The 60,948-nt window shown below is 48.4% G+C and overlaps 3 protein-coding genes and 1 long non-coding RNA gene across 6 annotated transcripts; 1 reads left to right on the top strand and 3 right to left on the bottom strand.

Annotated features, from left to right (window-relative positions):
* Positions 1-1,092: 1,092 nt before the first annotated feature.
* LOC144162876 (dnaJ protein homolog 1-like) lies at positions 1,093-4,627 on the bottom strand. Its single transcript, XM_077693590.1, has 3 exons — positions 4,429-4,627; positions 2,599-3,483; positions 1,093-1,951 (listed from the first exon to the last, which is right to left on the bottom strand). Exons 2-3 carry the CDS (start codon positions 3,475-3,477, stop codon positions 1,715-1,717), a joined length of 1,116 nt encoding a protein of 371 aa, XP_077549716.1. The 5' UTR covers positions 3,478-3,483; positions 4,429-4,627; the 3' UTR covers positions 1,093-1,714.
* Positions 4,628-5,713: 1,086 nt separating this feature from the next.
* Sc2 (trans-2,3-enoyl-CoA reductase Sc2) lies at positions 5,714-23,562 on the top strand. Its single transcript, XM_077693593.1, has 12 exons — positions 5,714-5,892; positions 7,317-7,367; positions 8,805-8,856; positions 8,996-9,040; positions 10,902-11,005; positions 13,522-13,634; positions 15,366-15,471; positions 15,877-15,949; positions 16,784-16,827; positions 18,850-18,907; positions 21,284-21,418; positions 23,195-23,562. The coding sequence occupies exons 1-12, from the start codon at positions 5,887-5,889 to the stop codon at positions 23,320-23,322; spliced, it is 915 nt and encodes a 304-aa protein (XP_077549719.1). The 5' UTR covers positions 5,714-5,886; the 3' UTR covers positions 23,323-23,562.
* Positions 23,563-27,811: 4,249 nt separating this feature from the next.
* LOC144162042 (uncharacterized) lies at positions 27,812-30,432 on the bottom strand. 3 transcript variants are annotated; one of them, XR_013320585.1, is made up of 5 exons: positions 29,514-30,432; positions 28,590-28,709; positions 28,431-28,514; positions 28,289-28,375; positions 27,812-28,217 (listed from the first exon to the last, which is right to left on the bottom strand). It is a non-coding gene; the product is annotated as an uncharacterized LOC144162042 (long non-coding RNA). The 3 variants fall into 3 exon arrangements; XR_013320584.1 differs by having other exon boundaries at positions 28,289-28,514; XR_013320583.1 differs by having other exon boundaries at positions 27,812-28,375.
* Positions 30,433-44,784: 14,352 nt separating this feature from the next.
* LOC144161702 (uncharacterized) lies at positions 44,785-47,368 on the bottom strand. Its single transcript, XM_077692323.1, has 4 exons — positions 47,258-47,368; positions 46,642-46,809; positions 45,500-46,591; positions 44,785-45,405 (listed from the first exon to the last, which is right to left on the bottom strand). Exons 1-4 carry the CDS (start codon positions 47,366-47,368, stop codon positions 44,785-44,787), a joined length of 1,992 nt encoding a protein of 663 aa, XP_077548449.1.
* Positions 47,369-60,948: the final 13,580 nt, after the last annotated feature.

Here is a 60,948-nt window from a genome sequence, read left to right as displayed (position 1 = left end):
TATTTTGTGGTTGTCGGAGCATCAGTGAGCGTCGTTGGCGCGTTACTTTGCCGACTTATTGGCGAAAAAAAAAAAAAAAAAGCGGCGTGCCCAGATCCCCGTAGCCGGGACCTGACAGCGAAATTCCCGGCCATTGACTGTATGCAGCCCGAAAACCCTCGTCGAAATTCCCGCTTCCTGCGAAGGTCTCGCAACATACCCACTCAGGCTGATTGGCCAGTGACGATGACAGCCGTCAGAAGCTCACGTCCGTTCGATCATAACATAAATACATCATTACCACGGCTTTGTTGTTGCGCTGTTTTATGTCAGCTGGGCAATATCCTTTCTTTCTTTCTATGTTGACGCCATGTGGCTGTGACGTCAACAATTCTCACGCACCTGTTCCAGGGTACTGACCAATGACAATGTCAGCTGCCGTGAGAAGCTCTCGACCAACTAGCAACTTCCAGTTCGGCTGTGAAGTCATCATACCTACCGCCAATCCTCGCACACCCCTAGGGATATTGACGTGACGATCAGAGGCATGAGCTTTGATTGCTGTCTTTTCGTCGAATGACCATTTCACAACTGGGGAACGTTTTTCTGCCGGTAGTTCCTCTGCACCACATACATATCGAATTATGAAATTTAAAAAAAAAGTCTACGTAGTTCGGCAAGTTACCTTGGAACAAGCTTTTGAATATGCAATGCAGCGAAACGGCCAGCACTTTAAACCGTGCACGGGAGCTGTTACGGTATTGTGCCATGTTCGCTTCCCCACCTCAAAAAAAGAGGGAAGGGACGGGGGATAGGCTCAATTAGTCGCTAAACGATAGTTCTGTGCTTTTTTATGCTAACCCATTCACCGGGATCATGCCTGCCCTTCGCACAAGAAGCCTGGTTCCTACATACTCATTCGTTTCAGTCCAGATTGCTCCTGGCTTGGCTTCAAGTTTGCTCACACCAAACACTGGAAAATTTCTTTCTCCAATTGAAATAGCGAACACATTGAGAATTACTGCAAAAGAATTGTGTAAATATTGTGACCCACAGCACAATCCGAGCAATGCTGGGTGAAAAGGAAAAAAAGAGAAATGGCCACACCCAAAATAAGAACATAGCAAATAATTTATTTACAGCCACAAAGTTGCTTCTGTACAAAACACTTATCGCACAGACATTTAGTGGCGCCATTATCTGTGCTACATACAAAGTGCGCACTATGTTTGTATTTACACTATGTACAAGGGGCGGCAGCTGCACAGGGACTCCCCACCGAAAAAAGAAATAAAGAGAGAAGAAAACACTGCCGCCATCTCTGCTAAAAAAATAAATTAAAAGAAAAAGTAAGAAAAAAAAAAACGGTAGGGAGATGTACTTGAGATTAGGATTATAGCGCTGCACCGCAAATGCAAGAACAAAGTGGAGCGACTCTTGTGGTCCTGTTGACGAGACAGTCAGGCCTCCACCGGTGCAGCGGGCCCGAAACACACTAGGAACTGCCACACTCCACAGTCCTTCTGGTGCACCAACCACAATTAATCTTCGTTGTGGAAGACTAGGCGGTTCACGTTTGGACTCGCAGCTAAAAACCTTGCAATGGCAAAAAGAAATCTGATGTCACGCGAAATAAAACTTGCAGTGGCAGCTACTAGTATCCGCCCGCAGTCTGGGCATTGTTCGGGAACTTCACCGGACCGAAAGCTGCGCCTAGAAGTCCGTGCGGCTGGGTTCAGATGTGTGGGGGCAGTGTGTCCCAAAGTATTTGCCGCGCGCTTTCCGTTAAGTGGTCGGGGAAGATGATGTCGAAGCTGACTATGAGGTCGCCACGCTTTGTTGGGTCCTTTGGGTAGGGCAAACCATGTCCCTGTATGCGCTTCACGGTGGTGGGTTTGATCACGTCCGTCAGCTGAAGAGGAATCTTCGTCTTCGCGAGCGTCGGGACATCCACCTTCACTCCACAAAGAGCCTGTAAGTAAACAAAACGCAACGGCATTTAGCATTCTGTCCGCCCATCGCTTCAAAGTTAGTGCTGAGCGTGCAGAAGCTACCTTTCGGAAATTGGACACTATACTCTTGAACAAGTTAAGAACGGCAACGGAAGTTGCCGCTATGCCTCATCTCCGCAGCCTGACGTTACTCCGCAAGGCACAAGTAGTGCGTTACTGGCAATATTCTGAACATGGCACGAGAAGTTTTTGCAATTTTTTGACTTAATGTGCTTATAAACTACTGCAGCGACAAAAAACAAACTACGAGAGGAAAGGCAGATTCATAGCAATCTCCTTCCAAAACGCGTGCGCCCGTTGACATCCGGGTCAGTCGCTTGGGCACATGAGCTAGCTCTGTTCTCAACTTGTTCCAAAAGTTTTATTAATGTTGTTAATGAAATTGAACTTTCAGTGCATTATGATACCCGCTTTGCAAGTTCTTTGTTTAGTCAGACATCTCTACATACTGATTCGCGGCAGATTAGAGGAGGATCTACGAATTTAACGAGGATATGTGTGGAGTCAATATTGCGAGATCGGAAGCCAATCAATTGCAGAAGGCTAAAACTTCCTTCGGACATACAGCCTACCGCAGGAGATTCAATTTGCAACAGGAAATACTTACATCTTTGAGGTTAATCTTGGCCACGTAGCGAATGTCAGCCCCTTCCCTCTTGAACAGCGGGTGCGGCTTGTCGCGGATGATGAACACGATGTCCGCCGGGATGGTTCCGGGCAACTGGTCCCCCTCCCGCTGGAAGGTGATCTTGGTGCCGGCCTTCCAGCCGGGCTTCACATTGATCGTCAGCACCTTCTCCTCGCGCTTGGGCGTGCGGCCGTCCGGTCCCATAACTTTGCGGCTGATCTTCATCTTCTTGGTGCAGCCGCGGAGAACCTCCTCAAGCGTCACGTGCAAGTCGTGCTCGATGGCCGGGTCCTGCCTGCCGTGAGACTTTCCGCCGCTGCCGGGCATCCTTGCGCCGGCCGTGAAGCTCTGGGAGCGGAACGCGTTGCCGCCGGGCCGTACGCCGCCCATGGGGACGCCGAAGGGATCTCCGTCGAGGTCCATCTCGTCGTCCGCGCCACCACCGGGTCCGCCGAAAAACATGTTGATGCCGCCGCCGCCGCCGGGGCCACCGCCGAAGCCGAAGAAGCTCTCGAACGGGTTGTCGGTGCCGAAGAACTGCGCGAAGGTGGCCCGCGGGTCGCCGTGGAACGAGTAGGTGAACGACTGGCCGCCCGGCATGTTGGGTCCGCCGCCGCCGCCACCACCGCCGGCGTTGCCCTTGAGACCCTCCTCGCCGAATCGGTCGTACACATCGCGCTTCTTCTTGTCACTCAGCACCTCGTACGCTTCGGCCACCTCCTTGAACTTCTCCTCCGCTTCGGGGGTCTTGTTCTTGTCCGGGTGGTACTTGAGCGCGAGCTTCCGATAGGCCTTCTTGATGTCGTCTTCGCTGGCACCTTTGCTGATGCCGAGGATCTTGTAGTAGTCTTTACCCATCGTATCCTGTCAAAAGAGGAGAACGCGGTAAGCGCGACGGTCCAGCAAACAAAAAAAACTGCGAGAAGCAGCGAGCAGACGGCAGCACTGAAAGCTTAAGCACCCAGCCAACAGCTGTGACCCGACATATGGGTACGCATGCCAAAACTGCGCAAACGGGGACGATTCCGTCACGTAGTACCCAAATAGCCTTCGCTACACAAATGACAAAACTGAGACAGCTAAGCACATGCATGTCCCCACAACATGCTCGCCCAGCCCGGTGTCCCTCATCGCCAGTGAATACGCGGTGTGTCGCAAGCAAGAATCGAGACTGGTTCTGCCGACGCAGAGTAGCCTGCGCGACCGCTCGCTGAACGGGCGATAAAACGGTCTCAATGTCATCGAGGACACTCAGTGTTAGCTGCAGTAACACGGCAGCACTTTGCTCAATCACTTACAGGCCAAGCTCGCTAAGTCGCATGCAGCGGTGTCTCCCAAGTACTGTGCGAAAAAAAAAATTACTCCTGATCGAAGCTTCGCGTCGGTCAGGCAAAAATTCTTTCGCAGGTCATAGCTCCGCAGGCACTCGAAGGTGGCCTGGTGTTTACTACGGGCACACTGCACTGCTGCAAGCGCGGATAAATGACAACTGCATTTCAAATTATTACAGCTAACCGCTGTGAAAGCAGAGACCTAGGCTAGTCTTCGCTGGAAGCTAACGCCTAGCAAATGGCGGGAAGGGTCACGCAGTTACTGAACAACCAACATGCTCGAAGTGGTGTACGTACACGGGCTGAGCGTTCAAGCGAAGCTAAACTAGCCTGCGACTAAACGCTGGCTACCGGGGCCAAAATGACGAGAATTTGCACAATCTCGCGCGCACGCCTGACCTGATCGAAAAGCAACTGCCAAGTAACAGATATAGCAATAACAGGTGCAATAACAACAGATTAATTAATGTCCGCTTACCTCTGATCGTGTAGAGTTTGGGTCACAATGTAGGCACTCTTCGAAAGTAGTAATCCGAAAAAGGTGTCAGAACACAGAGCTCAGAATGCTTTCTTCAACTATGCGACTACTATGCGGCGAACGGGTATATACGTCGGAAACAAGGCTTCCAGAAACGTCTCGAAAACTCGGCTCATGACGTCTCGCCGAACGAGTGACGTCACAGTCCGGAAAAGCTTCAAGTGCCGCCCTCGAGCGTCTGACGAGGCAGTCACTCCGAGGCGGCCAGCCGACGAAAAGCGATGAGCATATAGCCAGACTCTCTGTGAGAACCTGTGCTCACGAATGCTTCGCTATCCTGGGTATTTGAGTAGTTCATGGCTTCGCAACAATTTTTAAATATTCGGTTAGGTCGCGATAAGATTTGCAAAAGCGACACGCACGGACCGAATGTCCCGTACTGACGGTACTCCTATGCCCGTCGTATAACGTTTAGATGGGTGCTCTTAAAAATTGGAGGATTGAACAAAAGAGGCGCTGCAATTTCTTTCACCATCATCACCATTGTCGTCATAGAAGCTTCGAGAATATTCTGGAAAATTCGTAACGTTTAAAATTCAGAGTTTTGCTCCAAAGTTAGAATTTTAGCACAATTTAACCGCAAAAAGCAAGAAATTAAGCTAATAAAAAAAACTTCTGCTTGCTTTAAATCTTGTTTTAAGTATTATTGGGCTCTGCCGCTGACTATGTTGCGGAGAAGAAAGGAGTCCGTCGAGGGTACTTGTGCGAGATTTCCGTTCTCCGTCATGATTTCCGTCTTTCAGCATGGAGTTTTAGCCTGTCTTGGCCAATCCCAGAGTTACTCAATGTATATCTGGCCGATCCCCATGAGTGGGTACGCCTCTTTACTTGTATGCCACAACCTTACTAGCCATAACGACCTCTTGGACGACGCAAGTTCCCCCGGACAGTTCCCTTTTGTACAACCCATGCCACCGAGGCGACTTTTGGGGACATGTCCGGGTCTTCAGTCAGCACGAGTTCGCCACATGGAGGGCCACGGGTACTATTCGGGTACCACTTAGGATGACCACCTGTCCTTCGCCGCTGGACGCACGGTCGCAAATAGTACTCGCGCAATAAAAATAACGAGAAAACACCAACAAAGCAACTACTGGTTTGGTCGCGCCTTGAGCAGGAAGGAAGCCGAGCAACTAGAACGTTAGGGCACACTCACTATCACCATCATCACTATTGATATTGCGACGTAAGCGGCACCTGGAGCAGCTTGGCGGAAACTGCTGAAACCACAAGCACGCCGCCGCAGATTCTTTGGCCGCTCTCCCATTTCTGAGATCAAAGACTCGGCGGTGGACGCGGCGGACAGTCTCCTACAAAAGCATCTTCGCTATCGCTCTACCTCTCGCCGCGATACTGCTGCGATAACCACTGCCACAGTACGGCCACCACAGTCTGATCATGGAGGTAAGCAACGCTATTGCATTCTGTAGAACGCCGGGCAGAACGGAATCAAGAACGATGGCGTAAACAAACGATCGTCTCGCTTAACTAGAACGTTCCATTGCTAGCTATGGCGTTTTCCTACTAAAATACGAGTGCACTTTAAATTTTGCATGGTAACGTTGAATTAAGAAGCCACAATTGACAAGTTCCTCATTGCCGGCCGCGCCAAATGTGAAAATTATACTCTTTGCAACGCGTTATCTTTTAATTTCGCCGGGCAACCCGAAGGCAGGCCCGTGCTTTCATCTTATTCGCCGTTCGGAAATCGAGCGCACGTCTTCAATATCCCGCTATCGAGGGCACGCTATCGCATTTATCGAACTTTCCTCGTCGCAGTTGAAGCGCCGTGCACACTCAATTAGCCTGCGCCGACACCGCGCTTTTCGTCGAAATCAGGGGTTTTAGGTCTGCACCCGATGTACCGGTGAATCTCTTCGTTTGCCTCGAAGGAAATCCCGCATTGCGCGAGTGGTGTTAGCGCCTCACCCTGCACTCAAATAATTTTCCTTTCTCTGACGCAGGTTTTTCTCTTGGGTTTTCTTTCCCACGCGAGCGCAGCGCGTCGCCTTGAAAAGCCTGCCCGGCGCGTTAACGTGTTCTTTCCCCCTCGTGTAATCTTTCCCGGGGCCCCCAGTTTCCTCGTTCGGCCGTAGCCGCAGGAAAGGTGCAGGCAGTCGCCGCTTCGGGGCCGGCGGAACTACCTAGCTGTACTGCCGGAAAGCTGGTTTCAGGTTCGGGCAGCTGTAGCTGTGCAGATCCTCGCCCCGTACGCGTTCGGCACTCGGCTCATCGTCGGGAACATGACAATAAAGGCCTGTGACGGCGGTACGTGTCTCATGCGCTCGAGGCGAGCGCAATTAAAAGGAAACTTCCCTGTCCCGTCCATTTCCACAACACTTTCGTCGTCCTTGTCAAGCGCGCTCAAGCAATTAGGGTGGCCAGTCACATTGGCGTCGCAATAGACCTGCGACATCAAACGTGAAAAATAAAACCTGAGAGTGATTGAACTCACAGGGCTGTCTTAGTTGCCTCTACAGTGATCACAAAGATGGTTGTATCAACATAATATCACAACATTTCCTTTTCTTAGGGAGCCTGGACCCGCTATTGGAAGGAGAACTTACTCCACCCTGGAGATTTCCCCTAACGGGCAAAATGAGCCCCTATCTGTAGCTGTTGTACACTGCAACTGTTAACAGTGCATTCACAGTCTATATCTTTTCTTTTTTCCCCACGAAACTGCCAGAAATTAAACACATTTCTTAAGGCACCTATGTGCTGCGTTTAACCCACTTTTTCTTTGCTGCGATGACTTTTTTTTTATTACGTGTGTGGCAATTTTTAATGACTATCCCTTGCCTCCATGTGGCCCACCAACCTTGAAGATCGAAGTTGTCCAGGGGTCCACCAACAAGCCGGTGGCCAAACTTCACGGGGTGAGCAGTGCTTGTTTACTCAAATAGAGCGCTCCTCCTCTGCTGTGACTCCCTCTGCTTGTGCACTGGCATACACTGCAACGTATTATTTCATTCAAGTTCTCCGTTGAAAAACGTATATTTCGCACTCCAACTATTTCGCACGTGTGTGGTCGTGCTCGTGGTAATACAACACCTTTTTTTCCTGTGATTGAATACTGGAAATTAGTCGCACGGATTTTGTCAATTTTTGCAGAGTGAGAACGGTGCAACAAGGATGGCACACATCAAGAATGGTGCGAACTAGCTTGTAAACTAGTACGCTTCACGAAATTGTCGCAAGTTGCCCAAACTTCCACTTTCGCACATTTCCGGAGCTGCGAAAATGAGAGAAATTGAAAGGAACTGTCCAATGGATTGTATCGGGCTAGTTTGTGCAATTTTTTAGAACAACCCTGAGTGAATGACAGTAAACTTGCTGTGCTACCAGCTGTGGACTCTAAATGGTTCCTGTTCACTTCATGTCTTCATTCTGAAATAAGCTGCTGCCATAGCACTGAGCTCAGTGAATTTGTGGCAGCCTGCTGCGATAACAGGAGAGTAAGAAGCGAGAAATTCACAAGTAACGTTGGTGGCTAATATTAGGAAAAGGTGTCTGGGATGTTGCCACGAATCCCAGGAAAATAATACAGATGCTTACGTAGCGAAAAAATAGAGCACGCTTTATCTCTAACTAAAAGATGGGAATGATTACTGTCTGGTTCGTTCCATTTTCTTGTAAGCAGTTTATAAACTTTTGCTAGTAACGCTTGCGACAACTGCTTTTACTGCATTTCATTACCGTGCCCTTGCTCCTGCGACTTTTTAAGTGCAGAGCACTTTAAGGGCTCGCCTTGTCGTCAAGTAGAGCCACGTGGCGTTCCGTTGTAGTGGCTGTCGTCGAGGCGTAACTCGGAGGCTTTGAAAGCCAAGCGATTTATATAGTCATAGATGTTTGAAACACTCGAACCGCTCGCGCTTGTCATACATCTCCCCATTGTTTAGCGCAAATAAAAGAAAACTGCAGGTACATTTGAGACAAAATATGCGTAATTAACCGGCAGCGTCCTCGTTCATTTAGTTAGGAACGCTCGTTGGGTTGGTTTTTACCATAGTAAGCGAAAAAAAGTGGCAGTGCAACGCCGGCCTGTGCGGGAGGAAAAGCAAGCACAAAAAGAACAGAACTTCTTCTGGCGCAGTTTCAGCCAGGGGGCGTGCGAGCACTGCGAAGGCGGGAAATTTGAATTGCATTGGGTGGCAGCAGTGAGCGGACAATGGCGCTACAGCCCATTATGGCGAATCGCTGCTCTGCACTTCCGACAGCTTTCACATTGAGTGGAAGGGCTTTAATTTTTTTGTGTTGCGTACTTTGTACTGATTGGCTGCACATTTTTATAATGCCCCTTTGACCTTCTACAGCTGACGCCGAGTACGACGGTCTTGGACGTGAAGAGGCAGATCTACCGCACACGTAAGTCCCCCTCCCCATCCTCCTGTTTCGAAAGAGGCGAACAGAACATCCCTCTGCCTGCCTTCCCAACATTTCACCAGATGTTCTCCGTGGCAGCTCTGGTTGCAGCCAACACAACTGTTTTTTCCCTTTATTGCAGAACCCAAGCTGTACCCGGACAGGCAGGCGTTGAAGAGTGACCCGAGTGAGTGACCCGGTCTTTTCACTTGGCTTCTACTTCACCGGATCGCGTACCAGCCAGGGTTAGACGTACCCTTGCACGTGTGTTCTGACGGAGGCGAAAAGCAAAAATGCCCGTGTGTTTGAGATTTCGGCGCACGTTAAGGATCCCCAGGTGGTCAAAATTAATCCGGATCCCTCCACTATGGCGCACCTCATCGCCCATGAAGCGTCGGCGCGTTAAACCCCACAATCGATCAATCAACGTGTGTTCTCAACAAGAAATACTTTGGGGTCAAATTTTCATTATGTGCATCCTAATGTGACATGGCTGGACGTAAAAAATTAAATTTGCGGTAGCGAACTGTTTTTTTTTTTTTTTTTTTGACTCCAACAATTTGGACTGGCTGGATATTGCGGACTTTCCCGAGGAACCGACAGTTATCCTATACGAGTAATGGCCCACGAATTTTCTGACTGCTCTTTTATTCGGACTATTTTTCGTTCCCCTCCATGTCCGAACAATCAGTTGGCTACTGTACTCTGGGGTGTGTTTTCAAGTGCAATTTCGCGAAGCAAAACTGCTAAGAAGCAGCAAATCAGGGGAAATGTTTTGAAGGCCCCGCAATATGTGTCCTGGTTTCACTCAGCACTACAGTACTGAAAATTTACTGTCTTATTAAGGCAGCCAAGCCCTAAAGATAGGAATGAGTTCTTTTGGTGAAGTTTGGCATTGTGTCAGGGACGTCCTGTATAAAGTAATTAGTCAGAGACAACCTTTTGTATAAGTTGAGCTTTAGAGAGGTAGCAATTTTCACCATTCTCTGGAGCGCATTCCCGTTGCTGCAGGACAAGTACAATTTTTGCCTGCTTGTATGTTGTTCAACCGTCTTAACTTGGCATGTTGTTACCATGTACAACCTTGCTTTAAGGAGACATCAAAGCGAGTTCTAAAATGCATATTTTCAGTAGTCAATTAAAATCTCTTCTCTAGTGACAAAGTGCACTCCCCACAACCATTTGCTGATTTTGGCAAAGGCAACCCAGTGGCAAGCCCGCTGGGCCAAATTTAGCACATGGTTATTATGTTCAACCTGTGCATGAACAAAGTCAACAATTACCATGAAATTTTGAAAACTGGCATAGCATGAAAACACATAGCGAACATCGTTACGGTAGTTGTTGTGGCGGCCAAAAAAAGCTCATGGTGTTATATCCTCTGTTGCAAATTTCAGATAAACAAAGGCTCAAAACTGTCTAGATAGTCAAGTAACAAATTAGATGGTGTAAACTGCGCAGCGCAGATGCAAATAAGGCATGGGCATATTCGATGTAGTGTGGTTAATTCAGACCATGACAATACAAGAAATTGACAGAGTGGATGAGGCACGGACAGTTAAAGCACTCCAGACCTAACAAACTACTCTCCTGGACAACTTATTTGGTGTCCAGCCTTCTTTTCTTTTTGCTCTCCTAAAACAGCAATTACAGAGCTGTTAATTTCACTTTGTAGGTAACCTGTAATTCACTGGTCCCCTGCTTTGTCCCCCACTCCCCCTTGGTGCCACATCTTGGGCTGGTTTTCAAACATCGAAGCTCATGCGTCGATCCAAGGACGCAGTAAGCTGAACGGGCAACCAGGCGTCCATTTCTGGCTGGTACAATTTTATGGGAGGGCTTCATTGCGGGCCTTGGACCTGTAGCCGCAATAGGGAATAGTGTCTTGAATTTAGGGGTGCAGGCAATTGAAACATCGGTTCAAGCACTGCTTTAGTGCCTTGCTAACCTGTCAGAAAGTCAAGTGTGCCACCTTTGTAGGAGCTCACGGCGTGTTGCTCGAGAGCTGTGCAGTTCGAGGGTTGTAAGGAGCCCTGCTTCTTGTGCAGAGGCCAAGGCACTGAAGGATGAGAGCACACTGGGAGACCTGAGACTGCAGTCTGGTGACCGGCTCTACCTCAAGGACCTGGGACCGCAGATTGGCTGGAAGACCGTAAGACAACTCACACTCTCTCCCATCTTGTGTGCAAGGTTTAACTGCATTAGGTAACAGTATAGTAAGCAAGGGCGTTTTTTGTCCGAGGGCTGCTCTTTGCATGCAAGGCTCCAGTTCCTGGTAGGTTTAAAAAACCTGTCTTCCCTTCGTCTAAAACATTAAATAACAACAAAAGCAGTTCTTGTTGAGCAAGGATGCACGAGTGATGATGCAAGCCCACTGACTGATACTAATGAGACCTCGAACAAACTTGTCTAGCAGTAGTGCCTCGCAAAAACCATGAAAAGTGCAGAGGAGGGAAACAGCATTGCAAATGGTTATTTGAACCACTAATGCGAAAACTCAGCGGGGCTGTGATGATGCTGTGCTGACATGGTAGTACAGCAACATTGGGATGACGCATGCCTTAAAAGTTTTAATGCCACTAATTCGCTGCTACTCGCAAAAATCTAATGCCTTTCGCTGGAATGTCATTCTTGGATTAAAAACTCATTCGCCTTCACGAATGCCTGAAATCTGCCTACTCTCGAATGCGATGAGCACCGAATGAAACCAACGAAACTCTCAGCACCAGAGTGTTGACGCGGAAACGTTGGTGAATTTAGAAAGAAGACCTTTTGTGCACTCTTAGTGGCAAAGTTTCAAAGAAGGTGAGGCTCACTAAAACAGCATCAAAAGGGAAAACTTCCTGTTACTCGTCGTTTAAATTTTTCGGGTTTGGCTACCGCTGACAGGTGACAACAGCTGCTGATGCCACTTTTAAAAACAGCTCGCAACCTTTTTAAGAAAACACTATTTCTCATAACATTTTCTTTCACAAAAAAACATTTTTAAACTTTGTAAGACATTTTTCGCTACGTGAAAAGCTTCTGAAATACGAGTGCATTTCTCTTTTTGGTCATCATCACCATCGTGCTGAACACATTTAATGCCTTCGCGTTTCTGCGTGTAGCACAGCCTGACCAGTTAATGTCATTTGGTATCTTTAAGGCCTTAAACACTTCATGTCATTTTTCGTGTACATGTGACAGGGGTATAACACAGTTGTGTGGTGATGTTGGTCATTCGCTCACCATGTTCAGTGGTAGTGGTAACCCTGGTGGCTTTGCCAGGTCCATGTCATCTTGATAAGGATGGCAGGTTTCATGTTGAAGATGCTGGCAACTTGCCAGTCGAAATTGCTATTTGACTTCAGCTGCAAGTTTGAATTCTCCAGCACATTTGGAAACCCCCTTCTCCCACCTGCCACCCCTGCACAGCGCCTGACTGTGACAGGCCCCCAAATTTCAATGTGTCTAAAATTTGCCTCGATATGCTTCTCTAAGAAGGAGCTTGCAGCTTTTGGATGTCTCGCAGGAGACGTGATCCTAAATAGAACGGTCCTCAATGGGCTTGTTTGTGCAGAATTAGATTAATTTATAACAGCAGTCTCGCAATCTAGTGATCATCGGAAGCAGAATTCAGGATTCGGCCCAACTTTTTTTACTTCAGTCTCAAGACAACTTGAAGTGTCAACTCGTTAGTTCTTAATTCTTTCACACAGAGCAGCAACAAACTGGATTTGTAATAGAACCGTGGGATAGAACCGTTGTAATAGAACCAGCACTGCAAAGTGGCGATTAATTTCACCACTGCACAACCACCACCACCACCAGTGATCACAATGGAAAAATTCCCCCGCATTTCCCCGAGGGGGAGAATGTGAAAGTGCGAATGCACGGTTGTCGGCCCGCTTGCGGCGCTTGCGCTCGGCCCCCGCAGCCCACCCCCTCGCCGCCTTCTCTTCCATCTCTTCCATCGGGTTTGTAGTATCACGTGTACACCACGCAGTTATCAAGCCGCTATAACGCCGCTGAGTCACCAACGCACGCCGCTGACGACGTAGTTTGAATGCGTTAAAGATATAAGGCGCGTTACTAACACTGATATCAGCGTCGCGTCCGTGGCTTAGTCGGTAGAGCGTCGCGCTGCGGCCGCAAAGTCCTCGAATCGAAACCTGGCGCCGGATGCTGATTTTTTTTTTATAGAGAGAGGAGGACTGCGTTAAAGATATAAGGCGCGTTACTAACACTGATATCAGCGTCGCGTCCGTGGCTTAGTCGGTAGAGCGTCGCGCTGCGGCCGCAAAGTCCTCGGATCGAAACCTGGCGCCGGATGCTGTTTTTTTTTTATATATAGAGAGGAGGACTGCGGACGCCGCCGCCGCCGGCGGTGGAAGGTTTGGGGTCGCTTATAAAGTGCATTCGCACTTAAAACTGCACCTTTGTTTTGCTGTTGTGACCACTTCAAAGTTTTAAGTATGCAAAGCTCATGTTCTTCTGTGAAGGTATTTCCTTTCTATTCTGATGCTCCAAGTTACAGCCACAAGGGAAATCTTCCCGGCCTTGAAACGCTGTCTGTCGGTCTCTGTCTGTCATCTGTCGTCTGTCAGCTAATCTGTCGTCCTCGTCGATTGCGGTGTGGCTCACTGGAGGCCTCCTCCTTCCATGCCCCCTCTCCTGCCCTTGTCCCAGGTGTTCCTGGTGGAGTACTTTGGTCCGCTGGCTCTGTACCTGCTCACGGTGGCCCGCCCCAGCTGGATGTACGGGCAGTACGCCAAGCGCCACCACATGGAGATGGCCGTCAAGTGGGTTCTCTCTCTTTGTCCCTCACTTTTCACTACTGGCCGGTCCGGCCTCACTCCACCACTCTCTTCCACCCTGCTCCAGCGACCCATTAGTGGGACACCTTCCAGGGTGCACAAAGCAAGGGAAGGGAAGCTGGTTCACTTCACAACCTGCTAAGGAGGGTGGGGAAACGGGCCACCGAGGTGACAGGGACAGAAACAAAACATGACTTGTAGAGTGTTTGTTTTTTGGGGGGGCGAAGCCCTTTAGGGGCTGGGGCTGTTGGCGTCTCATGTCGTCGTCGTAATCATCGTCTCATGTAGTCACAGTACTGAAACACTAGGAACCTCGTTTAAGCCTCGCGCTAGAATGTAACGCGCATTAAAAAAACACCGGGACACTCGTTCACGCCTCGCGAGTGCTTCGTAACGCGTATGAAAAAAATGCTGAGACACTCGTTCATGCCTCGTGCTAGAGAGCTTCATGCTTCAAAGACGCGAGACTTTTCCAGCAAAGCTGTATACCTCTACCCCCCAACGGTTTCGTCGCCGTTGGCAAAAACGCCAAGGCCCCAAGAATACAGTTATACAGTGCATGCTTCGCCCCTCTCCAGGTTTCACGTTAGTGGAGATGTCCCCGGGATTTTTTTTTATGTGGTTTAAAGTAATCCACTGTTTTTCAACTTGGCACTCTTCATCAAGAACCCCCCCCCCCCTCTCTCTCAGCCTGTCTTACGTGCAATTAGTTTGCTGTCTACGTGAAGTAAGGAAGAAAAAGAAAGGGGCTTGTTTTGTTTCACTTGTTCATGTGAGGACTTTTGGTTAAACAACTACGGGAAAGTGTACTTGCCTTCATGCAAATGTTATGTGTGGGTTTGTGGTTAGTGGTGGAATTTACATAGGAAATATGTGCTGCGGGGCTGTGCAAATTCTTTTACTATGTGTCGGCCATGTTTGGTCGGTACCGAAGCAAGTCCTACTGGCGACTGAAATTTCCTTGGTCACGCAATATCTAGTCAAGGCAGTCAAGTCCCTGAAGAGGAACGGTAGTGATACTACAGAAGCTGGCCACATATCAGATATAGTTTTCAGTGATGTACGCTAGTTGGTGCCTAGTCAGGAGATGTGAATAAGCCTGTTAGTGTTTTCTGCCGGCTAGTGTTGAAGGGGTTATGTGCGTAAGTGTAGCCATTTTTTTCTTTCAAATTTCCGCTTTTTCATAGAACTTTTGTGTGTGTTTTTGTGGCATAAGGTGTTTTTACTCAGCAGGATTGATTTCGTGACCTCTGTTTAAGCCCAGTTGCATTCAGACGTGGTCACTTACCTTGAAAAAAGGGAAAGTTCTTCTTTAAGCACGCAGGTTTTACCGGACAGAAAATGCGTGATTTTATACATATTGAGTGAATTTTTTAGATGCTTCTGCTTCCCGCCAAATTCCAAATGCCCTCACTGCCGAGTGTAGTTTATTTTTCATCTTTTATTTGCTCTTTGTGCTTTACGTGGAAAACTTGGTGTTATCCGGCACTGTAGCATCCGTGCGCTTTCAAGATGTCGGAATGGCTGTTCATCATTAAGTTTCAGCCCCACTGTTTCCATGTGTGATAAGGTGTGATTGAGTGTGTAATAAAATGCTGGAGAGTGCTCTTGAGTTCTTTGCCCCCCCCCCCCCCCCCCCCCTACTCTAAAGTTGGCCGTGTTTTGGGGTTCGAGCGCTGTTGTGGTGCCTTCTAATCCTCCATCCTTGCCCTGCAGGGTTGCTGCTGCCTGCTGGACCGTGCACTACGTGAAACGGCTGCTGGAGACGTTGTTTGTTCACCGCTTCTCACACGGCACCATGCCCATCACTAACCTCTTCAAGGTACGCCGCAGCCTCCTTCCTCGCTTATTGTTTCGCATGATTACTCCCCGCAGTCCACGAAGGTAGCCCGATGTCCCCGGGAAGAAAGCCACCAGCCTCAATAACAAAGTGATCGCGGATCAAAACATCACTTTCGTTTTAAGCTAACAAATTCTGAGCAGAATAGCGTGATCTGCAGCATTGAAAAAGTAGTAATTTCTTTGTCAGCTGATTTGTGAAAATAAGTGCAACAAGGCATCTATGCCTAGTGCAGGGTCGCCTATGAAACATTGTAAGAGCATCTTGCATACCTCAGTACAGAAAATACAGATAGGGGAAAGTATTTCTGCAATACTGCCCGGCCCTGTCAGACGTGGAGCCCACACATGGTGCCCCGTTACAATTCCTTTCTCTCCTGTCCTGCAGAACTGCTCTTACTACTGGCTCTTCGGACTGTACATTGGCTACTATGTCAACCACCCGCTGTACACGGCACCTGGTAAGGAAGGCTCCCCTCTATGAGTGCCAGTGAACTGAGGCGGGATGTGCGAAGTCACAAGTAGGGGAACTTTAAAGTGTGTGTGGAAGAACTCCCGGGTTCCCCAGGATTGCCGCTGTCTGGCAATCCTGTCAGGTATGTTCGCTAGAGCTGAAGGCCAACAGATATTTCACACTGTGAACGAGACTTCTAGGTGGTTTAGTCGTTGCTCCCTGACGACGTTTTTGTTCACACTAGAACTTTCTCACAGCAGCTTCCAAAGCAGGCATCGGCAATCTCTGTCGCTACGAAGGTAACTCGTTGCAATTCAGGACCCACGCAATTGCTGGTGGTACAACTTTGCAATAGCCGACCGATTTTTTTTGGGCTTGGAGGGGAACGTAAAACAGTCGGAATAAAAGAGCAGTCCGAAAAATTCGTGAGTCGTTTCTCCTATGGCACAACTGGCGGTTTCTCGGAAAAGTCCGAAATATCCAGCAAGTCCGAATTTCGGAGTCTGAAAAAACAGTCGGCTGCTGTAATTGGAGAAATACATCGCCTGCAACCAAAGGTTTACTCCTCTGACAAATACGCAGCGTGCGTCTTTTTTACACCACCATTTATCTGTTGCCACGGAAGCTTTATACGGATTCTGCATTGCATAGGTTGGCAGGTGTGGCCGTTTTTTGAATGGCATTGCTTTGACTATTTCTGTGGCCGACCAAGTAATGGAGGCATAATCCTCCGAAACACATTGCATGAGCTTCTGAAAAGGGCCGAGCTGAAGGCTTGATACGACACTGTGTTTGGGGGACGCGCTTGGCAATCTGCTGACATCCCACTTTTCCAACACAGTCCTTGGACCCATTCAAGTCTTTGGAGGCCTGACTGCGTTTCTGGTGAGTGCTCGTAAAACGCATTCAAACAGCATTGCTAGCGTCTGCATAGTGTGGCCCGTATCCGCATGCACAACAGCTTCAGGGACACATGCAACAACTTAAACTCCTATATTCCGTGTGTTTTATATTTGCCTTAGCCCTGTCCTTTCTTTATGTGCACGCAGTTATACTTTTCTCTGAACCACTGTACTTTCTTATCCTTCCGTCAATCATGTATCGTTTTTTTTTTTGTCGTTCTTTTCTTGTTGTATAATTGTCATAGCCCTGTCTTTTTTTTATGCACACGCAGTTGTACTTTTCCCTAAATCTGTCTATTTTGTTATTCTTCCTTCAATAATGTACAGTTTTTTTTGTGTGTATTGTTCTTTTCTTGTTTAATGTGTTTATTGTACGCGATCCACACCTTGTCCAAGCCTTGTCCTTATCTAATGCCCTCGGTCCTTTAAGGGTCCGAGAAATGAAATGAAATGAAACGCTTCTAAAATAAGCATCAAATCTCGGCAGTGTGTTGAGGTTCTATTTACGGCAGTACTAGTGATATTGTGTGGGGCTCATTGCAGTAAGTGGGTTTCATTTCTACTTCTTATTAGTATAGCCAAATGGAAAGTATGTTTGAGTAATGCTTTGAAGTGCCTAGTTTGCCGGCTTTGAACATTGGGTACTCTATTTTCGCACGTATAACCCACACCAAAAATGCGAAAATTGCAGGGGCAAAGTAGGGGCGCGAATAATACGCGAGATGTTTCCTTTAGTGCAGCTTCACGGCAGTGCGCGTTGTGTCGTGAAGCTCCTACGCAGTAACACTGACTAAGCCTTCCATGGCAGCGATCGCGCAAAACATACAAGGACAAGGAAGAAAAAACAAGGACGAGCGCACTCTAACAACTGAATTTTATTAGTTCGACGAAAGATTTATATAAACCCACGAATGAGCGACGTGAATGGTGACTTTCACCTTGCAGTCAGTATATTCTATCTGCTAAATATGCGCTTTTTCTGTCTACATAGTACGTGATGTGTTGCTTGAGCAGTAGCTTTGGTGCAGCCTTTCTGAAATCAAATGTGTGGGCAATACGCGAGGATTTTTTTTTTCTTTTCCGGTGGGCAGAAAGTAGGGGTGCGGATTATATACAGGGGTGGGTTATACGCGCGAAAATACGGTAAGCTAGGGGGAAGAGGAAATAAGGAAGAAGAGGTCTCTTCAGCAGTGTATGGAAGCTACATCTTTGACCAAGTTGCAGTAGTTTTCTGACTTCCAGGTGCAGGTCTAGGAACGAATGCTTATCATAGAGATATAGTCAGCAAATGGGCAGAGTTGATAACTCATCGTATGGGTTATACCTGACGTACCCATGTCATTAAGTGTGAATTGCGTGAAGTGTTCCCAGCATGGTTGCGTCGTGGCGTTGGTGGCAACTTCGAATCGATGCAGGTAGTTCTAGCTACAGCTTGGTACTGCTCTCCAGAATAGAACTTTGTGTACAAGCAAAGCTGTCCCGTGGGTGCAGATCCGATTACATACTGTGAATGTTCACTTGCATTGCTAGTATGAGTGGCTGTCACATATCTTCCGCAATAATAAGCCTCTTTGGGCAGGGAGAACTGGCTCAGAAATCTTTGAAACAGGATCCGTAGGTGGTTTCAAAGCACCTTCCTTTCTGTTGGTGCAGGTAGTCAGGCCCCACACTCGCAGCATTCACAGATTAGTGGGCTGCTGATAACACGTCTGCGCTGTGCGTTGTTTCTTAACTGGGACTGGAACTGCTATGAAAACAAAATAACCTATGCAGGTGGCAAAAAAAAAAGTGTGCGTGCCTTGCCGGTGCAGGCGACTTGCTTGCCGAAACTTGTCACACGGTCCAGCCCTTATCCATGCCCTTGTTTCTCTTCAGTTCGCAGAGCTGGGAAAAAGTAATTAAGCGAGTGTCAAAAAAGTGTGTGTGCCTTGGCCGGTGCAGGCGAGTTGCTTGCCGAAACTTGTCACGCAGTCGGGCCCTCACCCACGTCCTTGTTTCTCTTCAGTTTGCAGAGCTGGGAAACTTGAGCATTCACATGGCACTGCGGAACTTAAGGCCCCCAGGTGAGAAAAGCCCCCTTTTCTTGTGAAGCTCCGTGGCGTAGCAGTCTTGTTTCTTCTGAGCAAAGCGCCGGTGCATTGGCGGAGGATTTAAGTTGGCTTGTGCGCTTCACTACTCCAAAGAACAACACCTCAGAGCACTGGGGAGTTCAGATGGAGGCGACGAGCAGAAATGCCCATGTGTCGAGATTTTGGCGCTCAATAAAGATCATTAGATGGTCGAAGTTACCGTAATTACCCGATTCTAGCGCGCTCCCGATTCTAACGCGCACCCGATTTTCCTGGCAAAAAAAACGAAAAAACTTGCACCTCCGATTGTAACGCGCACGGAACTTTGTGAGCAAGAAAAACGAATGCGAGAGAAACGGGCGATTTATTTCTCGAAGTAATCTCGCTCATCTCACTCCTCGTCGCTCTCCGCTGACCACAACATCTCGTCCTTGGTGCCGTGAAGCGTGTTCGCGATGCCACAGTTTTGAATGAACATTCAACCATGGTTGATGGGATCGTGGCCCACGCCTCGCACACCCATCCCGCGGGCTTCTCCAGAGGCGCATGCTTCAACTGACTGCTCGTTTTGAACGCGTGAGAGCCGCTGCTGCCATTTCTGTTATCAAGCGCGCAAGTGGAACGATTTGACGATTTGTGTGAACGCCGATAGAAAAGCATCGGCGCCTATGCTTCCTGCGTCCGAAAAAGTGTTGCTAAAAGAGCTAAAAGCTTAGGCCCCATTTGAGATGGTGATGGCGATGGGTGGGACGAAATTGCCGCTGTTTCGGCAGTTTCGGTTTCGTATCCAATTCTAACGCGCATGCGATTTTTCTATTTATTTTTCCGGAAAAAAGTGCGCGTTAGAATCGGGTAAGTACGGTAATCCAGAAACCTCCACTGTGGCAAGTTAAACCCCATAGTTTGAATTTTTTGAATTTTTTGTGCGGAAAATGCAATACTCAGCAAAATTCTGTCAATGCATAAAACTGTGCTACCAAGAAACTTTTTTAAAATGTAATGTGAAGGTGACATTGTACAGGCACGGTGATGGGAATCTTATTGATGCGACTGTGGGGATGACACGGTATACGTAAATGCCCAATGCAGCGTTCATTATCCATGCAAGAGTGCCAGTGGACTGTGCTGGAGGGAGGGGGGGTGCAGTTGTAGTGGCACACATCAGGCACGATCATGACAGTACAGCAGCCACTTAGCTTAAAGGTTATTTCAAAAGAAAAGTTTTTTTTGCTTCGCCCATTACAAGAGGCAACCTTTTCTGCAGTACTTGCATCCGGCATACTGCTTTGCCAGAGTTTTTTGTGGAAACAAAATAACTTTGTATATTACTTGCGTTTAAAGTGCAAAAGAAGGGTCGCACAAAACGCACATACCATGCGCATACCCACAAAATGCACATGCCTTGCATACCACTTGTGGTGTGCATTCAAGTTGTGCAAAAAGTGCAAAACTGTTTTGCAGGAGTTAATGAACAGTGTCAGACAGTGCACAAATGCACTTAGCTGGAGCGAAGTAACTGACTAGTGGCAGTTTCCATTTCAGGCTTGATAAGGTGAGGAAAAGTGTTCTTTCTTTTTTTTTTCTTATTTGACCATGACTTAGAACTGTGTGCAGTCGTTTTGTGGGAGAAAACATGATGGGCCAGTAACGTTTGAAGCTAGTAAAAACATCATCATTTTGATCTTTCAGGTGCAAATAGATACAACCCAACTTTTTTGCCCGTGGTGTTCCGCAGATTTACGCAGTAAGGAACCGTATCTGATACCCAGGTGCTCAACAACATACTGGAAAAGGACTCTAATTTATTGCATACCTCATGCTTCTTTCTCCAAACGAACTACAAACTGAAGAAAGTATGATGTTGTATAAGTGCCCACAATATTTGGGTATTCCTGTCTTAATGCCTGTTCAGTAAGCAGTGTTCCGTATTGTTTGCGAATTGGCTAAAAATTTGTTTTATTAGTTTTTTTTTAATTGACATGTTTGTCTGCACTGCCATTCGAGCCCTATGAGCCTTTGGTAGGCCTGGGGCGGTATTCTCGTAACTGTCCCTTTTGAAAACGTCCCTTTTGAGTCCCTTTCATGGTGACGTACTTCCGGTTAAGCAGTGGGCGTTGGCAGTAGGTTTGTTGTGCTTGTGTTACGTCACTTCCGGTTGTTTGCTTTTAGCCAATCAGGGCTCGCCAAAAGGGACACTTTTGAAAGGGACGCAAAAGGGACAAAACTCGAGAATACCGCCCCTGATCTCTGTACACTTCTTCTTCCTGTTGAAAATGCTGTTGCTATTGCATTGTGAATATGAACAGCTGTGGGCTCGTTCCATACCGTGCGGTGTGATGCTGTTCCAACGCGCGTGTGCCTGTGGTGCAGGCACCAAGGAGCGCCGCATCCCCGTGCCGACTGCCAACCCGTTCACCAAGCTGTTTGACATGGTCTCCTGCCCCAACTACACGTATGAGGTCATGGCCTGGGCGTCCTTCACCTTCATGACACAGTGCCTGCCCGGTGAGGCTGCCCGCTCTCGCCAAATCAAGTGAATTAGCTGAGGGTGCATGTGTCGTGCCGTTCAGGAGCGTTTAAGGCCAACTGCACTCGAAATTTTGACCCCTTGAAAACGCTGTTTCCGTACAGTCCGCCGAAAAAGAAAGCAACATGCAAAATACAACAGCTGAAATACACGTGCGTGGCCGCCGCAAGCGTTCAGCAAAAATCATCGATTTTGAAACCGAAATCGAGGAGAGCGCGGCCATTAAAATGACGTTGCAGCCGTCCAGCGAGGATCCGGACAGCTGCAACATCCAGCGAGCGGTCAGGAGCTCAGGAGCAAGCCTGTGCGCAAGCTTTACGCGTACATGGGGCAGCAAATGGGTTAAGCGTTCGCAGCAGAGCTTGACCGGTTGTCCAGCTGCATTGCATGGCTGGCCAGAGGAAAAAAGCCCCACACGGCTGGAGCGTCACAGGCTGTTTAGGCGATTTGCCGGCAGGTACAGCGTGGTCTGCGGCGTAGCTTTTTTAAATGCGTCTGATTGAATAACGAGGCTTTCACTGGGCTACCACTCGTGTCCTAGCTGATTCGGTTGTACTTACTGCACATTAAAAATAAATTTGGTCGAGATGAAATTTGAGTGCAGTTGGCCTTTAAATCCCACTTTGAAGGCTGCAGAAGCTCAGAGGTTGCAGTCAAAAGTAGTGCATGTCGATATGTGCATCCCCTCCTGCCGACCTTGCACTCTGTCAAGTTCTTCTCAAATGCACCACTCGTGGGTTTGTGGATTCTGAACGGGTTCTGGCATAACCCAAGAGCTCTTTCCACAGCAGAGGACGGTTGTGTGCAGACTTGACCCTCACTGTCCGCTGAATGTGTTTGGCGCACAACACTGACATCGCACTGCTTGCACTACGAACACGCTCATGGTTCTAGACCAGAGCAGGGGCTAGGCAGACCGGACAATATTGCTTCCTTTAATTGTTAAGTAAACTGTGTGAAACTTGTCAGTCTTCCTGCTTTTTTTTCCCTGATTTCAAATATGCCATTATATTTTCAGTTGGTCAAGTAGTTCTCAAGATAATTGGAGACAATTAGTCATTTTTGGAGGAACAATAGACAAAATAGTGTTGGTCATAAAACTGAAATCTTTGTATTTTCCAATACGTGAACCCTGGTCAATGCACTTAGAGAAGCGTTTTTATGATGCATTGCTTGGAACTAATTTTACAGCTCACTGAACTTTGGTGCTTCAAATGGGTATTCGAAATATAGTTCCTTGTGCTGGTGCCAGCAAAGTTTAATCAGCTGTAAAATTAGTTCCAAGTGATGCATCAAGAAACCGCTTCGATTATTGCATTCACTAAGGTTCATGGTATTGGAAAATACAAAGATTACAGTTTTATGACCAACACTGTTTTGTCGTCTATTGTTTAACCAAAAATGGCTAATTATCTCTAATTATCTTGGGAATTAATTGACCAGCTGAAAAAATTATCGCATATTCAAAATCAGTGGGGAAAAAAGCAGCAAGGCGGACAAGTTTCACGGAGTTTGCTTCAAAATTAAAGGAAGCTGTTTTAAGAGCCACGTCCCCCCTTAAAGACACTCAGAAGTTCTGTCAGAGTGTCAGGAGTATGGGAGGTGTTGGAGTGGCGACACAGCATTTACCACTAGGACAAGTAAGCTTCTCCAAATTGAGCTGCAGTCCTGCGTTTTGGTATGTAGTGACTATGCGTGTGGAGTTTCTTAACTCCCTCATGCTCAGCTGCCCGGCCCCCTATTCCCTGCCGCAGCCGGACTGTTCACTTTGGCCGGACTCTACCAGATGACCGTGTGGGCCCTGGGCAAGCACCGGCAGTACAAGGCCGAGTTCCCCAACTACCCTCGCCAGCGAAAGGCCATCCTGCCTTTCGTCATCTGAGCAGTCCTGCCCTCTTCTTAAGTTTTTCCTTGTGGTCAGCTCGTCTTGACTTGTCTCAGCTCCTCTTCGTCTCGTATGCAGTGTTGTTCGGGCCTCCACCGTCCTCATCTACAAGACAGCATTCCAGTGGCCAAGCATCGGGGGACGAACAAATAATACTCGACCACCTCCTCCTGCTTTGGTCTCTCTTCCGGTGTTTTTGTGGGGGCTTTAAAATAAAACTGCATTTTTCACCTCGTACGCAGTGTGTTCTGTCTGTGCATGAAAAAAGTAGCTTACTTTTGTGAGGGGAGCACTCAGGCGGTGCAGCTTTGTCAAATCCAGAATGCATATCAATCTATGCCGCTCTTTCTCCAAGACGGTTTTAGTAACTCTGAAAGCAAGTCTGCAATTAAGCCTGGAGGGCTTGGTCTAGCCTGGCTCTTGTAACAAAAGAAAGGAAGGCGTCATGCACTACTGCAGTCCTGTGCTTACATGAGCGCAATGCCTGTTGGGACCCCAAATCTGGCGAGGCAGAAAACGCAAGACATCGGTGTGGCGTGGTCGGAGCGGCAGCTTGTGGCCAATAGGCCATCCACCTTGGAATGACGGTGACTTTTACTCCGTGAAATGACTTGCATGAACGCAACGGTATGAGGGCATTACATGTGGGACGTGCGTTCATAAAGAGCCACTCAGGTGGCTCTTTAAATAAGAAAAAAAAAGGCCTGGAATGTAACCGGGCCAAAATTGGCGTGGATGACAACAGCCACAAAACTAAAATGATGTTTATTAGCCATTAGAACCTGCTCGGGTTCACTCAACGTAGTCAGCTTTAATTGTTGTTTTTGGCCTTGCAGTTGCCACACTCACGTGAGCGAATATTTAGCACTGTCAGGTGCCTGCGTTACAATCCTGAACGTTCAAAGACGATAGGCTTTCTTTAGCTTATGTGCGAAAATTTTGGCCTGTCTGTAGTCGGTCTGGGGCGTAGCCATAATTTTTGCTTGGGGGGGGGCTGAGATTGCACCTCGGCCTCCTCCATAGGATTTTCCAAGGTATTAAAAATGTGTACAATAAATACATAACTACAAACTGAAAATGCATAACTATAGCTGTCAGGGGGAGGAGGAATAAATGTTTATTCCATGAGCGCTGGTGCTGCTGTTAGGGCACCCGCCCGGTGGGGGGCGTCCGTAGTCCGGGATGGCTAGAGTCACTAAATAAGCTAGTGGCTCTAGGGATGCCGTGGCCTTGGCTGGCAGTCCAGGCCCTCTTCACCAGCATGCGCTGGGTCCCAGGGTCCGGACTTTCCAGGCAGGCCACCCACTGCTCGTAAGAGGGGGAAGGGTTGGGGGTAGGCTTGGGGTGCACTTCCATACTTGGTGGTCCAGCGTGCCAGGCAATTAAGGGACAGAAATTACAAGTGGCCGGGATTTGGTGGGGTAGGTCGCGTGAAGAAAGGTGCGATGGGGAGAGAAGTTTGTAGTCTTCTCGGGCTGGTGGCTTCTTGTCTGGATAGCTGGGGATGCGGAGCCGGGAATATTCTGCTTTGGCGATAGTAACAAAAATATTTTATTAAAAAGAATATTCGAATCTTACGAAAATTGTGGCAGAATTGCTATCACTGCTTGCAATTTTCTGTTCTGTTTTCTTAAGAAGAAATAACATTTAAAGAAATATTGAAATGTAGAACAAATATGAAAATATATCAAACATGGAAGTAAGCCATACTAGAATCACATAGGGAACACCGCACCCGGCACTTAAAACGAATGAAAAAGCAAGATTGAATGTAATTATCATCCGTCAAGCCTACAAAACCGTTCGGTTGCCCTCCAAAACGTCGACATCAAAATTTCAATTTTGCGCTCATAACACTTGGGAAAAACTACAGGAAGTGAACCACGTGAACCAAGCATGTACCTTTGAGGATACGCCAGTGCATACGTACGCGTGTGGCTCCAATGTACGAGAGAGAGCAAACTTTATTCTCTAAACAGCCCCAGTCTTGGCCGTCATGCCACAGTCTCTTAATTAGGAAACGACTTGCTGGTTTGTAGAACTCCCAGAGGTCCTCACTAACACGAAGGCAGTGGACCGCCAGGAGTTCTTGCGTCGACTTGACATCCACGCCAGGTCCCGGGTTCAACCAGTCCTCCCAGGAAGCGAAATATGCACCCAACTTACAACAAGGTCCGAAGAATCGCCCGAGCACGAGCCATGTCCACAAGATATAACAATTACTGCAATACGTTCAATGTGGACGCCTCTCCTTATTCAAGCATCATCCCGCGGCCCATGTAGCCTGTGTAGGGAATGGACAGAGACAGGAAATAACGTCATACTACACAATCGATCGATACTAGCGAAGAAGCCGCTATAGCTTATGAAATAACTACTGCACACAACAGTCACCATAATCACGAACTCACAGACCGCTTGCAGAAATTATCAACGAGGACGCATTTCCAAAACGGCACTCTATTCTCCAAACGAACCTGAACACTCCCGAGGTATCCACAGTCTGGGTTCCTGGTCATGAATCCCTCGAGGGAAACGAGGCGGCTCACGCCGGTGCCCGCACTTATATATATATATATATATATATATATATATATATATATATATATATATATATATATATATATATATATATATATATATATATATATATATATATATATATATATATATATATATATATATATATATATATATATATATATATATATATATATATATATATATATATATATATATATATATATATATATATATATATATATATATATATATATATATATATATATATATATATATATATATATATATATATATATATATATATATATATATATATATATATATATATATATATATATATATATATATATATACTATATACACCCGGCCATTTACCTCGCGGGATGATCGTCACCCCTGGCATCTCATCAACAACTTCTCCTGCGCTACATGGGCTTCTTGGCCCACTACCGACACCAACGGCGAATGTTCCCCAGTCCACACCACCAATTCAGAAGAGATGAAGCTACTACCTTCCGAAGACTCCCAACCAACACCTATCCACACCGCACCCTTTTCCATGCCATATATATCCGACCGAATATAAATTTCTATAACTATACTGCCCAGCACTCGGTACCCTATACCACCAAGTATGGGCGAGTGCCTGAAAACACCAGGTCTACAATCTCCAATCCCTCTATTCAACAGTGGACGGTGCGGTTGGCCAGCCAGGACTCTGCGATCCTGCTTGACCTGGTGAACAGGGCTTGCGCAGCCAGGCAGAGCCAGGGGATCCCGGACTGAGGATCCCCTCCACCGGGCGGGTGCCCTAACAGCAGCACATATTGTCCAATAAAGATTTAAAAGCACAGCTTTCTAACTCTATCAGCCAACGGTTCTTTCAGAGGCGTGCGGGACAAGAAACTCCTAACGCGGCTGAAGACGGGGAGGGCGGTTTTCACTCACGGAACGCTGTGTAGATGGCGCGGCGAACGTGCGCTATTACGCAGCGTTCCCTGCGCACCGGCGGGAACCATTACGTCGGCTTTGTTAAACTTGTTCGAGAGAACATAAACGGACTCCGACATACTATATACGCGGACGATGTAACGCTATGGGTCCCCGGGGGCAGCGATGGTCACATCGAAACAACACTACAAACGGCAGACTGCCATCGACCCTGGTAGCACAGAATGTTGCCCGAACATTTCTGCAACGTTTCCCCTTAACGTTGCCAAAACGTGGCTAATGTCCGCTTTTTTTAACGTTAGTGCAATGTTTCCCAAAAACATTGCGTCAACATGATATTAGCATTGCTCCAACATGGGGGCAATGTTTGAAGGGTGTTGTTCTAACGTTTGGATAACGTTGTTTCTGACGTTCGCCAACGTTGCTCCACTCTTGGAGCAACCTTCAAGCCACGTGCAGGACACATTTGAACAACATTTCTAAGACGTTTTCTGGTGACGTTGCAGTAACTTTTCACCTACATTTTCGCAACGTGCTTACCACATTTAAGCATATCCCTGTATCATTCAGACGTTGTGATAACATTGCTACGATATTGCAGAAACTTTAGATTTACACTTTTAACATACAAAGAACGTTTCTTCAACGTTCAAGCAATGTTTTTATGAAGTTGCAATAACACTGCTACAATTTTGCGGTAACTTTCCAGCTATATTTTTCCAACGTGCGGGTAACATTTAGAAAACGTCGCTTTAATGTTCAAGCGATGCTTCCTACAACGTTACCGCGACTTTACAGATACGTTTTTTCACCACGATCGAGGGCCACATCAGCGCACTGTTGATGACTTTCAAGCAATATTTCTCTTACAGAGCAATAATATTGCAGCAATGTACAGGTAACTTACAGTTACATGAATCTAATATACATGCAACAATAACTAGATGAAAATCATAGAAAACTTTTTCCTAGAGAGACGATTGTTGACTGCATGATAAGCGAGCGGTTCAAACCTCGTCCGCATAAACTCCTGAAAGGTATAAACCGGCATTTTAGACCTGTATATTCATACATTTGATCCCTACACTGACCAACACACACAATTAAGGCAGTCCGGCAAAATAACAAACTAAGAAATGGCAGAATTTTAAAGCAAGGAACATGCAGCTAGCGTAAATAACAACACTGAGACTCTTTAAAATGAAAGGACACGTGCTTTTTATTTTACCATTAACAATCGAGCCGAATACGCATTCTGTTAAAGCCTTGAATTTCGCAAGTACGCTGTTTCAGACGATGTCTTCGTTTTCCTCCTCCGGGGCTCGCTTGTTCTTCTGCGCCTTGACGAGTCAATTTGATGACATACTTGACAGCCATGAACCCAGTAACACGTAGGGTTGTTACTGCGACGCTTAATTCTGCGAAATGAACAAAAGTTGTAGTTTATAGGAGAAGTTGCAAAGTTGTTACAGCATAGACAATGTCTCACCTCTCAGAACACCAGGACTTTTGGTATACAATATGGCCTCATTGATTTTCTTGTACTGGCAGTTCAATTGAGATTTGACAGCCATTCCTGAGAAACAAACAAAAGGGCATTGCTGTAACACACAGGGTGCTCAAAAGCTCACCTGCACTTTGGATGACGTTTGCTGCCAGGTGAGCTAGCTTATTCCCATGTCAATTTTGTGGTGCTGGTAAATCTTAAGGCATTTCTGAAAACAAAACAGAGTCAGAAGGGGTGCAGAAAACTGAAGGAAGCAAATTTTAGCTAATGGAGAAAACCTTACCTTTAGGAAGGAATACAGCAAAACAGGCCGCTTCACTTTCCATTTTGTCTTGCTTGTTTAACTTTTTCTAATGCCTGTGTGGACACGCACATCGCATGAGTGGGTTTAGCTCAAGCATCCCTGGAAAACAGAAAAGGATGAAAATACTTAATTATATAAAATACCTTACAGAAATTTCTTTACAGGTCAATTCTGTAATTAACTGAAAAGTCATCAGACAGCGTGCGAGAGAATTTTCAATGAACAAGAGAAGCCCGCAATGAACAAAAATGAGAAAATAGGCAATTGTCAAGAATGGAAACATTACACTAGACAAAATTACGTACAACGGCGTATTTTCTTGGTTGCCTTATTTTACCTTTTGCTCTCGAAAAATGTGCTTAAAACTGGCCTTGAGCTGCTTTTTTTTTTTGCGTATGCCATATTCTTTATAATTATAAGCATCCGACGTAGACCAGCTTTTCACATGGAAAGTTTGTGAATGCTACAAAGACGTCAGGCGTTGTTTTACATCGTAAGGCAGTTAGCATAACCAGATGATAATTCTTAACTGCAACGCTAATTGTGTTCTGGAACAGCTAGCATGCCGCTGAAACTCGCGTGAAATTAAACATAACAAAGTTAAATTTATGAGATATTTCTCGCGCGCGACAGCAGCTGTGGCGAGAAGTAAATTAAAAGCCAATCGTACGTATCAAGGTTCTTGCAGAACCTACACTCGATTTCAGCATCACAACAGGTGTACTTCTGAGCGCCCACCTGATTTAAGCGCTGAATACATGTTCCACGTTTTACAACCGTACGCATTCGCAAAAGCAAGAAGGATGCTTAGAAGCTAGACGGGAGGGCAGTCTTGTTCCCGCTCTTTTACGAAGTAAACTGCGTTCGAAAGAACGAGGCGAGCTCAGAAAATCGAGCGCTTACCTTCACTGGTCGGTTGCTATGAACTTTCCGGCCCACTAATATTCGCCGTAACATGCGGCCACACAACGAAATTTCGTACAATGTTCCTTCTCCATTCCGCTTGATTCTCAGGATGGCTCCTCGTTTCTGCAAAAGCGCGCGCTTTTCGTTCACTCTCCCCCGCACCAGTTACGGCTGTCAGGCGCAGAGAGAGAGGAACGGGAGGGGTCCGCTCTGCAAGGAACGCGCGCACGTGTGCGCGTGTGAGAGGAGGGTAGGACGTTGGCCAAGGACGCGCGTTTTCCTTTTCTTTTTTTTTCGGCCCTCCCCAACTTTGCGCCGCGGCTGCTAAAACTTCCTTTGCGACACACTCTAGAAGGGACGGGGCGACGACGAAAACAAAAAATAAGGCATGCAGGGAGAAAGGAACGCTCGAGACGTCGTGCCTCTCCGAGCACCCCGAAATTTCTGAGAACGCCTGGCGCCCTGTATTTCGTTTCGCGCCAAGCAGAACGCGACAAGTGTTCGATGCATTGGAGCCTCTTACGAATAAACATTACAACAGGAAAAATCTGAAGATAGTGTGTGCAATGCTATTGGAACGGAACAAAAGCAAAAATGGGAAGTTAGTTTTCAGGTTACTTGGAATTCAGGTTCGTTTGTATTATGAGAAAATATCCTTGAAATATGCCAATGAGCTTTCGTACAGGCAGTATCGGCTGGAAAGTGGGTGTCAGGGTTAGGTCTTTGTTTTGTTTTATTGTTACAATATGCATGATGGTGCTCTACTTTGGCGCTCGAGGTAGGTAAAATGTTTATGGGGAAGTTGAAATATAAAACAGCCCAATTCATGTTTATTTCAAACAAGGGTGCAAGGTGTGGACTAGTCGGAACGTTCGCTGATCAGAGGGAAGTGACTAAATTTCACACGAAGGGGGCAATTTAAAGAACATGAACTTTGGGTTTGAATCTGTCTCATGAATCAAGTATAATTGCTGCGGCAATTGGAAGGAAAACACATACGATTGTAATTAGTTGGCGACATGTATGGCTTGCACACCCCAGTATGATGCACAAAAGTTTTTATAGCTTGCATATAAAATTTCCCCAGTAAATTAATTTTTTCAAACAATTATGAGGACCCAGCAACAAGGAAATGTTTGAGCCTTCTATCTAGATTATTTTTGTCTGATGATATACAGGCGGCGCCATAAAAACAATCCGGCCATGCAAGCTTTAAAGGGGCCCTAAATAGGCTGCTTCCAAAGGTCGCCATTTCAATCGCGCAATCGCTAGAATGCCCCTTCACGGCAACGTATACCACATATTACACCTAACCAATAAAAAACATGAAGTAAAAATTTGGTGTCAGTACTCCTTTAAGAGAGAACGTTAACAGTGCGAGACGCTTGTGAAAACTTAGCCAAATAATAATAATAATACTTTATTAGCATACATATTCTGGGAGACCCGAGCCTGCAAAGGCCAAATGGAACTGGAAGTTTCCCTTGTCGATTCGTGATTACCTTTTTATAATACAGCCGTAATCTACTGCCTAAGAAAAACGCGCAATGTTTCAACAATAGGAAAGGAAAGTTGGGAAGTCATTTCTGGGTGCTGTTTTCAGGCAGTTATGAAAAAAAGCTAGGTGTATCTGCGCGAAGCTCTTAAAGATATGACCAACACATAGAATGAAAAGCACGGCGTATACCCGATCAGTTTGTCTTTTCATATGGTGCACGTTCCCCAAAAGAACACATCTGCATTGTTAAGAGGCCGCGTTAAATTTCGGTATGTACATGGTGAAGTGAGCGGCAATATAGGAAATAGGAAGCCAAGTCGGAGTACAGTAAACTCGATACTATTTGACGATGGCATAAAAAGTTATTTTCTTGTTGTTATTCCAGTTTATTTATTTATTCGGCAAATAATGAGTGCGAAATAACAGAAGGCAATGAAACCCAAGTTCTGATTCGTGCCTCACGCATGCACTGACGTCGGAACATGCTGCATGCGCCGTCCATTTCATGCGCGCGTTGGGTTAATTAGCAGGCGCTGTATTCGGTCAGTTTCCTGGATATATGCGGCATACACATGGACAAAAACGCACCCGACCGGCATTTGTAAAAGACACACGAAAACAGCCCGATAGCTGGCCATACGTGACAACGCACATTCGAGGGTGAATGCTGCGCGCGGCTTTATCGGTACGCAGCAGCTGTGTTTTGCTCCTTAAAGGAGCCATGAAGAGAAAATACAAGTTTGTTTAATTTGAAAGCACTAGGACTCAGTATCTCACTCAGCTCCATTAGAGCCACAAAAGGTGTTTTTTTAACGAAAAAAAAGCAAGAAGTATTTAAAAACTTTCAAATTTTGCGCCACAGTGACCTGTTATGAGCAAGAATGACGTCATACGGGCCAACAATAAAATATAATTTTTAGTGCGTTAACTGCACGTTAGCATTCAAGTGATGCGGTGAAATGGAACTAGAGGCCCCATCACAGACGTCCAGTCATGTGTCGTCGCGACAGGTCAGTTAGGCGGCCGCCAATCGCACAAACAAGGTTCCGTGACGTCATAGAAAAGTTGCGGGAAATTGCCTAGGGGGTCGCCACGGCTTCACACGTTTTCTTTAATATCTCCATTATTTGTTCGAAGATTGCGATGATATTGGTATCATTGTTATCGGGACTAAGCAGTCTTTCTAATAAAGCCAACTTGTATTTTGTCTTCATGGCTCCTTTAAGGTTAATGATGTGTTAAAATCGCACTAAAATATCTTATTTGATTGATTATGACGTTTCACACGCCGACGCTACACAGGCGATGAGGCGCGGCGTAGTAGAGGGCTCCGGATTAATTTTGACCACCGGGGGGATCTATTTAACGAGCGCCGAAATTTAGAACACACAGGCATTTTCGCTTCTCGCCTCCACACACACACACAAAAGCGGCTGCCGCGGCCTGCCGCGGTCTGGAATCGAACCCGCGTCCTTGGGCTCAGAAGCACAACAGCCACCGGGGTGTGTTCCTAAAATAACTAAATCACACCATAAGATGAGACAATCGGTATACCAATTCTATGAGCGACACGACCTGCACGGGCTGGTAGGAACCGTTGACAGATTTTTAAGAGCGCATTCGCAAAATGGTGAAGTTGGTTTCGCACATCAGTGAAATTGTGCTTAAAACACGCTATTATTCGGGTGACATTTACACGGATCTAGCGGATGACACTTACACGGATCTGATTTACACCGGATGTAGCGATTTGTCAGAGCGTGACTGTCGCGCCTATGACACAGCGACGCTTCATCGCACACGTTCATAAATTTCACGGGCGCACACGTTCATAAATTTCACGGGGACTGGATTGCACGGAAACGCGTCGATATACAACAAAAGCGACCGCTTACAGTTATTTAAGTCCAGTCTGTCCTCAAGAAATTCATATGTGTCAGATGCACGCCGCCAAGAAATTTTTGCGTCTATACGTCGTACGCATTACCAAATTTAGGAAAAGTGAATTAAAAAAAAAAGAAAAAAAAGCGGAAGAGTATAGAAATAAGGTGCCTCGATCGGTGTTGAGTCATATCTTCAAATCATTGTGGACAGCTCACCGTAAAAAAGTACACATTTGTTCAGCAACTCCATAAGAAAAGTGCGACTAGCACGACGAGTAGAAAATTCATGATTGCTCTTGAAAGTGACTGTTTTTGAGCGACATTACTAAGGCTGAAGTGCAAATGGGACATATAAATGGAGCAGGGGTAAGTAACAAGTAGGGCGCGAAGGGGAATTCAAACTTCTCATCATTGTTTATTGCTAAAAACAAATAACGCGCTGCAAGGATTGGCTTAAACTGAGCAATTGCTATTCCGTAAAAATAAGAGGAAACAGGTAGAATACGGACATTTATATTTATAGGACGTACTTTATACGATGATTATAATAATTACGCCTGCGTGACTAACGGAGGTTCGATTTCTTCCACGTGGACGAAATCTCCGCGGGCCCGACACAAAGAAATGCCGCGCCAACACGATCATTGCGGATGACGCGAGCTCATGCACGACACCGATTACAAGGCTATAGAAAGAGTATTGTCTATGATTGGGAATCGGCCTGCCTGACCTGTTAAAATTCTGTTCGTCAACATAAACGAAGCCTGTTTGTGTATCTTTTTAGTTATACAGAAGGATACAGCAATAAATGAGCGTTTTTGCAAGTTTTTCCTGAAAAAATAAAAACAATCTTTTGTTCGCGCTCAATCTTCAATCGAAGGTCCCCTATTTGTGGTATATATTGATTAACACCAAGAACGGCGATGAGATTTACACTCTTACTAAAAACATGAAATAGAAACGAATTTCTATTATGGGACAGCCGGCGGCCATGTTGAAAAAATGACCGTCTTAGAACGGCGCAGCATATGGCTTTAACGAAACGCACGATGCGCGAAATGGCGGTATTATTTTATTCTAGGCTTTCTCCACTCTAAAGTAATATTGTGCGATCATCCAACAAATGAGAGACTAAAACAAAAGGATCTGCCGCCGAGTTTGGTTGCGCCATCCATCGAACCGGCACCACGCGTTTCTTTCGTTTGAGAAACGTTCAAACGTTCGCGGTTTCTTTTAGGTTTCATGGGGAAATCTACACCCTCAGTGTGACACTCCTCCACATGCATTTCTGCAGTTTTTCGAAAGAGAGAGAGAGAGAAAGAGAGAATCCACTTTATTTGGAACTGTGGCTGTGGTTTTAGGGTGAGGGGGGGGGGGGGGGGGGGCATAGGGCCGCCGCGACGTTGAGGGTCCGTTCGGTGACCAGTTTTTCGAGAGCCCTGTCTCTAAATGATCACACATCGATGTAGGGTGCCCTGCTGTCTGCCTCTGAATAACTTCAAATCTGGTACAGGTACCACCCTTTGTTCTGTTATATTCTCCAGTCTGGGGTGCTGCCTTGTCCTGTGGTATATCATCAGAGGATATCAGAGAGGCTACACCAGATAGGCGATGCCTAGAAGATGGCATCCGTTCACGAGAACAAGATTGGCCCCTTTGGTGTAGCACGCGGCGAAAACCTCCCGTATTGGGAGAGACCCTCGTCCTGCAGTGGACAGGCTGACGATTGGGGATTTCATTTATGTGCGTGCGTCGTGCGTGCGTGTATATGTAAGCGCCGTATTATTCGCAGCTAAAGTACAGGAGGCGATGGTACAGTGAACTGTGGCTAAGGCGTCCGTTGTGCATAACCTTTTGAACTTTTGTAGGTGACGTAATCCCTCCAAAACATAGGTTAGTGTGGTGTTTCACATAATAAATAAATGAAAGCTGCTATACATTCAACATTCCTCAATATTGCGGCAACCTAGATAAACATGTACACAGGCAATGTTAGTTGTGGTTTTTTACGTGAACATTGCTAAATATGTAAAAACCACACTCCCGAAATTAACGTATCCTGACGTACATGTACTATATCGACAACATTTAAGTTTGCTGTATGGGATCATTTGAATTTTTAGGCAGCTTATGTAACTCCCCATACGATCGTTTAACATATGACATTTGCCAACATTTGGCAACATTGCTGCAACGCGAAAAAAGCGTCCAAAGGGCAACGTTGCCCATGCATTGTTTTTAAACATTGCATGAATGTACCCGACGTTGGCCCACATTTGGCAACATTGCTGCAACGCAAGAAAACGTGCATGTGGGCAACATTGCCTATGCGCTGTTTGTAAACGTTGCGTGAATGTTGTTGAATGTGTCCAACGTTGGCCCACATTTGGCAACATTGCTGCAACGTGAAAAAACGTGCATACGGGCAACGTTGCCTAGATGTTGTTTGTAAACGTTGCGTGAATGTTGTTGAATGTGTCCAACGTTGGCCCACATTCGGCAACATTGTCACCACGTTGTGTAACGTTGCCTAACGTTACGCAACATTGGCAACACGGCAGAAACGTTGCGGCAACAATTTGTGCTACTAGGGGAAGCTCAATTGAACGGAACAGGCCTTGTATGCTCACCGGCCAAATCAGAGCTCCTCGTAATCATGCCAAAGGGAGCCGAGCGGAAGCGCATGAACATGGACACCAGACCCGAACGACCCACGATTACAATCACAACGGCACGGGACCACGTGATCCCGGAAGTCATGAAGATCCGAGTACTCGGGCTCCTCGTTGAACGCAACCGAGTCAATGGGGATACGGGCAGCAAGCTCACCGGCAAAGCGGCCGCCACAATGCGACTAATCAAGAAGATATCCAACCGAAGGGCGGGAATGAAGGAAGCCAGCCTGCTTCGACTCGTCCAGCCATTCGTAGTCAGCCACATATCGTACGTCGCCGCATTCCACATCTAGAGGACATGCGACCGTAATAAGATAGATGCCCTAATACGCAAGACCTACAATTCTGCTATTGGCCTCCTTAGCAGCACGAGCAACGAAGCCTTCGCGGCACTCGGCTTACGCAACACACTGGACGACATAGCAGAAGCACAGAGGACGACTCAACAATAACGCCTCTCTACAACCCGAACGGGCAGACACATATTGCAGGACCTCGGCCTCGGAACGCCCTCGGCCACACACGACATGGACGCACCCATCCCGAACAGAGGAAACTCACGGTTTGCCCCCTCCCACGGAACATGAACCCTGAGTACAACAAGGAACGCAGGCTCGCGCGGGCAAAAGCCCTCGTGGACCTCTACGCTAGAGATCACGGCGCGGTATACGTGGACGCGGCCGAATACGCATGGTCGTCAACGCGCCGACGGGAGCGACCCGAACCGCAGCTAGCGTCCGGACCCCAGACGCGCACTGGGCAGAGGAGGTATCCATCGCCCTGGCCATCTCCGACCCCGGGTGCACCATAGTGCTGCGCGACACGCGGACAGCGGTGAAAAACGACGCCAAGGGACGTGTGGGCAGTGAGGCTGCGCGCATATTGCGCAAAGCTGAAGCCGTCGGACGCGACAGTGCAACGGTGATTAAGTGGTTTCCGGCCCACATGGGCAGTGCAGTGTCGAACCGTGGATACGCGAACCACAACGAGACGGCCAACGCGGTCGTGCGCGGACTTACCAACCGCGCTGCCGCACTCTTGACCGACTCGGAGTGTGACGAGTCCCAGTGCAGTGCTAAAGACAAGATGACCACCAACAACGAAATCGTAAAATGGTACCGCCTGAACAGACAGACTATGCCACCGCCCTATCCGGGCCTGTCCCGAAATCAGGCCGTGCTATACAGACAATTACAAACGGGGTCCCTGCTTACCCCTGTGCTAGCGAAACACGTGTGCCCGAGCGTGTACGACAGTGACCTGTGTGGACTGTGCTCTAAGGAGCGAGCCAGTGCGGCTCACATCCTCTGGGACGGCAGAAGCCAACAAGATGACGACGATCCCTCCGCAACTAGAAGCTGCCACGAGGTGCTACGATCCAGACAAACAGCTTCAGGCCGTCCAGCTGGTCTCGGCAGCCCTGGAATGACAGCGGCCGAACGAAACCGCGGACAAGAGGGGCGGAGGCCCTCTCGAGTCCCCGGGAGTAGTGAGGACGCTCGGCCTCTGGGAGCAGGAAGTCGAGATCTTTAACGTACAGGCCGCGTTGTAGTACCATTTTCCCTCCCTCCGTGGAGGAAGTGTTTACTTCTGCAGGCAACTCAATAAAGTTGCCCACTCTCTCTCTCTCATAGCATCTCCTGGGTAACCCGGACCCGACGGAATTAAGTGGTCGTACAGCAAAGATACGCTAAGGATTGGTTTGCAGGGCGGGAAAACGAAATGAAGAGACCACGTACAGACATCTGGCCGCTAGAGAAACTCTCCCTTTAGCGCACCGCTTGCCAATAATGGGACCCCATTTTCTCAATTGGTGAATACCAATTCGGTTGTGTTTAAACAGGTATTGATAAAGGCGAAAGGAGCAACTGGTTCTGATAAATAGCGGTTATAAGAGTTCCTCAGCTTTCTCGCAATTCTCAAACTTGCTAAACTAACTAGTTTAAATCGGTTTTCATGGGAATCACTAAGCTCACATGCCGAATTGTTTCGGTGTCTGCGCTTGTGTCGCGCGGTGGTGTAGCCCCGGCCTAGCACATCAGAATGGCTACAGGTTCCGCTGTCTCACCCTTCGAAAGACGCTCCTCTGCGTTTTCTTTCTGCGGACCCACGTCTCGGTTACGGCGACAACGTCCGCCGCTCTAGTCCGGCCGTGGCCGACGCTGCTGCAGCGTTCGGGACGCCGCCCCCCAGGTAACGGTTGGCCGAATCTCTGGTTTCGCTCTTTGTAGAACCACGTGTGTGAATTCAAAATGACGACGCTTGGGCACTTGTTGTGGGTGTCGTTTACAGCTTTGCTTTCCAGCTACCTTCACAGCGTGGAATTGGAGCTAATTTTTTTTTATTTACTCATTTCTTCGTGGCTCATGCCCACTTGGGAGGCTGGTCAGAAACAAGAAGCTTTGAAGAGATAATGTGCCTGCTTCACAAAATTCATGAAACTATGGATTGGAAAAGTAAAGGTTGAAGAATATAGAGCGTGCCGCATGGAACATTAAGGGGCCCGACGCATGAGTATTACAGGTGCCCATCAGCCGTGCAGAACCATGATTCTGGAGAAGCTACCACTCTGCTTGCTGACGTAATTAGCGCTATAAGACGAAGAAACGGAACCGAAGAAAGAGACACAGATACGGTTGGGCAGAAAAGAAGCCGGATGAAGTAATTTACGTTAAAGAGAAAGCGACGACAGCGAAGAAAGATATGGAAGTGGAAGGTAGAAGTAGTGAACTTTTGATAAAAATGGCCGCATCTCCACTCCGTGGATGATGGCGAGGGTACGGAGTACGGGGACTCGAAATCAAACATCATCAAAGTTCATCATCATCACCCTACCGTCATTCGATTCGAGCCGTGAGTTGCACCTTGATTATTCCCTAAATGAAACTGCAACTCACGGCTCAAATGGAATTTCGCGTGATTTTCGCTTGATGGTGGTGTGCGCACGGATGGACGCGGACGGACACTGGGAGGCCCTTAGGGACTCCGCACCATTACAGGCGAAGGAGTAAGCCGTTTGACTCTCGGGTACTAAGTCATGGTCGTATCCCAATGGGTAAGACGACTGGCACCAACGCTGTCTGGAGCCAGTCACCAGACAGCGTTGGTATACCAGACGCAGGCTCGAATCCAGCCGGTGCCTGTGTATTTTTTAGCAATTGTAAATGCTAAGCGCACGGACACGGACGGACTGCGGTCCTAAGGTATACTCCGCACCTATATATCGCTGCGCTTTCAGCAAATAACACAATATTAAATACTAGGTGGGAGGACCTTTCCCACCGGCCAACCAAGTTTGTTTAAAATGCCAGATAACACATTACGACGAATCACATCGCCCGGGAGTCCGACTGAAACATAGACTCCCCCCCCATTTTCAACCCTTCCCGCGAGCTTAGGGAAACGTGTTATCCAGCATACGCCTCAACATCAAGGCATCCAGGCATTAGCCACCGCCAGGATTACTCATGGACTTCCGAACTAGGAAGCATTAGCCACCGCCAGGATTACTCATGGACTTCCGAACTAGGAAGCTACCCCACAAATATTTTCTCAATAAAGTGTCTCTTCGCCATCAAAGAACGTAAGAAGACTTAAGTTCCCCGGGGAATGTTATTTCTTTTTTATACTTCCTTTCGTTTCATTTTTATTTAACTTCGTTTCCCGCATTTTCGTGGTAGCTAATTAAATTCACTGAATAAACAGTTCGTCTTGGCCAATCCTCCTTGGTGGGTATGCGCCATTTTGGTGACGAATCGTCATCGTCAGCAACAAATGGTCTCGGGCGCTTCAGCACCTGACGGAACGAAGCCGCCTACTCGCGGTATCCCCAACGGAGCCGCTCTCGTTCCCAGCGCCGTTTACTCCACAGCCTTTGGACGGAATGTTGCCCCGCTTACCGCAACGGTCTTCCCGCAAGAACTGCCTGCGCTTGCGAGGTTTGCCTTACGGGTCCCGGCTGAATGCAGTGCTGGAGTTTATGGGCCATTTCCATAATTCGATCACCCTGCAAGGGGCCCGCATGCCATCCAGCGGGCGAGGCCTTCGTCCAGCTGGACTCGGAAGACGCAGCCTTCCTGGCCACCATGCACCTTCACCGCCGCGTTATGACGGGGAGGAAGCCAAGATGAACCGAGGTTTTCCAATGCTCCATCGACGACATGAACAAGCTGGTCACGGACCCTGTGCCCGTGGCTCGCTTCGGCCAGCCGGGTTCCCTCCTTCGGTGTCCACCAAACCGACTCGCGTCCGATGCCGCCACCCGGTGCGGTCCCTTCTCTGTCGCCTGCGTGCATCCCGCCTGGCCCTTCAACAGTCCATTCTCCATTTCCTACCGTTAGAAAATGGCGGGTGCCATGAGGGTTCTCCTGCGCGGCCTGCCCTACCAAGCCAAGTGGACGATATCCTGGCCTTTTTTCGTGGCTTCCCGTACTTCACCGCCGACTGCGTCTACATGCGACGTAAAGCCACGGGCCGCCCTAACGGCGAGACCATCTTGGCCTTCCCGACCCGAGCCGAAGCTGAGCGTGTTGTCAAGCAGAGGCACCAAGAAGGATGGGCAACGGCTACATCGAGGTCTTTATCGCCTGCAGAGGAATTCAGGTGGCCCCGACATGCAGTCAGCACCCGGAAGTGGTCTTACGGTCTGTGCAACAGTGAAGACTCGTTCTGTTAGCCCTTCCTTCTACCGCCCTACCTGAATGTTCACAAATGCCGGTCAATCTCTTGTCCTTTTCTTTTGTAGAATACATGCCCCGGTGTCGCCTCCTTTAAGCGTGCTTGTTTTCCTCTCACTCTCGTCATACCTCTAAATAAATGCCACTGGCGTCCGCTCCGTAGTCTCGACGGGCTGTTTTTCGCCTTTGTCTAAGAGGCTCATTCGAAGCCATAGTCGAAGGCAAACTATGTCTTATGAGTCAACGGTCGGTAATTCTAGCTGCAAAGGGAGGCGGACTCAGTTCTAATAAATGAAAGATTCAGCGGACAAAAGTCCACAAGAAAAGCAGTATACACTGCATTTGGGAAGCAGTATACGTTATGTCAACAATTTAATGGTCGTGAAAGCCCGTGATTGGGGTCTGCCTTCCGTTCTTGAAGGTGACACCCTGTCAGTCTGTCTATGCATTGATTCAGCCTCCCGGCCAAAAAGTTGAAACAATTCGTTTGAACTACCAAAACTGCTGGCATAAGTCATGTATGTGCCCATCATTTAATGGAAATGAAACCTCCGGCACACTGGTAGCACCCGCTTTCTAGTTTTCACGATAGCAGGTGTTGTTGTTGTTCCTTTGTTTATGGTGCATTACCACATGGGCGACTTGCCAGCATCGGGAGCTTTATTGGGGTTACTGTGCGCGATTTAGGAAACGAAGATTTGGAAGAAAAAAACTGACGAGGGTAATCGCACAACAAATATATGATTTTTAGAAGCAAAGGGATATTGGAAGAAGTGAGATATTGGAAGAAAAAGCCCTTCTTTCGTATGTGTACAGCTGAAATAAACTCAAGAAGAGTGGCTAAAAGGCTAGACGCCATGTCTCTGAGACATAGGTGTGGACGGCTGCAACCAAATTCCTGTCAGCCCTTGCGAAATGGCACCAAATGACCGGTATTGAAAAGGTTAGTCCAAGTCGGTGAATTGGCTCCGCGAGGTATTTGCTTCTCATTAATGCGAAACCGTGGCAATGTAGGAAAAAATGCTCTATGGTTTCAGGTTCATTTCAAAGAGCACAACGACTAGTGGAAGTGAGACCACCGCGGTGCATATAGAAGTTGAGCTGTGGAACTCTACAACGTGAGCTAGTTAAAGTAACCTCGCATTGTCGAGATTCGCAACATCGGGAGTTTCACGCATACGCCAAACGTGCATAATCATCAAGGGAGATACTCATGATTCAAGGGCACCCCCTGAGAGGGGATGCATCAAAAACCCCCAAAAAGGGAAGAAAAAGAACAAAGAAACGCCAATTCGAACGGCGCGCCAGGAGCGCACCAATGTATGAACGCCGCGCCGAAACCTCGAGGCATCATGGTCAAATATGGCAGCGCACTGGTCAGCCAATCAGGCAACGCCGCGCAGGAGGCAAGTGACGTCATGACGAAATATGGGCACGAAAAGGCAAGAAGCCAATCAGAGTGTGCCGCGATCAAGCCCAGAGGGGTTAAAAGCAGGGCTCACAAAGAAAAGGGGCTTGGCAAGAAACCGGGACGCACGAAACCAGGAGGCGGAAGGAGCACGTGAGCTTCAAGGACTTACAACTTTCAACCAATTCTATTTTTTCTCTTTGTGCGTATAAATAGCTAGGTTTATAATATTTTCCGGTGTTTTAAGCGGGTGCATTAGCCCTTCTCACGCCCGATTCCTGGCCAACCCCCCACGTGGGTGTGTGCCGAGTCAGCAGGAACAACAACAAGAAGAACGAACCATGGGGACACGGCCAGGCCATCGATTATGCTACCAAGCCTGGGCGGAGCGGGCCGACTTCGCATCGGCGCAGCATCCTTGGAGCACCACGAACCGGTGTATTCGTGGCCCCAGCGGCGGCCGTCGGGCACCTGCAGCCAACGTCCACGCTCCGTCGACCTTCGCTTCGACGGCCTCGAAGGGCTACGTTCGTGCCGAGGCCTACATAGGACCTCCAACGGCAGGGGCTACCAGGGGGCAGTCACAGGGGAAACGTTAGGACGCGCGGAACCCACGCCGCCCAAAGAACGAGCGCGCACATCGAACCCCGGAATCAACAAGAGACGACGACAGCTACCACTGAGTCGCGGCCACGCAATTGGGGTGCGACACGTCTATTAGGGACACGTCTATTAGGCCAGTCTATTAGGGACACTTGTCGTAGGACACAACTAGGAAGTAGTTGCAGTAGAGACTTGGCTGAGGACAGTGGTATTGTTTACTAATGAGGGTATTAGGACGAATTTGGTAGAACTTTATTGAGGAGACTTTTTGGGTTTTGGTGTGAATAGTGTTTTGAAATATTTAGTAAGGGGTTGGATTGCTTATTGGTTGAGTGCAATTGATTTATTAAGTGTTTTGCGTTAGGGATTTCGAAGTGTGCATTAAATGTGTGTTTTGTCAAACCCATCAACGGCTTTCCTGCGTCCATCTCTCTGAGGTGGTCAAGACAACCTCACTATCCGTTCACGTGACAGAGGTGACGACACCCTCCTTCCACCTCGCCAGTCGTTGATATCGACGTATCCTTGCTCTGACCACTATACATGGAAACGGACGGACGTCGATCGGAGGGCCGTCTAGCGATGACCGCGCTAAAGATCTGCTTCTTCATTCAGCCATAATCCCTTATGACCAGGGACCATATCAGGGGGATTTCTATTAAGTGGAAAGGAACCAAAAACGAAATGTGCGAAAAAGAGCTGAATTTTAAGGGATATTAAAGCGGTACAAACAGCTAATTAATCGCACACAATAACGAGAATTAATATCTGAGGAGCAAAAGAAGAAACAACGGGTAAAGAATGGCGCTCGTGAGGTGAACGCGAGCACAAAAAGAACAGCTCCCGCACGGTGCTGTTCCAGGAATCACTCGAAACAAAAAATAAAGAAAAAAGATGCGTGCTGTGCTAACAGATGGCGCGTAAACTAGACGAATTACCATGGGCTGGACTGGAAAGGACTTTATTGAAACAAGAATAACTCCTGCAGTAGGCAGGAGCCTGGTTACGGCTCCACCAAAACGTGGCCTGACGTCGCGCCTTCTGCGACCCTACTCGTCACAAGCCCATTTTACGGAGCCCGTGCCTTTCGAGCGCGGCGAAGACCTGCTGGATGGCCCATGACTGGTCTGTCTTGCTTGTAGATTCAATGGCTCTCTGGAGTTCCTCCGGACACTCTTCGAAGTTCGCGCCGTCTGGGTCGGCGGCACAGTCCCACATGATGTGTCACCGGTTGGCCGGTCCTTTCTAACACACATTGCACTGATCACTCGGGTACTCGTCCGGGTACATTCGATGTAAGGAGGCCGGCGACATTGTCGACCCCGCTTGGAGTCTTAAATGTATCGCCTCCTCGCGGCCCAGTGCCCGGTGGGGCGGCGGGTACGCTCGTCTGGCCAGAAGTAGGGTCTTCAGTGCTTCGCCGTAGCCTCTGGCTCTGTCTTTTGTTTCCGTCCACCACTCATCACTCAGGACGAGTGCCCACGTTGGGAGCGCGGTGTGTCATAGCGCGCTTCCCTGTGGGCCACCGACGGAGGCCTCGAGGGGACATCCCCGAAGGCCCCTCGCGCGCCGAACTGGCGGACGCCTGCGGGGCAATGCTTCGAGGACGCCCTAGGCAGCGTCGAGAGACGGGCTGGCTCTGCGGAGCCTTTGCTCGTCCCTCCTGCCGGCGAACATTCAATAAAGTCTTTTCTCTCTCTCTCTCTTGCTCGCGTGCGCAGGTATCCATCTGACCTCCACTTGTCTTCCGTCTCGAACTCCCGATGTTTCGATAATTCTTGTCGCCTTGCCGCTCACTGAACCTCTTGCCAGGTTGCGGACGGCCTCTAGTGAGTCGCTCAGGTTCGTGTCGAAACCTCCCTCAGACATCGCCAGGGCTATGGCGATCTCTTTGGCCTCGGTGGCGTTCTCGCACTTTGCGCTCACCGACTTTGATACCCATTCCGTGCTCGCATTCACGGTCACGAACGCGTATCTTCCTTGCCCGTACTCCGCCCCGTCAACGTACCTCGTTCGCGGGTCCCCGCCGTACTGTTCGACGAGAAACTTGGCTCTCGCGCGTCTTCTCTCTTGGTTGTGCTCCGGGAGCACGTTCCTCTGGATGGGGCTCACCCGCACGTTCTTGCGAACCCTCTCGTCGAGTTCCTGGAGGTGTGTCCCTGTGACCCGGTAGCCGTAGCCCAGGGTCTCGAGGATGCTTCTGCCCGTCTTGGTCGCCGCCAGCCGCTCTCGCTGCGCTCCCAGTTGCGCCTCGATGATCTCGTCCACCGGGTTGTGGACGCCCAACTGCAACAGCCTCTCGGTGTTCGTAGACTTGGGCAATCCCAGTGCCGTCTTGTACATTCTACAGGTCATGGTGTCGATCTTATCCTTGAAGGTCTGCGTCAACGTGTGGTACGCCGCCGTGTACGCCACGTGGCTGATCGCGAAGGACTGCACCAGCCTTGTGAGCGCTTCTTCGTGCATGTCCGCCTTCTTGGTTGACACTCGCTGGATCAGCCTCAGGGTACTCGCCTTCTAGGTTGCTAGCTGTTCCTCAGTAGCTTATCTTTGCTACCGTTGCTGCTGATCAGCATGGCCAGCACTCTAATCTCCGAAACCTCGGGCATTCTCTGGCTCGTCTTCGTGATCAGCTCTAGGCGATCACACTCCCTTGAGGGCGGCGGCTGCCACCCCGCCTTGCGAGGCGAGTACACCAAGAGTTCGGACTTGGACGGCGAACACTGCAGGCCTGTTCCGCCTAGCCGTTCCTCGATGGCCCTCTGCAACCTCCTCTCTATACCGGCGTCCCTGCCGCCGGTAGTCCCCAGGGTAAGGTCGCCTGCGTAGATCGTGTATCTCACGCCCTTGACGCTCGAAACCGCCTCGGCGACCCGTAACATCACGACATTAAACAGCAGCGGTGAGATCACAGAGCGTTGAGGCGTGCCCACGCTGCCGACACCTCTCTCCTGTAACTTCTGGCCCGCGTGCAACGCGATCTTGCGGTACGATAGAGAGTCTCGGGTGCAGTCGTAGCTTTTCTTTGCCATGTTGAGCCGCGAAGCCTGAGCCAGGATGGCCGAGTGCTTCACCCGGTCGAAGCCGCTCTGGAGGTCGAGGCCCAGGATCACCTTGCTGTCCTTCGTCTCGTTCTTGATGATCTTCTACAGCGGCAACATCGCGTCTTGAGTGCTCAGGCCCCTCGGGATCCTGATCATCGACTCCGGATACAGTTCCTATTGTTCGAGGTAGTTTTGCCATCGCCAACACGTGCTCGAGGACCTTCTCCACGCACGACGTCAGTAAGATGGGTCTTAGGTTCTTGATGTTCGGCGGCTTCCCCGTTTCGGGATCAGCACCGTCTTCGCCTTCTTCCATTGGCTCGGCAGCCTGCCGCTTCGCCAATCCTGGTTGTAGTACCGCGTCAACGCCTCGATCAACGGGTCGCCCAGGTTCTTCAGCGTCTAACTTGTTCGACACCCCGTCGGGTCCCGCCGCCGACCTGGTGTTCAGCTCCCTCAGGGCGGTCGCGACCTCGGCTGTCGCGATGTATCGATCCAACTTGTCGTTGGGAGCTCCCGCATACTCCGGGTGTTGCTCGGTCTTTGTATCCAGTAGGTATTTGTCACTTAAACGCTTGATCAGCTCGTCCCTGCCAAGGCTCTTCTCGGCCTCGTGCATGACCCGAGCCATGCGGTTCTGTTGAGACGACTTGGTCGTGCTCTCGGCGAGCAAGTTTCTGATTAGGTACCAGGCCCTGCCCTGGTGAAGGCTGCCGTCGATGCGGCTGCACACCTCGTCCCACTGTTGTCTGCAGAGCAACGTACAGTGCTTCGCGATTGCCCGGTTCAGTTCTGCCATAAGCTTCAACAGTTTTCTGTTCCACCGCTGCTTCTTCCAGCGCTCCTTGATCGACTTCTTTACTTCAAGCAGATGCGCCAGCTTACTATCAACGCATGCGACGTTCTCGCGGGTCTCGATCTTCTTGGTCGTCCTTCTGACTTCTTCCTTTATCCCCGCCGTCCACTCTTCTATGTCTGCGATGTTTTGCGCCGCCGGGCCGTCCCTCCTCTGTTTACGGAAGGTGTCCCAGTCCGTCCACTTGTGCTCGATCTCGTGACCCCCGCGGCCGATCAACTCGACCTGCAAGATGTAGTGGTCGCTTCCCAGATCTTTGCCGGTGTTGCGCCATGTCACATCTCCCCCGTTCTTGACAAATGTTAGATCCCGTGTGGGGTCCCGTTGAAGCGAAGTGAGGCCTGTACGCGTGGGTTTCTTGGGATTCGCTATGAGCGTGTACCCCTGCTCCGTCGCGTCGTACATGAGGTCTTTTCCTTTGGCCGTGTCTTTCTTGTAGCCCCACGAGTGATGCGGAGCGTTAAAGTGGCTTGGTTGCTAGCCGCTCTCAGAAGGGTCTTGGATTTCTGGCCGTAGTCTTTGGGATTGCTGTACACGTTCACCGCGAACAACCCTTTCTTGCATCCCCTGCCGGGCGAGATCTCGAGGCACACGTGCTCGCCCTTGTCCTTCTTGCCCTTGCTCAGCTGGTGCTCCGCGGCGGTCAGACCCTTCGTAACGAAGGTACACACCCCGCGCCGACCAGACGTGTCCTGTACCCCGGCAGGGTCGGGTCCGTCACAACCGTTTCTTGTACCATGATAACGTCCGGCTTCTTTGACGCACCCTTTACGTGTTGCTGAAGCATCGCTCTCTTGTTGCCGAAGCTTTGGCAGTTCCACTGTCAGATCGTGAGCGACTCCGTCGCCGCTATCAATCTCACTGCGCAATGGGACCGCCTTGGCATGGTTGTTGCGCTGGTGGTTGCTTCAATTGCTCTTGGAGATACGGGTGATTAACGAACTGCGCCGCAAACACCGGACTTCGTACCATGGGTTTCAACGTCTGCTCCATGTAATCGAACCACTCACTTAAGCTCCTCTGAGATACCGCTATTGCGGTGATCATTTCTTCCAGTCTCGCGAACGGCTGCTTCGACGCCGCCGCCATGTTCCCTACCGTGGCCGTCAGTCTCTCGAGCTGGGCTTCGTAATTCTGCTTCGTCGCCGTTCGTGACCGCTTCTTGGGTGCCTCTGATGTTTCGCCTCCTTCGTCCCGGACGACCTCCATCGCCGGTGGCGATGTTGCCTCCTTCCCTTGTTGTTGATACGTGCTTCTGCTGCCTCTCTTGACTCGGTTTCTGCCTCGACGTTTGGTTCGCCGACGAAACGGCCTCTTCTATGACCGTTGGTCTCGTTTGCCTCTGTTTCTGGTGTTGCTGCTGTTCTGGTTGCGATTGCAGGCTCCACAGTCTCTTCTCCATCTCCGCCAGCTTCTTCGACAGCGTCTCGTAGGCCGCTCTAAGCTGCTCGCAGAACTTGTTACTACTCTTGTTCCCGTGAGCCGCCAGCTTGCCTTTCCCGTCGGGGCGTCCGTCCAGTTCGCTCCCTCTCGGGGCTGCTGGCCGCCATTTCCGGGGCCGCGCGAAGCGCTGCTCGAGGCACGACGAGACAACGTTACTAGAATAAACTTTTCGACGAGAGGGGTGGTGAGACGGGATTCGTGACGTCATCTGCCGGTGGCGTGATCCGTGGCGTGACGCACTTCGCGATGCATCTCGGGAAGCGTGGCGTAATGCGTGGCAGAATCCGCTGGCGCCCTGTGACGTCACGTCGTCACCACCTGCGCCTCTCAACATCAGAACATTCTTGGTTAAACAAGTCGCCACCGCCAGGATTACTCATGGACTTCCGGACTAGGAAGCTAGTCCACAAATGTTTTCTCAATAAAGTCCCTCTTCTTCTTCGCCATCAAAGAACGTTAGAAGAATTAAGTTTCCCGAGCAATGTTATTTTTTCTTTTATACTTCCTTTCGTTTCCTTAAAGTTTCACTTCGTTTCCCGTATTTTCATCATAGCTAATTAAATTCATTTAATAAACAAACTTTGTCTTGGCCAATCCTCCTTGGTGGGTATGCGCTATTTTGATGATGAATCGTCATCGTCAGCAACAAAGGGTCTCGGGCGCTTCAGAACCTGACGGAACGAAGCCGCCTACTCGCGGTATCCCCAACGGAGCCGCTTTCGTTCACAGCGCCATTTACTCCACAGCCTTTGGTTGGAATGTTGCCCTGCGCACCCCAACGGTCTTCCCGCAAGAACTGCCTGCGCTTGCGAGGTTTCCCTTATGGGTCTCGGCTGAATACAGTGCTGGAGTTTATGGGCCATTTCAATAATTCGGTCGCCGTGCAAGGGGTCCGCATGCCATCCAGCGGACGAGGCCTTAGTCCAACTGGACTCGGAAGACGCAGCCTTCCTGGCTGCCATGTACCTTCACCACCGCGTATGCTATGGGGAGGAAGCCGACATGCATCGATGTTTTCCTTGCTCCATCGACCGCATGAACAAGCTGGTCACGGAACCTGTGCCCGTGGCTCGCTTCGGCCAGCCGGGTTCCCCCTTCGGCGTCCACCAAACCGACTCGCGTCCGATGCCGCCACCCGGTGCGGTCCCTTCTCTGTTTCCTGCGTGCATCCCGCCTGCCGCGCACTGGCCCTTCAACAGCGCATTCTCCACTTCCTACGGTTCAAAAATGGCGGGCGCTACGAGGGCTCTCCTGCGCGGCCCGCCCTACCAAGCCAAGGTGCACGATATCCTGGCCTTTTTTCGTGGCTTCCCGTACCTCACCGCCGACTGCCTGTACCAGCGGCGTAAAGCTACCGGCCACACGAATGGCGAGACCGTCGTGGCCTTCCCGACACGAGCTTCCAAGCCGAGCAGTCAAGCAGAGGCCCCTAAGCAGGATGGGCAACCGCTACATTGAGATCTTTATCGCCTGAAGAGGAATTCACGTGGCCCAGAAATGCAGTCAGCACCCAGGAGTGGTCTTACTGTCCGTGAAACAATCAAGACTCATTCTGGTAGCCTTTCCTTCGACCGCCCTACCTGAATGTTCAAAAATACGGTCGATTTCTTGTCCGGCAATTGCAGAATACATGCACCGATGTCGCCTCCTTTGAGCGTACTTGTTTTCCTCTCACTCTCTTATACGTCTACAGAAATGCCAGTGGCGTCCGCTCCGTAGTCTCGACGGGCTCTTTTTCGCCTTTGTCTAAAAGGCTCATCGAAGTCATAGTCGAAGGCAAACTATGTATGTTATGAGTGAACGATCGGTAATTCTAACTGCAAAGGGAGGCGGTCTCAGTTCGAATTAATGAAAGTCTAGAAGAACAGCCGTATACACTGCTATTGGGAAGCAGTATACGTTATGTCAACAATTTGATGGTCATGAAAACCCGTGATTGGGGTCTGCCCGTGATTGGGGTCCTTGAAGGTGACAGCCTGCCAGTCTGTCTATGCACAATTCGTATAAACTACTAAAATTGCTGGCGCAATTAAGTTATGCATGTGCCCATAATTCAACGGAAATGCAACCTCAGGCACACTGGTAGCACCCGCCCTCTTCTAGTTTCACGATAGAAAGTGGTGGTGGTGGGGGTACTGGGACATAAACTGGCGCATACCCACTCAGGGGGATTGGCCAAGGAGACAATGAAACAACGCGTGAAGAATGGCGCTCGTGTGAGATAAACGCGAAAAAAAAAACAGAGCACCTGCATGGGTTGTTCAAGGCATAACGCGAAACAAAAAAATAAAGAAAACGATGTGCGCTGCGCTAACAGATGGCTCGCGAACATGACGAATTACCCAGAGTTGAGGAATATATTTGGGAGTGTGAATAAGCATAAGAGCTCACAAGTTACAACTTACGAGTAAAGGAAAGCGAAACGCAGCTATAATGAAGCGTAGAGCTCTGGGAGGGTATAACAAATACGAAGTAGCGAGATGAATTTGGAATGGAGTAATGGTTCCGGGCCTCAGAGTTGCGAATGACGTCCTCTGCTTAATATCAGACGCTGTATCATGCCTTGAGCGGCACCAGAGAATGGTAGGCTGTTTGTAAGGTGGGAATGGTGAACAACTAACGATGCAGTGCAGGGATTTATGGGCTGGGCTTCGAAGTTCGAAGTTCGAGAAGCGCAGACTAAAACATGTTTTGAAGTTAGGTTGAGAGCAATGGATCAACGTAGGGGGACAGATAATGTTTTTAGGTACCTATATAAATGAAAAGCGTGGACACGTTGCGGCTAACGAAGACTAGAAGGCTACCGATGAAATACAGAAACAACAGTGGAGAATCAGAGAGAGCCAAGGTAACAAAAAAAGAAGCAAGGCAGCCAGAAACAAATAAGTCGAGAGAGAGAGAGAGAGAGCGAGAGAGAGAGAGCGATATATATATATATATATATATATATATATATATATATATATATATATATATATATATATATATATATATATATATATATATATATATATATATATATATATATATATATATAGAGAGAGAGAGAGAGAGAGAGAGAGAATAAACTTCTTTATTAGCAAAAAAAAATGTGTAGTGGTGTCCTCATTGCAGGACCCCATTCGTGGCGCCAGCTGCGACAGCTCTTTCAACCAACCGAAGCTGGTATTCCGGACTGGAACTGGACAACACGCTCTCCCGCTGCTCATAAGACGGACGAGGAATTCGGTCCAACTTGGGGTTTTTCTGACAACCCCACACCATATGGTAGAGTGTGCCAGGTTCGCCACAAAACTGACACAGAGCGGAGTACTGGGTCGGGTACATTAGGCGCAATTTCGTTAAGTGGGGAAACGTATTCGTTGAAGCAGCCTAAGTATTTTTTCCTGGGCTTTCGTTCGAGAGAAAAAATGGAAGATAAAACGTTGTTAGATATGTACAGGGCCAAAAAATTGGTAATCAGAAAGGAAAATTTTTTAATAAAGATTTGTTTCATTCATTCATTCTACGATAATTCCAAGGGCAGTGCTTTTGCTTTTTGAGGCTACAGCAGGTTGCATGAGAACTAAGAACTTTGTGGGCAAGTATACAGAAAATGATAAGGTATGCGTCGTCTGCGGAAAAGATACGGAAACTATGCGGCACTTAGTTATGGAATGTGAGTATATCCATCCAAATCTTCAAGAGGGAAATATTCGGCTGCCGAAGCCCTGGGATTTAAGGGTAGCACAAAGGGAGCAAACTAGCTTCAAGGCTCTACAGGTGACTAAAAGAATATTGGAATGCTGGTGGAAGAAGAGCAGACAACGGTAGATGCATTGCCTTGGACAGCTACCCCCTGCAACCGACAAAATTTATTTTGAGCCTACCCTAAGAGCAGCGATATAGGATAAACCATATATATTAGGTTAGATATATTAGGTTCTTTGGTGATACGACACGTCATTACCCCTTTACAAAGATGGTACAATTAACCATCATCATAATCGGATTCGGGGAAAGCCCGGTATGGCCACCTGGAGGCTAGCACGGGAGACGGCGAGATTCCGAAATGAATGAGTGTACATACGTATTTTCCCGTATTTCCCGTATTTTCGTCATAGCTAATTAAATTCACTTGATAAACAAATTTCGTCTTGGGCAATCCTCCTTGGTGGGTATGCGTGCATTTTTGATGACGAATCGTCATAGACAGCAACAAAGGGTCTCGGGCGCGTCAGCACCTGACGGAACTTCACCACCACCTGACGGAACGAAGCCGCCTACTCGCGGTATTCCCAACGGAGCCGCTTTCGTTCACAGCACCGTTTACGCCACAGCCTTTGGTTGAAATGTTGCCCTGCGCACCCCAACGGTCTTCCCGCAAGAACTGCCTGCGCTTGCGACGTTTGCCTTATCGGTCCCGGCTGAATACAGTGCTGGAGTTTATGGGCCATTTCCATAATTCGATCGCCCTGCAAGGGGCCCGCATGCCATCCAGCGGGCGAGGCCTTCGTCCAACTGAACTCGGACGACGCAGCCTTCCTGGCTACCATGTACCTTCACCGCCGTGTTATGACGGGGAGGAAGCCAAGATGAACCGAGGTTTTCCAATGCTCCATTGACGACATGAACAAGCTGGTCACGGAACCTGTGCCCGTGGTTCACTCCGGCCAGCCGGGTTCCCCCTTCGGCGTCCACCAAACCGACTCGCCTCCGATTCCGCCACCCCGGTACAGTCCCTTCTCTGTCGCCTGCGTGAATCCAGCCTGCCGCGTATTGGCCCTTCAACAGCCCATTCTCCATTTCCTACCGTTCGAAAATGGCGGGCGCAGTGAGGGTTCTCCTGGGCGGCCTGCCCTACCAAGGCAAGGTGGACGATATCCTGGCCTTTTTTCGGGGCTTCCCGTACCTCACCGCCGACTGTGTCTACGTGCGACGTAAAGCCACGGGCCGCCCAAACGGCGAGACCATCTTGGCCTTCCCGACACGAGCCGAAGCTGAGCGTGTTGTCAGGCAGAGGCCCCTAAGTAGGATGGGCACCTGCTAAATCGAGGTCTTTATCGCCTGCAGAGGAATTCACATGGCCCAGAAATGCAGTCAGCACCCGGGGGTGGTCTTACAGTCCGTGCAACAGTGAATACTCGTTCTTGTTAGCCCTTCCTTTTACCGCCCTACCTGAATGTTCACAAATGCCGGTCAATCTCTTGTCCTTTTGCTTTTGCAGAATACATGCACCGGTGTTGCCTCCTTTGAGCGTACTTGTTTTCCTCTCACTCTCTTCATACCGCTAAATAAATGCCAGTGGCGTCCGCGTCGTAGTCTCGACGGGCTGTCTTTTGCCTTAGTCGAATAGGCTTATTGGAAGCCTTAGTCCAAGACAAACCATGTCTGTTATGAGTGAAAGCTCGGTGACTCGAACCGCAAAGGGCGGCCCTCTCAGTTAGAATTAACGTTTCAACTAACGAAAGTCCAAGCGAACAGCAGTATAAACGGCAATTGGGAAGTAATATACGGTAGGTCAACAAGTTGATGGCCGTCAAAGCCCGTGATTGAGGTCTGCCTTTTGTCGTTGAAGATGGCAGCCTCGCAGTCTGTGTGTACATCAATTGAGCCGCCCGGAAAAAAAGTTGAAACAATTTTTATAAACCACTAAAATTGCTGCCGGCATTAAGTCATGCATGTGCCCATCATTTAGCGAAAATGAAAGCTGAGGCATACTGGTAGTACCCGCCTTCTTTTAGTTTTCACCATAGAAAGTGGTGGTGGTGGTACTGGGCCATAAACTGGCGCATACCCACGCAGGGGGATTGGCAAAGAAGACAAAGAAACAACGCGTGAAGAATGGCGCACGTACGAGATTAACGCGAGAACAAAAAACAGAGCGCCCGCGTGTGCTGTTCCAGGCATCGCGAAACAAAAAAATAAACAAACAGATAAGGGCTGTGTTAACAGATGGCGGGCGAACATGACGAATTACCCAGAGTCGAGGAATACAATATTTTTGAGCGTGAATAAGCATAACAGCTCACGAGTTACAACTGGAGTGTAAAGGAAGGCGAAATTCAGCTATAATGAAGCGTAGAGCTCTATGAGGTTATAACAAATTAGAAGTAGCGAGAGGAATTTGGAATGGAATAATGGTTGCCGGCCTCACATTTGTGAATGCAGTACTCTGCTTAAAATCAGACTCTTTATCATGCCTTGAGGTGGACCAGAGAATGGGCCGTATAGCTTTAGCCGTGCATTCTCCACAGTTCACTAGTACACACACTACTAGCACAACTATTACTCTGAAAGATCACTGTAGATCACATTCTAGACAGTTCACGGCAACACGTCACCATCAATATAACAGTCAATAGGGTACAATCGCCACTTCTATTTGTTTGTTTACCACAAGGATAAACCGAGTGGACCACCGCTGAAGGAACTGCTCTTCCCCCAGCGATGCGAGCTCAGCCTCCAGATTATCGAATAGACGCGAGCACACTTTTCGTAGCATTGGAAACATGCACTTTTGCGGTCGTGCTCTGATCGCCGCAAAGCCGCGCCTTTTCCAGATGATGTGGGCACCAACGCACAGTAAAAATAGAACAAATGCGTCGCGCGACTTTGCGCGTGCGTCGAGTTTGTGTCCAAACATCCACTCTAACAATTTCCAGTAGGTCTTTGCAACCTGGCAATCAAACATCGCATGCTGCAGGGTTTCACGCAGCCCGCACTGTGGGCACCTGCGTCTATTAGATCATCTGGAGGCTGAGCTCGCCTCGCTGGGGGAAGAGCAGTTCCTTCAGCGGTGGTCCACTCGGTTTATCCGTGTGGTAAACAAATAGAAGTGTCTATTGTACCCTATATACTGTGGTGTTGATGGTGACGTGTTGTCGTGAACTGTCGAGGATGTGATCTACAGTGATCTTCCAAACTAATAGTGTGTGTACTAGTGAGCTGTGGAGAACTGTAGAGTGAACTGTGTGTGTAGTGAGTGGTGTAGTGAGGGAAGTGATACATGCAGTGTGTATGGTTCAGGCGACACGTGTAGTATTTAGCACAGCGGGTCTTTGTATCGGCTATTAATATATTTTCTTGATGGCATGGTAAAACAACTAACGAAGCAGTGCAGGGATATATAGGCTGGGCGTCGTTTGAAGTTCGAGAAGCACAGAGTAAAATATGTTTTGAGAGGAGGTTGAAAGCAATGGATGAACGTAGGTCGACAGATAAAGTTTTTAAGTACCTATACATGCAAAGCGTGGACACGCCGTGGCTAAGGAAGACTAGAACGCTAACGATAAAATACGTAAAGAACAGTGGATAATAAGAGACCGCCAAGGTGACCAAAAAAGAGGCAAGGCAGATAGAAACAAATAAATCGAGAGATAAAATGGAAGCTAAAACGTCGTTAGAGATGTACAGGGCTCTGAGAAATTGGTCATCGGAAAGGAAAATTTTTACGATAATTCCAAGGGCAGTGCTTTGCTTTTTGAGGCTAGTGCAGGTTGCTTGAGAACTAAGAGCTTTCTGGGGAAGTATACAGAAAATGATAAGGTATGCGTGGTCTGCAGAAAAGATACGGTATCTATGCGGCACATAGTTTTAGAATGTGAGAGTACCCATTCAAATCATGTTCGGCTTCCCGAAGGCCTGGGATTTGAGGGTAGCACAAAGGGAGTAAACTTCAAGACTGTAGAGGTGACTAAAAAAATATTGGAATGCTGTTGGAAGAAGAGTAGGCAGCAGAAAATGGATTGCCTAGGACAGCTACCACCTGCAACCAACAAGTTTAGTTTGAGCCTGCCCTAAGAGCAGCGCAATATGTTAAACCAAGAGTGCAACACAGATATATTACATTCTTTGGCGAGATGACACGTCATTACCCAGTTACATAGAGGGTACCATTAACCGTCGTCATCATCGTATTCGGGGGATGCCCGGCATGGCCATCTGGGGGCTAGCACGGGAGACGGCCAGATTCCGAAATGAATGAGTGTATGGTGCAGCAAAGATCTGCGCGGCTACAACTTAGCACCTTCGCCCCGAATGATAAGATTAAAGCAACGGACAGGGGGAGGGCCATTTGTTAAACCTGTTTTCCAAGTATCTTTTTCGTATAGAGGAGTACCGTCGGCAGTACAGGAAAAAGTGTTGTGCTGTGTCTAATTCGTTACAAAGTGCACAGAGTGGTGTAGGGGCCAGATTGCAGTGGTAAAATTAATAATTTAAATTTGGGACACCACAGCCAAACCTGGTGAGGGCAACTTCACAAACCCGTGACTGACTAATTCGGCACTTCCAGGAGTGCCGACTTGCGTACAAAGATCAAGCCAAGCGTGCCGAGGTGAGAAAATTTATATGCGGTAAAACCTCCACCACTGGGCCATCCAATGCAATGCCCGCCAGAGTGTCTGCCGATTCCTTGAGCCAGATGCCTGCATGTCCAGGCACCCACACCAAACGAAGTTTAAAGATGGAGGCAGTAAATATCCAAGGGCTCGACGCAGGGGATATGTTTTTGGGCGCGATAGAGCAGTGAAAACAGAAAGAGAATCTGTAAGCACTATTGCGTGTTGTGTAGCAGGATCTACCTTTCTTCGGATCAGGATGATCACTAAATACTCAGTATGAAAAGAAATAGTAAATTCAGACGATTGGAGGGAAAAGGTCCAATGTAAACCGTGAGAAAAAATACCCACTTCTGCCTTCTCAATCCGGACAGAGGCGTCGTTTGCAATGGTGATCCCGCAAAAGGCCTGATAAAAGGCGCGATGGGAGTAATTTAGCGTTCGTGGGAAAAATTTCATCGAAGGGTACCTCTGAAGACGAGACTGAATGATTAGGAACAGGGACAGACAAAAGGGCCACATGTAACGGGTCTAGTAACGACTGTACAAAATGACTTGTGGGCGTTTGAATCGGGGCCATGGACTGCTGAAAAACAGCGAAGGCCATGTTACGAAGGCAGTTTGCGGTCTGGATATGGGCGACGTCATTACTCTTATGAATGCATCAACAGTGAGGGCATGCATGGGGGAGACCAGTGGGGGAATTCGGGCTTCTATGTAGAAAATGTTGATCGCCACATATCAGGGAATACCCAGACATAGTCTTAGGGCTTGCCGTTCCAGCATAACGGTCGAAGTTTGTACTCAGGGCTTCCTGAAAAGAGCACAGAACGAAATTCCAGGTTTGGCATACCAAATCTCTTATGTTTCTGAAAACAGAGACAGACCGCACTGCTTAGGTAGTAATATAATCAATGTGTGGACGCCAATTTATATTGTACTCGTATATTATTCCTGGATATTTTAAGGAATCGACCTGGGGAATGGTTTGCTGGCGGTAGCTGAGGGAAAAGGAGACTGGGTCTCCAGTCGGAAAAACAAGGAGAGCCATTTGTGCACGTTTAGGGTCAAGCAGAGGCCATCCAGCCAAGTCTCTAAGGCGCATAAATAGGTCTGCAGACGTAGGTACAACATGTGGATGTCTTTGGCTGACGCGAGAGAAGCAATGTCGTCAGCGTAAATGTACACCTGAACTTATAGATTTATGGAAATAAAGCTCATCAAAATGTTAAAAAGCACGGGCGACAAAACACAGTCCTGAGGAACACCTTGGGTTTGAGTGTAGATTGGACAGAAGAAGCCCTGCTGAGAACAAAAGAGTTTTCTACTAGACATAAAATTACTGATACATGAGATGATGTAGTTTGGAAAAGGGAAACGCTTAATACGTGAAAAAGAATTCTATATTCAACGCTGTCGTAAGCTTTAGCGACATCCAAGGTGACTAGCACGGCAACTTCTTTTCGTGAGCAGGACAACGAATGCGGCTCTCCAGATCAATGTGAGCAGACCGTATTGAGCCCTGCCTGAAACCTATCTCTTTGGGGCTCAAGATGTTTTCGCATGTCAAGGTATTTTCAATTCTACTGAGTAAACTTCCTTCTACCAATTTTACCACATTGGATCTGCTTGGGGCTAAAGATGTTTTCGCATTCCAAGATATTTTCAAATCTGCTGAGTGAAATTCTGTCTACGAATTTTTCACATTGGAAGTAAGGAAAATAGGTCTTATATTACCTATCGAGAACCCCAGCGCTTGGTTTTAAGTAGGGGAACAATCTTTGCCAGCCTCCACTCAGCTGGGACCCACGAATCTCGTAAGGAGTGATTAACAACATGTAAAACAGAGGCACGGGACTCGCTGAACCAGAAGTTTCAGCATGCTGACTGTGATGCCATCAGGACCTGGAGCCGGCACAGGGGCTCGACGCAATCCATCCTCGAGCTGTTTCAGAGCTACTTCTTCAATGTTGACCTGTGCATATCCTGTAAGGACGGATGGCACCACCGATGTGAAACGCGTATGAAATCCCTGAGCAACCTGGTTGAGAAAATCCTAGGTTTCATCTGGGGAATTGATAACAGATTCAACGTTCTGATCGGGAGGAGCTACTTTACAAGTACGTGACAACTTAAACAGAGTGCTTTTTTCCGTGGGTCTGATAGAAAAGAAAACCGTTGTGACATATTCTTTCTTGGCTTTACCAATAGATTTTTTTAACGATTGCGCTAATGCGTTTAAAACTACTCCATTTATGGGGACACTGCTTTCAAAGCTGCCTCTTCCACGCAGAATTTCTGCGTAGGGACTCTCCCGTGCACTCATCGTTCCACCAGGAACTGTAGGGTCATCCTCTAGCCGACGGCAGTGTGACTTTGGAACATTCTATTACAACCCTAACCAAATATAAAACCTCCGTAGCCATGCGCTCTTCGTCAACTTGGGCCATTAAAGAAAGTGCTGTGCGTGATTCTTTACCAAAGCGTGTCATATGTACGAATGATTGTGCTTTCCGGTTCGGAGTTCACACGGTGCACAAGATTTCGAAAAAAAAAAAGAAAACACTGAAGCTTGCTCGCTGTTGGTAGCATCAGAAACTATGTCCCATTCTATTACCACATCTGGCGTAAAAGAGTCAACTTCACGACAGAGTGGTACTGGCCCCTTACGCAAGTTGTTGCTGAGGTGTTATTGTGATCTCCAATCCATTCCCATAGTTGTCTACTGCATGCATCCGCGTGGAATTCCCAGGATAAAGTTTTTCTTCTTCTTCGCTTTCAAAGAAAGTAAGAATATCTAAGTTGCCCGTGGGATGTTATTTTAACACAAAAGTGTTTGATGCCCGCTACACCAAGATCTCACCGGCGGGACATCCGTCACGGAAATGACATCACAAGAAAAAGTTTTGTTGACACAGCTCCACCCCGGGTTCGAACCACGAACTCTCTCGCTGCAACGGCAGGTACATATATCGCTTTGTCAACTGCGTTATGAATTCAAGCACAAGTAGGTTTACAAGTGCGCTTTATATCATTCCCAATACCTTCTTTATTCAGACGGTGCGGCCACCTAGGAGAGGCGAAGGGAAGTAGTTCATCATGACGCTAATGCACGAAGTATAGTTGGTCGTGCGCTAATGAGAGCGGAGAGTTGGAGCCTCGGTGCCCGCGTCTTCGTGTACGAGGGACGCGGGTGAATTGAGGCACCCTCCGCCAGATCCTGCTTTCGGTTTCGGTTTAGGTTCGGCTTTGTTAGCACGGTTTTCAAGGGGCTGTAGTTTCAGTCGGATTTATGCAATGCTCGGGCGCACAGTGTCTACCGTTGATGCGTCTAATGGTGCCATACCAACGTAATATAAATAGCGATGTGCAAGTTTATATGGATGCACAATAAACATTTAAATGATACTGTGAAGGCACATTTCACTTTCGTGTTTTAGGGATTCCTATGAAAGAGGCATCAGCCACATTTTTTTTCTTTTATACTTTCTTTCGTTTCCTTTTTATTTCACTTCGTTTCCCGTATTTTCGTCATAGCTAATTAAATTCACTTGATAAACAAATTTCGTCTTGGCCAATCCTCCTTGGTGGGTATGCGTACATTTTTGATGACGTATTGTCATAGACAGCAACAAAGGGTCTCGGGCGCGTCAGCACCTGACGGAACGAAGCCGCCTACTCGCGGTATCCCCAACGGAGCCGCTTTCGTTCACAGCACCGTTTACGCTACAGCCTTTGGTTGGAATGTTGCCCTGCGCACCCCAACGGTCTTCCCGCAAGAACTGCCTGCGCTTGCGAGGTTTGCCTTATGGGTCCCGGCTGAATACAGTGCTGGAGTTTATGGGCCATTTCCATAATTCGATCGCCGTGCAAGGGGCCCGCATGCCATCCAGTGGGCGAGGCCTTCGTCCAACTGAACTCGGACGACGCAGCCTTCCTGGCTACCATGTACCTTCACCGCCGTGTTATGACGGGGAGGAAGCCAAGATGAACCAAGGTTTTCCAATGCTCCATCGACGACATGAACAAGCTGGTCACGGAACCTGTGCCCGTGGTTCACTCCGGCCAGCCGGGTTCCCCCTTCGGCTTCCACCAAACCGACTCGCCTCCGATTCCGCCACCCCGGTACAGTCCCTTCTCTGTCGCCTGCGTGAATCCAGCCTGCCGCGTATTGGCCCTTCAACAGCCCATTCTCCACTTCCTACCGTTCGAAAATGGCGGGCGCAGGGGGGGTTCTACTGTGCGGCCTTCCCTACCAAGCCAAGGTGGAAGATATCCTGGTCTTTTTTCGTGGCTTCCCGTACCTCACCTCCGACTGCGTCTACATGTGACGTAAAGCCGAGGGCCGCCCAAACGGCGAGACCATCTTGGCCTTCCCGACCCGAGCCGAAGCTGAGCGTGTTGTCAGGCAGAGGCCCCTAAGTAGGATGGGCAACTGCTAAATCGAGGTCTTTATCGCCTGCAGAAGAATTCACGCGGCCCCGACATGCAGTCAGCACCCGGAAGTGGTCTTACGGTCCGTGCAACACTGGACTCGTTCTGTTAGCCCTTCCTTCTCCCGCCCTACCTGAATGTTCACAAATGCGGTCAATCTCTTGTCCTTTTGCTTTTGCAGAATACATGCACCGGTGTCGCCTCCTTTGAGCGTACTTGTTTTCCTGTCACTCTCTTCATACCGCTAAATAAATGCCAATGGCGTCCGCGTCGTAGTCTCGACGGGCTGTTTTTTGCCTTAGTCGAAGAGGCTCATTTGAAGCCTTAGTCGAAGACAAACCATGTCTGTTATGAGTGAAAGCTCGGTGACCCGAACCGCAAAGGGCGGCCCTCTCAGTTAGAATTAAAGTTTCAACTAACGAAAGTCCAAACGAACAGCAGTATAAACGGCAATTGGGAAGCAATATACGGTAGGTCAACAATTTGATGGCCGTCAAAGCCCGTGATTGGGGTCTGCCTTTTGTCATTGAAGATGACAGCATGTCAGTCATTCTGTGCATCGATTCAGCCTCCCCATAGCCTTCCGTCTAA

Source organism: Haemaphysalis longicornis, unplaced genomic scaffold, assembly GCF_048455015.1.
Source record: "Haemaphysalis longicornis isolate Haplotype H1 unplaced genomic scaffold, Haemaphysalis longicornis Haplotype H1 scaffold_12, whole genome shotgun sequence".
NCBI classification, from domain to species: domain Eukaryota; kingdom Metazoa; phylum Arthropoda; class Arachnida; order Ixodida; family Ixodidae; genus Haemaphysalis; species Haemaphysalis longicornis.
Note: the sequence above shows the minus strand (reverse complement) of the source record. Positions and strands in the feature narration are given on the sequence as shown.

Excerpts from the sequence above, each read along its gene's own strand:
- LOC144162876 (XM_077693590.1), bottom strand. The coding sequence starts at position 3,477 with ATGGGTAAAGACTACTACAAGATCCTCGGCATCAGCAAAGGTGCCAGC. Across the intron at positions 1,952-2,598 it reads CCAAGATTAACCTCAAAGAT|GCTCTTTGTGGAGTGAAGGT; the intron begins GTAAGTATTTCC and ends GTTTACTTACAG.
- Sc2 (XM_077693593.1), top strand. Across the intron at positions 8,857-8,995 it reads GAGGCAGATCTACCGCACAC|AACCCAAGCTGTACCCGGAC; the intron begins GTAAGTCCCCCT and ends CCTTTATTGCAG. Across the intron at positions 18,908-21,283 it reads GCGGAACTTAAGGCCCCCAG|GCACCAAGGAGCGCCGCATC; the intron begins GTGAGAAAAGCC and ends CCTGTGGTGCAG.
- LOC144161702 (XM_077692323.1), bottom strand. The coding sequence starts at position 47,368 with ATGGAGGTCGTCCGGGACGAAGGAGGCGAAACATCAGAGGCACCCAAG. Across the intron at positions 46,810-47,257 it reads TCGAGAGACTGACGGCCACG|GGTCTGACCGCCGCGGAGCA; the intron begins GTAGGGAACATG and ends TTCGTTACGAAG. Across the intron at positions 45,406-45,499 it reads TCGAGCACGTGTTGGCGATG|AAGATCATCAAGAACGAGAC; the intron begins GCAAAACTACCT and ends TTGCCGCTGTAG.